This window comes from Gorilla gorilla, chromosome 19 (genome assembly GCF_029281585.2).
Source record: "Gorilla gorilla gorilla isolate KB3781 chromosome 19, NHGRI_mGorGor1-v2.1_pri, whole genome shotgun sequence".
Classification (NCBI taxonomy): domain Eukaryota; kingdom Metazoa; phylum Chordata; class Mammalia; order Primates; family Hominidae; genus Gorilla; species Gorilla gorilla.
In genome coordinates this window covers 15268211-15329205 of record NC_073243.2, presented here as the reverse complement: position 1 = coordinate 15329205, position 60995 = coordinate 15268211, and the positions used below count along the sequence as shown (strand labels likewise).

At 42.4% G+C, this 60995-nt stretch overlaps 2 protein-coding genes and 2 pseudogenes across 3 annotated transcripts; 3 read left to right on the top strand and 1 right to left on the bottom strand.

The window, feature by feature from the left end:
- The first annotated feature begins 1527 nt into the window (after window positions 1–1527).
- On the top strand, window positions 1528–10046 carry LOC129527979 (putative uncharacterized protein FLJ46235). Of its 2 annotated transcripts, none has more exons than XM_063700490.1 (4): window positions 1528–2191; window positions 6345–6535; window positions 8595–8652; window positions 8746–10046. In XM_063700490.1, exon 4 carries the CDS (start codon window positions 8822–8824, stop codon window positions 9443–9445), a length of 624 nt encoding a protein of 207 aa, XP_063556560.1. In that variant the 5' UTR covers window positions 1528–2191; window positions 6345–6535; window positions 8595–8652; window positions 8746–8821; the 3' UTR covers window positions 9446–10046. The 2 variants fall into 2 exon arrangements, with proteins under 2 accessions (XP_063556560.1, XP_063556561.1); XM_063700491.1 differs by having other exon boundaries at window positions 6345–6539.
- A 1008-nt stretch (window positions 10047–11054) lies between these two features.
- On the top strand, window positions 11055–12564 carry LOC129527980 (putative uncharacterized protein FLJ44672; annotated as a pseudogene).
- A 1840-nt stretch (window positions 12565–14404) lies between these two features.
- Window positions 14405–16316, bottom strand: LOC129527978 (protein capicua homolog; annotated as a pseudogene).
- Window positions 16317–20854: 4538 nt separating this feature from the next.
- LOC129524036 (solute carrier family 35 member F5-like) lies at window positions 20855–41477 on the top strand. Its single transcript, XM_063700899.1, has 9 exons — window positions 20855–20909; window positions 21260–21347; window positions 24280–24344; window positions 26423–26527; window positions 30419–30578; window positions 32768–32858; window positions 36649–36803; window positions 37980–38077; window positions 40635–41477. The coding sequence occupies exons 1-8, from the start codon at window positions 20855–20857 to the stop codon at window positions 38053–38055; spliced, it is 795 nt and encodes a 264-aa protein (XP_063556969.1). The 3' UTR covers window positions 38056–38077; window positions 40635–41477.
- Window positions 41478–60995: the final 19518 nt, after the last annotated feature.

Here is a 60995-nt window from a genome sequence, read left to right as displayed (position 1 = left end):
GGAGGAGGAGGAGGATCGCTTGAGCCTGGAAAGTGGGGATTGCAGTGAGCCGAGATCACGCCACTGCACTCCAGCCTGGGCAACAGAGGGAGACCTTGTCAAAAAAAAAAAAAAGAAAAAAAGAAAAAAAAAAAGATTTGGAAGGGTAGGAGGGGAGGGTGGAAAGACGGAGGAAAAGGCAACTGAAACCTACTCCGGATATAGTCTTGTTACTCTTCACCAGGAACCCATTTGAGGTAGGCCCTCAAGTTACAGATGGGGAAACTAAGGCCCAGAGAGGTTAAAATACTTTTACAGAATCACACGGCTGGTCGATGGCAGAAGCAGGATTCAAACTGAGGCAGCCCAAGACATTTTGCACCAGGACCTGTCGACCATGCTGTTGTCCACTCATCCAACAAACAGCCGTGGAGTATTGACTAACGCCAGCCCGTCTGAGGCTCCAAGAGTCGTACATTTTGGAAGGTAATTTAAGACATGTACTACTTAGGTTTGGAGGGAAAAAAATAAACCTTCCTAACCACAGATTAGTGTATTAGGACTAGTAGCAATCCCCACACTTTATATTTTCATTCCACCTTGTTAGAAAATGTTGATCAATTGTTGAATACAGTTTATTGTACATCATTCTTTAGGTCAGAAATTTCTCGAGATAAAAGCCTTTGCTTTCTAACATCGACTAACGAAGAAAATGTATGTCATTGAATATGCAAACCTCTCAATCTCTTTCCTCTATGTCCCCCTTCAGGGTCAGGGTCAGGGTTTAGGGTCGGGGTTAGGGTCTAGGATCAGGATTACGGGTTAGGGGTTAGGGGTTAGGGTTCAGGCTTGGGTTCGTACTAGGTCCAGGTCCAGGTCCGGGTCAGCGTTTCGCATTTAGTCAGGGTTTGGTGTTCGGTTTTGGCCGGGTTAGGGTGGGTTAGGACTCGGGTCATAGTTTTGGGTTGGTGCGGTCGGCATCCGTGCTGGAATTTCCTTTCTGGCTGTCACCGTGACCGTAACCTGAATTCTGGTTCCACTGCTCTCCCCTGTCTAATTATCAGGGCTCTTTTCACCGCTGGCTCCATTCATTGCTCGCTCCTCCTGCTTATCTCTCCTGTCCAATCTGCAGAGCTCGCCACCTTCTTGTTCTGCCCTCTTTCCCCTAACATCCAATAGCAGCCTTCTCCGCAGTCCTTGCTCCTACCACTCCTGTCTCTTGCCCAATCAGCAGGCTTTACCAATGCTTACTCCGCCCACTTCTCTCTCTTGTCCAATTGGCAGGGTCTCCTCAGTGCTCGCCCCACCTACTTCATGCCCGTCCAATTGCAGGATCTCAGTGCTAGCCCCGCCCGCTTCTCGCTCCTATCCAACCAGTAGAGACTCTACCAGTGCCCACCCTGCCCACTTCTCTTTCTTATCCAATGACAGGATCTCCTAGTGCTCACTCCGCCCACTTCTCTCCCCCATCCAATCAGCGAGCTCTGCCAGTGCGTTGCGTTCCTGTCCTTGGGGGAGGGAGTCCCGGGTCTCTCGGGAAAACGGAAACGCAGGCTCAGATGCGCGGGTCCAGTTTCGAGGCAAAGCGGCCAAAGGGCTCTTCCAGCACACAGTGGTTTTGTGGAGCAAAGGCCGCGCGATTCCGCAGGCCCTGACCCTGCAGGGACTCAGGATGGCCCTGGGCGCTTTGTCCGGGTGGAGCAAGGGGTCGCGTGCGGGCGGCTGCGCAAATGGCCCCGCCGGCACCGCGTGGGCCCGGGTATGGGGGCAGCCTGGGGAGGCAGCGCCTGCGGGTGCCGCCCACGCCGAGCGCTCTCTGCCTCCCCGAGCACTCGCTGCGGACTCCAGGGCACCGTGCACCGAGTGCCATCCCTGCTGTGCGCACAGGGGCTCGGCTGGGCTCCCGCTCCCTCTCTCGGTGGAATGAGCTGTCAGAGCCGCCTCTGCGCACTCCCGTGCTCAAGGAATGGAAGCTGGGCTCCATGCCCCGGGAAAAGGGTGTTTGGCGCCACCAGCGACTGGCAAACCGGTTGCACACCTGCTCAGCTGTCAAGCTCATCTGAAGGACAAGTCCCCCGACCCCCAAACAACAAAACCTCCAGCCCGGCTGGAAGGCGGAGCTGTGGCTGCTCATTTGCAATCCGAGGTCACTGTGTGGCAGGGCCAGGAGCTGAGCTGGAGACGAGGGCGTCGGTGGCAAGAGGAGGGTTCAGTGAGTATATTTGAGAGGCGAACCAAGCACCAGGATTTGGGGTGTCTTAGATTAGTAGTAATGGATTGTTGGTTCAGACCAAAGACCTGCCAAGAAAGCAAGAATATTTGGATGGCCCCGTGGCAACAGCCTTTTGCAGCCAGCAGGGCTGCTCTTGCTTGCTGGGAAGGAGACTGGCACCCGGACGGAGTCTCACTAAGCCTCCCCTCCCATCTCATCGCTTGCAGAGGGACGTGAGGAAAAGGGGCCTCCACAATCCCCAGAGACAATCCAAGGACCGTGGGAGCCACTGGCCTTAGCCTCGGACTTTGCTGGAGCAGAGACAGTTTCAGAGCCACTGGCTGCCAGGTACTATCATCCCATGGCCATGGGTCCAGCTCGTGATCAGTTCCTCTCCCTCCTCAGATGGAGACTGGAGCGTGGAGTGGGTGTGCCGGTGCCAGGGCCCCGACACGGGGACAAGGTCAGACCCCAGGGACGGGGAAGCCACCAGCAAGGAGCCCACGTCAGGGACTGGGGTCGGGGGCTTCCTCTGACCCCACACTGCTCCTGCACCCTGACTCATCACCTGAGTTCATGTCTGTTTTGCAGAATGAGGGGACAGACTTGGAAGGAAACACATGCAGGCCTGACACCTAAAGAGAAAGCCAGCTGTCCCTGTGGTTTATTTCTAGTATTTTGTCTGATTGCTTTTCAGTGAGTCAGTGATAGCCAACGTCTTTAGTTCCTAGTACGTACCAGTGCTGTTTGAACACTCTCCCTGCGCTCTGTGCTCTTCCTATGATGAAGTGAAAACTTCATGTAAGGACAGGAAAAGTGTATCCTGGCCAGCTGTGGGGCTGGATCCACGTGGGGTCAGCCCATGGCATGTTTGGCCATCACACCATGCTCACTTCTGCTCCTTCTTTTCCTTGTACTGTTATGACATCAGCGTCTCTTCTGAGACCACCTGTGCCTGCTCATATTTAGGCCTGATACTGCCCAGGTGTGTGACCCTAGGCAGGTTCTCAAACGTCTCACCTGTAAAATGGAGATGGTACTAGGACCTTCCATGGGATGGATGCGAAGGTTAAGCGGGGGTGGTTAACCAAAGCCTAGGAGCATCAAGGAGCACCATTGAGACACAGCGAGTATTTGTGGAATATTAATTCTTAATTCTTTAATAATTCTCTAATGAATTATTTACTTAATTCCTTTAGGATCAATCATCATTTATTCAGTCAACTGTTAGGCTCTAATCATTTTAAGTTAGGTTAGAGATAGCATAGGGTTATGACTGTTAGGGTTAGGGTGGGGATTAAAATTCTATATGAGATTTGGGTTGGGAAACAGAGTCAAACCATATCATCAGTTCAATATTTTATATTAAGAGTTACAGAGATGTTGAACTCATTCCTCATGGAGGTTAAAAACTCTATATGGTGGTGAGAAGTTGTAGTTAGAAAATTTATTTATTCTATAAATTTATCTTTGTACACTAAGGACCCGTATTCATTAAACTAAAATAAAATATTCTGAGAACTGTGTGATGTGACTAAGCTATGACCGTACCAGCTCATTTAATCCTTACCAACTGATAACTATAGTGCCCACATTTTGCTCATGAGGAAACAGAATTAGAAAGATAAAATATCTTGCCTAGACTCCCAGCTAGCAAGTGACCTATGCCAGGCTTGAGTCTACCGACAGATCTGAAGTCTTGGACTTTTAATTACTATTCCTATTCAAGTCTATCATTTTGGATGTATTTTCTGGGTGACAGGGTGAGACCGTCTCAAACAAAAAAAGAAACCCAAAAAGTTTGTTTGTGAAGAAGGAGGAAAACTAGTTTTATGTGGTGTCATCAAGAAGTGAGAAAGGAAAATGTCTTGATCATAGAGCATGATCTAATACTTTAAAAGTTGCCGAGAGGTCAAATAATGAAGGCAGATGGGACCTTTTGAGCTTACTGGTGACCTTCATATGAGCAATTTCACTGTTGGAGATGAAGCCATGTTGGTGTTCAGTTATTCAACATTATTCAACATCCCTTCATGCTAAAAACTCTCCATAAACTAGGTATTGATGGAACGTATCTCAAAATAATAAGAACTATTTATGACAAATCCACAGCCAATATCATACTGAATGGACAAAAGCTGGAAGCATTCCCTTTGAAAACTGGCACAAGACGAGGATGCCTTCTCTCACCACTCCTGTTTAACATAGTACTGGAAGTTCTGGCAAGGGCAATCAGAGAAAGAAATAAAGCATATTCAAATAGGAAGAGAGGAAGTCAAATTATCTCTGTTTGCAGATGACATGATTTTATATTTAGAAAACCCCATTGTCTCAGCCCAAAAACTCCTTAAGCTGATAAGCATTTTCAGCAAAGTCTCAGGATACAAAATCGATGTGCAAAAATCACAAGCATTCATATACAGCAACAATAGACAGAGAGCCAAGTCATGAGTAACTCCCATTCACAATTGCTACAAAGAAAATGAAGTACCTAGGAATACAACTTACAAGGGATGTGAAGGACCTCTTCAAGGAGAACTACAAACCACTGCTCAAGGAAATAAGAGAGGACACAAAACAATGGAAAACCATTTCATACTCATGGATAGGAAGAATCAATATAGTGAAAATGGCTATACTGCCCAAACTAATTTATAGATTAAATGCTATTCACATCAAACTTCCAGTGACTGTCTTCAAAGAATTAGAAAAAACTACTTTAAATTTCATATAGAACCAAAAAAAGAGCCTGTATAGCCAAGACTACCCTAGGCCAAAAGAACAAAGCTGGAGGCATCACGCTACCTGACTTCAGACTATACTACAAGGCTACAGTAACCAAAACAGCATGGTACTGGTACCAAAACAGAAATATAGAACAATGGAACAGAACAGAGTCCTCAGGAATAACACCACACATCTACAACCATCTGATCTTTGACAAACCTGACAAAAACAAGCAATGGGGAAAGGATTCCCTATTTAATAAATGGTGCTGGGAAAACTGGCTATCCATATGCAGAAAACAGAAACTAGACCTCTTTCTCACATCTTATGCAAAAATTATGTCAAGATGGGTTAAAGACTTAAATGTAAAACCCAAAACCATAAAAACCCTAGAAGAAAACCAAGGCAATAGGGTTAGGGTTAGGGTCAGGGTCAGGGTTAGGGTCAGGGTCAGGGTTAGGGTTAGGTTAGGGTGAGGGTGAGGGTTAGGGTCAGGGTCAGGGTTAGGTTAGGGTGAGGGTTAGGGTCAGGGTCAGGGTCAGGTTACGGTGAGGGTCAGGGTCAGGGTTAGGGTCAGGGTGAGGGTCAGGGTGAGGGTCAGGGTGAGGGTCTGGGTAAGGGTCAGGGTAGGGTCAGGGTTCAGGTTCGGGTTCGGGTTCGGGTTAGGGGTTAGGGTTCGGGTGAGGGTTAGGGTGAGGGTTAGGGTGAGGGTGAGGGTTCGGGTCCGGGTCAGGGTCAGGGTAGGGTCGGGGTTCGGGTTCGGGTTAGGGGTTAGGGTTAGGGTTAGGGTTAGGGTAGGGTTAGGGTTAGGGTTAGGGTAGCGTTAGGGTTAGGGTAGGGTTAGGGTTAGGGTAGGGTTAGGGTCAGGGGTAGGGGTAGGATCAGGGTTAGGGGTAGGGTCAGGGTCAGGGTCAGGGTCAGGGTTAGGGGTTAGGGGTTAGGGTTAGGTTTAGCGTTGGGTCAGGATTAGGGTTAGGGTTAGGGTCAGTTAGGTTTAGGGTTTGGGTTAGGGGTTAGGGTTAGGTGTTGGGGTTAGGGGTTAGGGGTTAGGGGTTTGGGTTAGGCGTTAGGGGTTAGGGTTAGGGGTTAGGGTTAGGGGTTAGGGGTTAGGGATTAGGGGTTAGGGTTAGGGGTTAGGGTTAGGGTTTAGGGTTAGGGTTAGTGTTAGGGATTAGAGTTAGGGTTACGGGTTAGGGGTACTGTTCGGGTTCAGTTTGGGGTTGGGGTTTGGGGTTAGATTTAGGGTTAGAGTTTGGGGTTTAGGTTAGGGGTTCGGGGTTAGGGTAGGGTTGAGGAGTTAGGGGTTAGGGTTGGGGTTATGGTTGGGGTTAGGGTTAGTGTAGGGTTAGGGTTAGGATTAAGGGGTTAGGGTTAGGGTTAGATTACAATTTCTAACCTGTTTTGTTTTGTTTTTTTTCTGAGACAGGGTCTCCCTCTGTTGTCCAAGGCTGGAGTGTAGTAGTGCTATCGCAGCTGACTGCAGCCTCAACCTTCCAGGCTGAAGCGATCCTCCCACCTCAACCTCCCACGTGGCTGAGACTACAGGTGCTTGCCACTATGCCCAACTAATATTTGGAATTTTCATATACATGGATTCCAGAGGGGTGACAGCGAAACGTGAGTAGGCATGGATTTTGGTATATGCAGAGATGGGGGGCTGGAACTAATTCTGTATACTGAGGGATGACGACTGTATATGCTTTTACAATTACGCTGTAGGATACATACTGTTGCATAGCCTTGAAAATAATAATTTTTAATTGAGTGGAATAATAATAATATTGATAAAAGTAGCAGCTGGCCAGGTGTGGTGGCTCACACTGGTAATCGCAACACTTTGGGAGGCTGAGGCAGGAGGATGGCTTGAGGCCAAGAGTTTGCGATAGGCCTTGGAAACAAAGGGGGAGTCACCATCCCTACAGAAAAACACATGAATTAGCCTAGTGTGGTGGCATGTTCCTTAGTCCCAGCTACTTGGGAGGCTGAGGTGGGAGGATCACTTGAGCCCAGGGAGGCTGAGACTGCAGTGAGTCATGATCAGGCCTCTGCACTCCAGCCTGGGTGACAGAGTGAGACCCTGTCTCAAAACAACAAAAAGTAGCAGCTAACATCAACTGACCTTTTACCAGGTGCCTATTGATACCATAGTTTAATTTCTTATAACTTTTTCTTATTTCACTTACCAACTCTGTCTTCAGTTACTCCCAGATTTTTACTGTGTGTGTACAGATGACCTTTTGTTTAGATTGAATTGTCTCCCCAGAAATAAGATTACTGTGAGTCATGGTGAATGGACATTCTCATTACCCTTGATGTAAATTGACAGGGTTTTGGGTGCCTCCCAGCTATAATCTTAGCACTTTGGGAGGCTAAGAGAGGAGGATTGCTTGAGGCCAAGAGTTGGAGGAGGCAGTATGGCAGTATGGTGAGACCCTGTCTCCATTATTTTAAAAAATTGACAGGCTTTACCCAGGAAAGCTTATACACAATTTAAACACCCCTCATAGTATAAGAAAGTGCCCATTTCACTGCACCTTTGCCAGCACAGGGTATTATAATTTAGTAAGTCATTTTTTGTTTGATTATTTTAAATAGACAAAAGACCTCATGTTACTTTACTTGTCACATTTCAACATCTTTCCTCAGCTTATTGGCTCTATTTCTTTTCTGTCTGTAAACGGTTGTTGCTGTTTTGGTCTTTGAGACAGGGTCTTGCTCTGTCACCAGGCTGGACTGTAGTGGCATAATCATGCCTCACTGCAGCCTTGACCTCCCAGGCTCAAACTTCAGCATTCCGAGTAGCTGGGACTACAAGTGTGCACCACCAGCCCCAGCTAACTTTTTTCTTTTTCTGGATAGAGACAGGGTCTCACTGTGTTGTCCAGACCGGTCTCTAGCTCCTGGCCTTAAGCAATCCTCCTGCATTAGCTTCTCAAATTGCTGGAATTTCAGGCATGAGCCACCATGCCTGGCCTGGGCTTGTCCTGTATTCTCTAGAGTTCTCTTTACTTTGTGCTAGCCAATCTCTCATTATGCTGTTCACCTGTTATAATGAATAATTCTCTGTATTAAATTTTACCACTTTAAACTTTTGAGTGGTTTATGCTTCCTGATTGGACTCTGACTAATATGTTAGGAAGGGTCCCAGGAGGTAAACCCACACAGATGGGATTTGGGCATAGGTTTGGTTTCCCAGGGGGCAGTGCTGAGCTCTTTGCCAGTGGGAAATGGGATGCTGGTGATTTCCAGTAGGTGACCTCACAGTGACTCAAGCTACCACTTACTGTTGATTGTGACGAAATGCCAGCTGAGGCACATGCCTTGGGAGCTAAGTGGTTGCTGCCCTTGACCACTGTGAAGACTGGTGTGGGAAGGGTCGCTTTGGATGCACTTGAGCAGGGGTCCCCAACGCCTGAGCCATGGAGCCGCAAGGAGCCACACAGCAGGAGGTGAGTGGTGTCGAGTGAGGGAGTGAGGGAAGCTTCGTCTGTATTTACAGCCACTCCCCTTTGCTCACATTCCCGCCTGAGCTCCACCTTCTCAGATGAGCAGCAGCATTAGATTCTCATAGGAGAACGCACCCTGTTGTGAACCGTGCATGTGAGGGATCTGGGTTGCGCTGTCCTTATGAGAATCTAATACCTATTGATCTGTCACTTTCTCCCATCACGCTCAGGTGGGACCATCCAGTTGCAGGAAAACAAGCTTAACACGCCCACTGATTCTACATTATGGTGAGTTCTATAATTATTTTATCATATATTACAGTGTAATAATGGAAATAAAGTGCCTAATAAATGCAAATGTGCTTACATCTTTTGGTCCAGCTCCCACCTCCCGGCAGCCTCTCCAGGCCCAGAACTTTCTCCAGTCAGCCTCTACAGACCAAGCTCATGACTCACAATGGCCTATTTAGGCCCATACCCTACATTACGGCAGTCTCCGCAGATGAGGCTACTGCCTCACAACAGCCTCCACAGGCACAGCTCCATCGTTGCAATAGCCTCTTTAGACCCAGCTCCTGCCTCCCAGCCTTCTCTCCAGGCCCTGAACTTTCTCAAGTCGACCTCACCAGGCCCAGCTCATGCTTCTTTGCAGCCTCTCCAGGCCCAGCTCCTGCATCTTGGTGGCCTCTCCAGGCCCAGCCTCTGCCTCCCGTCGGCCTCTACAGTCCCAACATCTGCCTCACAGCAGATTCTTCACGCCCAGCATCTGCCTCACTGTGGACCCCCCAAGCCAAGCTCCCAACCTTTCAGCAGCTTCTACACACCCAGCTCCTGCCACCCAGTGGCCTCTTTAGGCCAAGCTCATGCTTCACAAGGGGCTTTCCAGGCCCAACTTTTGTCTCATGGCAACCTTCCCTGGCCAGATTCCTGCCTGTCTCCCAGCAGCCTAGACAGGCCCAGGTCTTGCCTCACACTGGCCTCTCTACATCCAGCTTATGCCTCACGGTGGCCTCTCCAGGCCCAACTCCTGTCCCAGGATGTCATCTCCGGGCCCAAAACTTACTCAAGTCAGACTCTCTAGTCCCAACTGCTGCCTCCTGGTGGCCTATGAAGGCCCAAAATCTCCTCAAGTTGACCTCTCCAGGCCTAGCTCCTGCCTCCTGTTAGCGTCTACAGGCTCAACCTCTGCCTCATGGGGGCTTCTCCAGGTCCACGTCTTCCTCTTGGCTGGGTCTACAGGCACAACTGCTGCCTCACAACAGCCTTTTTTGGCCCAGTTCCTGTCCAGCTCATGGCGGCCAATGTAGGCCCAAAACTTCCTCAAGTCAAACTCTCCAGGCCCACCTTCTGCTTCCCGGTGGCATGAACAGGCCCAGCTTTGACTTGAGAACAGCCTCTGCAGGCCCTGCTCTTGCCTCCCAGGGGCTTTTTCCAGGCCCAGCTCTTGCCTCATGGCAGCTGCCCCAGGCCAAATTTCTGCCTGCCTGCCAGCAGCCTCAACAGGCACAGCTCCTCCCTCACAGTGGCCCATTTAGGCCCAACTCATGACTGTCGGGCCATTTCCAGGCCTAGTGCCTGCCTCGTGGCTGACTCTTGAAGCCCAAATCTTCCTCAAATCAGCCTTTTGCCCAACTTCTGTCTACTGTCGGACTCTACAGGCCAGCCTCTGCCTCACTGTGGAGCCTCCAGACCCAGATGGTGTCTCACTGTGGCATCCTCAGGCGAAGCTCCTGCCTTTTGGCAGCCTCTCCAGGCCCAGTTCCTCCTGCCTCCCAGTGGCCTCTTTCGGCCCAGCCCAGCTCATGCCTCCCGGCGGCCTTCCCAAGCCCCGCTTTTGACTTTCGGTGGCCTCTGCAGGCCTCGACAAGGCCCAGCCTCCTGCCTCCTGAAGGCCTGCACAGGCCCAGCCTCTGCCTCACAGCGGACTCTCCACGCCCAGCTAGCTGTCGCCTCACTGCGGCCTCCCGAGTCCAAAGCTCCTGCCTCTCGGCCGCTTCGGCAGGCCCAGCTCCTGCCTGCCAGTGGCCTCTTCAGGCCCATGGGGCTCATTCCTCACAACGGTCTTTCCAGGCCCAGTTTTTCCCTTCCGGCGGCCTCTCCGGACCCAGAACCTCCTCAAGTCAGCGTCTCCAGACCCACTTGCACCCTCCGGGCGTCCTCTCCGGGCCCAGCTCTTCTTCCTGGTTGCATCTCCAGGCCTGACTCCTGCCTCTCAACAACCTCTTTGGACTCAGTGCCTACCCATCTCCTGGCGGCCTTGGTCGGCCCACAGTTTCCTCAAGCCAAGCTCCCCAGGCCCAGGTCAGGCCTCACGGTGGCCTCTCCAGGATGAGCTCCTGTCCTCCCATGGCATCTCCAGGCCCCAAATGGTCTCCGGTCGGTGGGCTCCTCCACGCCAGGCTTGGGCCTCCCGGCGACCGCTGCAGGCCCAAGTTGTCCTGAAGTCGGCCTCTCCCAGCCCTGCCTCCCAGGAAGTAAGCAAGCTCTTTTGGCTCAACTCCTGCCCAGCTCCCAACCGCCTTTGTAGGCCCCGAACGTTCTCCAGCCAAGCTCTGAGGGCCCACTTCCTGCCTCCTGGTGGCCTGTACAGGCCCAGCAATGGTTGGAGAACAGCCTCTGCAGGCCCCGCCCTTGCCTCCCAGGGGCCTCTCCAGGCCCAGCTCTTGCCGCCACGGTGGCCTCCTGGGGCCAAGTCCCTGCCTGCCTCCCAGCAGCCCGCGTGCGGCCCAGCTCCTCCCTCACGGTGGCCTGTTGATGCCCAACTCATGCCTCTGGCACCCTGCCCAGAGGCGTGAGCCCCTGCCTCACACTGGCTCCTCCCACGCTGAGAGAGATCAGCGTGAGCCCCTTGCCTCACACCGGCCCCTCCCACACTGACAGAGGTCAGCGTGAGCCCCTGCCTCAACAGACCACCGTGAGGGAGTAGCAGGGTCGCACGCGGGCTGCTGGGAGGTAGGCAGGGACTTGGGCCCGGGAGGTCACGGTGGGGCGAGAGCTGGGCCTGGTGACTCCCCTGGGAGGCAACAGCGGGGTCTGCAGACGCCCTTCTCCAGCCGGAGCTGGGACTGTTCAGTCACTGGGAGAAGGGATGTGGGTCTGAAGAGCTTGGTTGCAGAAACTTCGGGGTCTACAAATGCAGGCGGGAGCTGAGCCAAAAGAGCTTGTTTGCTGGGAGGCGGGAGATGCAGCCAGGAGGAACAGCTGGGCCATGCGGGAGGCGGAGGCCAGGCCTCCTCAAGTTGGCCTCTCAGACTCACTTGCAGCCTCCCGGCGTCCTCTCCGGGCCCAGCTCTCCCTCCCGGCTGCATCTCCGGGCCGGACTCTGGGCCGACTCCAGGTCCCAACAACGTCTTTGGACTCAGCTCCTGCCCAGCTCCCAGCGGCCCTGGTAGGCCCACAACTTCCCTAAGCCAAGCTCCCCAGGCCCAGCTCAGGCTTCATGGTGGCCTCTCCAGGTTCAGCTCCTGCCCTCCGATGGCATCTGCAGGCCCCAAACGGCCTCCGGTTGGTGGGCTCCTCTAGGCCCAGCTTGGGCCTCCCGGCGGCCTCTGCAGGCCCAAGTCGTCCTCAAGTCGGCCTGGAAGTGGGCCTGGAAGAGCAGCAAGTCGGCCTCCCCGGGCCCAGCTCCTCCTGCCTCCCAGTGGCCTCTTTCGGCCCAGCCCAGCTCATGGCTCTCGGCGGCCTTCCCAGGCCCCGCTTTTGACTTTTGGCAGCCTCTTCAGGCGCAGAACTTGATCTCCAGTCGGCCTTTGCAGGCCCAGCCTCCCGCCTCTCGAAGGCCTGCACGGGCCCGGCCTCGGCCTCGGCCTCACAGCAGACTCTCCACGCCCAGCTAGCTCTGGCCTCACTGCGGCCTCCCCAGTCCAAAGCTCCTGCCTTTCGGCCACTTCGGCAGGTCCAGCTCCCGCCTGCCAGTGGCCTCTTTAGGCCCAGCTCATTCCTCACAACGGCCTTCCCAGGCCCTGTTTTTCCCTTCCGGCAGCCTCTTGGCCTCTAATTTGTTTATCTTTTGTGTATAAATCCCAAAATATTGAATTTTGGAATATTTCCACCATTATATATTTTGGTAGGTAATTTATTTGGAGTGAGTTTCTGCACCATGCCTGAATTTTTTATTTTATTTTCCTTATTATTTGGTGTTAAACAGGTTTAATGACGGTCATGGCAACTTTTTGGCACAATGAAAAATATCGCCCATGATCAACGTGTTCTGTTCTGGGGAAGGGGGCAAAGGCAGGGTGAATCACTTTCTTAAAAAGTATAGCTCAAGTTGGGAGTGCAGAGGGAATGGGGAGAAAACCCTCCCACTGCCTGTGTCGAAGTGCAGGAGCCCCCACCCCCATACTCACCTGAGTCCAGCCCCTCTGGGGAAAGAAGGGGTGCATGAACTCCCCCTAGTCCACAGGCGCCTCCCTGTGGCCCAAGGCCCTCTTCACACTCCATCTTGTAGCCCCAGCAGGAGCTATTTTCCGAAAAGTGAAAAGCTCTGAAGGTCCCACAATTCATGGTATGTACAGGGGCTCGGAGGAGGGAAACTGCCCAGCTTTCCCCCGGCACAGCTGCAGGGGTAGGGGGTATAGATAAGAGGAGCAGGCCTTGGCCAGGCGTGGTGGCTCACGCCTGTAATCCCAGCACTTTGGGAGGGGGAAGCAGGCAGATCACGATGTCAGGAGATCGAAATCAGCCTGGCCAAGATGATGAAGCCCCGTCTGTACTAAAAATACAAAAATTAGCCGGACGTGGTAGCGTGCACCTGTAATCCTAGCTACCCGGAAGGCTGAGGCAGGAGAATGGCGTGAACCTGGCGGGAAGAGGTTGCAGTGAGCCAAGATCGCACCACTGCACTCCAGCCTGGGTGACAGAGCAAGACTCGGTCTCAAAAAAAAAAAAAAAAAAAAAGAGGCAGGCCTTACTCTGTCCCAAACTGAAAGGATTAAATGGCTTTACCTGGGAGAAGATAACCATCCTGCCCTCCATTGCTACCCCCACATACTTTCCATGTTCTCAGGGGGTACTGTGAGTCCTGGGATCTTTGGGGTTGCCCACCTGCCTGTGGTAGTTAAGGAGACCCCCAGGTGTTGAGGCAGGGCTGGGGTGTCCCCTTCCAACCAGGCTGTCAAGGCCCCAACTCTGGGGCAGAGGCAGTGGCAGGGCAGCCAGGGTTGCGCCAGAGCCTGAGCAGGTTGAGGTGGGGTCAGGCAGGGCTGGGAGTCAGGGCAGGGGCAGCAGCAGTGGACCCGCTATGCACACATCATCTTCTCCAAGGTTTGTGTGCAGAACATCCTGCCTATGCTGCCCCAGCAGCTTCAGTTGGCACCTGCCCCAGTCCAGCCTCTGGGAACCATGCAGCAGCTCCCAGCGGCCCTGCACCCACCACCAGCATCCGTTTCACCTGCAGTTGAAGATCCGTGAGGTGCCCAGAAGATCATGCAATCATCAGTCCCACGGAGCAGCCCGCGAGGCTGAGGCTCCTCCCACTGGACCGCCCTCCAACTGGCACCACTGCTGCCCCTGCCCCTACTCTCAGCCTCACGTGACTCTCGGGCAGAGGCAGTGGTGGGGCAGCCAGGGCAGCATCAAGAGTCTGAGCCAGGTGAGGTGGGATCAGGACCCCCACAGGGCTGGGAGTCAGGGCAGGGGCAGAACAAACCTTGGAGGGGAAGATGTGTGCATAGTGGGCCTGGAGGGCGGCTGTGGCCTAGTGGACAGGAAGAAGCAGTGGGCCTGGAAGAGCTGCATGATCAGGGCCGGCACTGGTCCAGGGCACGTGCAGTGAAGAGGACAGTGCCTTCTCGGTCTCCGGTTCCCTGAGCCTGTCCTCGGCTTCTCCACCTGTACAGGCAAAGGGGAAGCTGTCCCCATCACACATGGCACACTTGGGGGTGTCGGGCTTTGGACTGCAGCTGGAGCATCTTCTCATCTTGCATTTGGGCGTGGTGGGGTCCTCCAGTGTGGGATCCATGTCCGTGGGGTTCCCTCTGCCCCGACCCCGAAAGCCCAGTCAGTTTCTCTTCAGGCTCTGCCCCCCGGGTGGCTCAGCTCAGCTCCTGCCTAGGAAAGCCTTAGTGTTGGGAGGGACCCTGATGACTGAGGAGCCTGGTAGCTCCAGGTCGCCCACACTTTCAGGTCTCTTGCACCAGAAGGTGGCAGGATCCATTGGGAGGAAACAGGTCACCTTGGAAGGCATCCCTGGGCCCCCATCCCCAGGGGTAGGGGCCGTAGGGGGCCCGCTCTGCTGCCTTGACCAGACTCCTGGGCTTTGAAGGCTTCTGGGCCCAGTAAGAAGGAGGTGGGTGCCAAGGTTGAGGAGAAAGCATCCGAGTATGTGTAGGAGGAGGACAGGGTGGGACCATAGTCTTTGCCAAAAGCTGCAGGTGGATCGGGGGACCCTGGGGGTTCAGGATCCAGCAAGGGGCGGCAGGAGTAAAGGAGGAAGGAATGACAGGTGCAAATACCTTCCCACCAAAGCCCTTGTTGCCCTCTGGCTCCTCCCCAGAGTTGTCCCCACTCTCAGTCGGTCACCCACTCCTTGAACTTGAGATCAGTGTCAGTGGTGCTAAAGCCATCATCAGCAATGACATCATCACCCCTTCCTCCTCATGGATGACCGTGTGCTCCTCGTCACTCACTATGTCCTCACTGGCCATGTGCTGGGAATGAGCAGCTCAGGTGGGCAGCAGCAGGGCTGCCCACTGGTCACCTCCCTCACCAGGGGCTGCAAAGTGGCCTGGAGCTCCATACTGAGTAGAAGGCTTTGGGCCAGAGTGTGATGCAGTGCCAGACACCACCTGTGTCAGTTCCCGTAGTGCCTGACGGTCTATTTCCCTGCCGTCCAGGCTGTGTACCCCACTGTGGGAGAAGGCTTGGGCCAGGCTGAGCCAGGTTCCCTGACTGTGTGCAGCCGTTCTGCCCCACAGAAGCTGCTTCTTGGTATCCAAGCTCTGGAGTGTTTGGGCTGCAACTGACAGGAGTTCAGAGGACACCCCAGGGGCAGTGACAGTGCCCGTCTCTGATATGCTCCGCTCCCATGAGCCCTTGTTACACTCCTGCTAGCCTCTGGCTTGTGGGCTTGGCCTCTGAGCTGGACTTCTTTCGGTCCTTGTTGCAAGTGGGCCACCTTCACCTGGAAGGCCAGGTCCTATTTCTGCATCTCATTGGGCCCCAGGGTGTACCACCGCTCACTCAGCATCTGGCTGACGGTCTGGTTATCCTGGTTGGGGTGACCCTGGTGCGCCCCGCCAGGACCTGGTGCCGGTTGCTGAATATCATGACCGCCACTCATGGGCCACCGGATGTGGTCCTTGTCCCATTTGTTGGGGCTGCGTCCATCCTTCTCAGAAGATGAGTCCTGTTCCTTGCGCAGGGCACTGAGGGACTGGGCCTGACATCATCTGAGTGGTAGAGGCAACTGGGTGTCAGGAGACATGATGGAGAGGAAAGCATCATCATGGCCATTCTCTGTCTCACTGTTCAGCAGGGACTCCCCTGAGGGGCCCAGGGCTCCTCCTCCATGGTGGGAGGTGAGCTTTTACCAGGTTCCACCACCCCCAAAGTGTGTGGGGTTGTGGGCCCTGGGCTTTCAGGGCAGGTGGCTCCAGGGGGCCGCCCAGGGTCAACACTCCCTGTCCCACCTGGTGGACGCTCGTGAGCAACAGCTGCCAACTTGGCAGGTTGTTTTCTCTGGTTGGAGGCCACTGAGTGACTGGCAGGTTGCTGGGCCTCGTGTGGCTGCAGGGAGGGGTGAGGAAGGGGATGGAGTACCAGGGGAACACGGCCGCAGAGTGACCTTCCACATTCCTCCACACGAACATGCTGATGCCACGGGAGGCCTCACTGAACGCAGGCCTGGGGGCCGAGTACTTGGTCCGGGCAGGCGGTTCCTGGCAGGGGCTCACACCTCCTCGCCCCCTCCTCAGCCAAGGTGGCTTGGGCCCAGAGAAGGGGAGGTTGGAGAGGAGCAGAAGGCCAGGCCTCAAGTTTTGTTTTTTTTGTTTTGTTCTGTTTTTTGTTTTTGAAATGTAGTTTGACTCTTGTCACCCAGGCTGGAGTGCAGTGGCACGATCTCAGTGGCCTTCATACCTGGCTAATTTTTTGTATTTTTACTGGAGGTGGGGTTTTGCCATGTTGGCAAGGCTGGTCTTGACCTCCCGACCTCAGGTGATCCACCCACCTCAGCCTCCCAAAATGGGATTACAGGCATGAGCCACCGCTCCCAACTTCATTCATTTTTACTTGAAAAACTCCATTAAGCATTTTTTTAAGGTCGACCTAGTGGTCCTGAATGCCCTCAGCTTTGTTTGTCGAGGAAACACGTTATTTCTTTTTTCTTTCTGAAGGACAGCTTTGTCAGACATAGTATTAGTTGCTGGCAGTTTTTTTCTTTCAGCACTTTGAATGTATTATTCGATTCTGTCCTGACCTGCAAAGTTTCTTTAACTTTTGACTATTTGATTATATTGTGACTTGGTGAGTATCTATTTGGTTTGAACCTCTTTAGGAATCTTTAAGCTTCATGGATTTAGATGTGTAAATCTTTCCCATGATTTAGGCAGTTTTCAGCCATTCTTTAAATAAGCTTTCTTCTCCTTTCTCTACTTTCCTTCTCAAACTCCCATAACCTGACAATGGTTTGCCTAATGGTGTCTTGTTGGCTTTCTTTTCTCTGTCTCTTTTTTTTCTTTTTTTTTTTTTTGAGACAGAGTCATGCTCTGTCACCCAGGCTGGAGTGTAATGTGTGGTCTCGGCTCACATTGCACTCCAACCTCCGCCTCCTGGGTTCAAGTGATTCTCCTGCCTCAGCCTCCCAAGTAGCTGGGACTACAGGTGTGTGCCACCACACCTGGCTAATTTTTGTATTTTTAGTAGAGATGGGGCTTTGTCATGTTGGACAGGCTGGTCTTGAACTCCTGACCTCTTAATCTGCCTGCCTCAGCCTCCCAAAGTGTTGGGATTACAGGCTTGAGCCACCACACCCAGCCTTCTTTTCTCTTTTTTATTCTTTTTTTCTTTGTCCTCTGACTGGATAATTTCAGAAGATCTATATTCAAGTTTACAGATTCTCTCTCCTGTTGAAGTTTACTATTGTGTTATATCACCCAGTCTGGTCTTGAACTCCTGGGCTCAAGAGATCCTCCCACCTTGGCCTCCCAAAGTGCTGAGTTTACAAGCATGAGCCACTGCATCCAGTCAGTCCCAGCACTTTGGGAAGCTGAGGTGGGAGGATCACTTGAGCTTAGGAGTTTGAGACCAGCCTGGGCAATGTACTGAGAACTTGTCTCTATATTTAAAAAAAAAAAAAGTCTTTGGGAGGCCAAAGCGGGAGGATCACCTGAGGTCAGGAGTTCGAGACCAGCCTGGCCAACATGGCAAAACCCCATCTCTACTAAAAATACAAAAATTAGCCAGGTGTGGTGGCACACGCCTGTAGTGGTGGTGCATGCCTGTAGTCCCAGCTACTCAAGAGGCTGAGGCAGGAGAATCACTTGAACTGGGAGATGGAGGTTGCAGTGAGCTGAGATCGCACCAGTGCACTCCAGCCTGGGCAACAGAGTGAGACTCCATCTTATAAAAGGAAAAAAGAAGAAAAGAAAAATTCCATATCTGAGTGTTTACTCCTGAGTTTTTGAGATTGTTATTAAGATCGTGCTCTACTGTGATGATTTGGGTTTGTTTGATAATCAGAAAAAAGCATATTCTTTTGGGTGTTCAGCCACACTGCTTTGGTGTCACAACTGCACATTGGTTTCACAGCTGCAGGACAAATTCGAGCATCTTAAAATGATTCAACAGGAGGAGATAAGGAAGTTCGAGGAAGAGAAAAACAACTGGAAGGAGAAATCATAGATTTTTATAAAATGAAAGCTGCCTCTGAAGCACTGCAGACTCAGCTGAGCACTGATACAAAGAAAGACAAACATCGTAAGAAGCAATAGTTTCTCTTACTATTCTGAGAGCCTTATCATTCTACATCCCATCTTCCTGTGAGATTGTCTTTGTAGCATTTAACTCTAATTGCAGTTCTCTTTTTAAAAATTGGCTTGCTTATTGTATATTTTCCCCAACTAAAGCGTGAACTCCTAGCAGGTCGTGGTGGCTCATGCCTGTAATCTCAGCACTGTGGGAGGCTGAGGTGGGTCGACTACCTGAGGTCAGGAGTTCGAGACCTATCTAGATAGGCATGTGAAATTATCTAGGAAATCAAAGGATTGCAGATGGAATCAGAACCACGTTGCCACAGTTTCATTCTGGCTTCAGCCTTGAGTACAGTATGGACTGAATGGAGACTACTAGGCTCTCAGCCATCTGCTGCGTTCTGGTAGTGCTCTACAATCATGTGTCTCTACTACTTCTTTGCAATGTAAATACTAGTGTAAAACTACTCAGCCACAAGCTCTGAGAGAGATCGAGAGATGTCCTTCTCTTAATAGAGATAAATCATTTGGTGGAATAACTCTTCGAGTCAACCAGTGTAAGTAACAGAGACACCAAAAACCAGCCATTAGTTTAGTTTGCTTGACCCAGCAATCTACCTCTTAGTATATGCTTTGGTGACACTCATGTACTTATGCACCAGGTGGCAGGTGTGTACTAGAATTAAGATAGTCATAGTAGCATTGTTTCAGATAGTAAAAAAGTGTTATCCACAAAAAAATGGATGAATTATCAGTGAAAATTACTGAACTTTGGACACACACACATCCTGCCAACCTTCATCAAAAAAAGTATTATTTCTTATTCTCCATCCTAACCTAGATAAGTGGAAGAGAAGAAATAATTTTTTTAAAAAAGTCCTGATAGCTGGAAAACTTCCTTCACTGTATCCAAAGTTATGAGAACTCTTTGGGTTGTGTCTCCAAACTGAGATTCAGAAAAGCAATCACAATTAATCAATAAATTATCATTTTCATAGGACATTTCTAAATTTCCAAAGTGAATATAGCCTTTTATTTTTCAATCCAGCTAGCTAGCTAGGTCCATCCATATCCATGCACATCATCTGGTTTAATAGATTTCTCATTATGCTGTATTCATCTGTATATATTCTAATGTTGGAGAATTTTCTCAAATTTAAATATGATTTCGATAAACTTAACAGAGTGTCAGCAGTACTTAGATAAAGCAATTTTTTTTTTTTGAGAAATGGTCTCTCTGTCACCTAGGCTGAAGTGCAGTGAGGCAGTTATGCCTCACTGCAGCCTCAACCTCCCAGGCTCTAGTAATCCTCCCACCTCAGCCTCCTGAGTAGCTGGGATTACAGGTGTGCACTACCATGCCTGGCTAATTTTTGTATTTTTTTTTGTAGAAATGGGGTTTCACTGTGTTGCCCAGGCTGGTCTTTCTGGGCTCAAGCAATCCACCCACCTCAGCCTCCCAAAGTACTGGGATTACAGGCATGAGCCACTACACGCAGCCTAGATAAAGCAAATTTTTAAATTGATTTGATACTTGATTTTACTCATAAAAAAAAAACCTGAATGCTAATTGTTAACCAACTATTGTTAAATTTTAAGGGCAATTGGGTAGCATGGTCTTAGGTCTGATTATAAATGTTTGTCTTTTTTGGGAGCCTGTGATTTTTTCAATACAAAGCAGCTTTTAAAACATCTTGTGAGAACGGTATTTAGGAGGAGAACAAAAAAGGGAATTCTGAATTGTAATGACAGATGTAAACATGTCTTTCATTAGGGTTCACTTTGGTTTTCTTTTTCTTTAGTGGTTTTTGGCAAATTTGTCTTATCAAGAAGCACTTTCAGACACACAAGTTGCTATAGTTAATATTTTATCTTCAACTTCCGGTAAGAAATTTGTCTTTAAAAATCTGCATTATAAATCAGTGTATGTATTTCTGGTATATATATGTGTACATGTACAACATTTTAATCTTGTTATAGCTTCTTACATTAGTTCTAATATACATTAGTCTATTATAACTGCCTTTTAATCTGTATACAGTCAGGTGCTGCATATGATGTTTCAGTCTACAACAGACTGCATATACGATGGTGGTCCCATAAGATTATAATACTGTATTTTTACTGTACCTTTTCTATGTTTAAATATGTTTGGATACACAAATACTTACCATTGTGTTACAGTTGCCTACAGTATTCAATACAGTAGCATGCCATACAAGTTGGTAGCCTACAAGCAATAGGCTTATAGCATATAGCCTAGCTGTGTAGTAGGCTATACCATTTAGGTTTGTGTGAGTATGCTCTATGATGGTGGCACAAGGATGACATTGCCTAACGACACACATTTTCTCTGTATTTATCCCTGTTAAGCATGACTGTAGTTTCATGCCTTAGCCTGTGCTATTTATGTTCCTTCAAATACTTTACAATATTTTTTATATAACAACATATTACAGTTTTATAGGCTGGCCTTTTGTATTGTAGTTGCCTTTCCCTTCACACATCCTTTCCAGAGATCTTTTTCTAGACCCTTTGGCTAAAATGTAATTGCTTATTTCAGAACTATAATTTGCCCTATGATAGGTGTTTTATTTTTAAGATTGAATCACCTTTCAAATCTGGAAGACAAAAGTATTTTTAAAGCTATAAAAATAACTTTAGGGACACAGGCTTGATTATGATGAAGTCAGCATGTTACTCTGAATAAGATTTAAGTTTCCTATTAGTTTAAAATAAATAGGACTGTACTTGATCTGTACTGTTGAAATGAACATGGTTTAGTTTGGAGGCTATTTTATGCATGAACTTTAAACATTTCAGTCTAGTCATTACTTAACTGCAGTCATTTTCTTAGTTAAGAGTGACAAAAATAATTTGAAAGGTAGGTATATAATTTGCTTATTTAAACAATGAAGTTGGTAGTAAAAATGTTGACAGTATTTAAACTCATGTACCATTTTTAAATTCTTTTCTCCTCACAGGACTTTTTACCCTAATCCTTGCTGCAGTATTTCCAAGTAACAGTGGAGATAGATTTACCCTTTCTAAACTATTAGCTGTAATTTTAAGGTAAGCATATAGTGTGATAGCTAGTTTACTCTGCTTAAAAATACAATATTACAATTTCTGATAGTGGCACCAGGGTAGTTTGTATTGTAAGAGCAAAGAAAGATGTGGATAAAAGAAGGCTTTAAGTGGACATGATGCTACTTAGCCCTGTCACATCCTGCACTAGGTTTCTAAACCTTCCTGGGTAGGGTAACCAGAGGGAAAACCCCAAGGCTGCTTTGGTTCCCATTCATGTGTCTGCAGACTCATCAAGTATTGGACTGACGTTCACACTTAATGTGGCAGCTTAATCCTCATAATCTCCCAAGTTTCTATTTCTTTTTCTTAAGGCAATTTCCCCTCTTTGTTTTGATTTTTATTTCTCCTTTTTCTACTTCTCTTAGAAAGCTAACATTCAGTTTTCTCTAATTGTCTAAGCCTCAGGTGATGTTTCAGTTATTTTCTGTATAATTCATTTGGCAGTTTTGCACTGCTGCATAATATGAGTGTTGCTGATAACTATACTTAAATATTTTAATTTAACTTTGTGTATGTTTGTCTTGTGTTCCCTACTGGTTTGTAAACCCTTGAAGGCCATAGCCTTGTTTTATATTTGTGTCATCAAAGACCTAGCATAGGGCTTTGCCCATAGACAGTATTGAAAAAAGATGTGTTGGTTTAATAAAACTTATTTTATGAAACAAAATCAGAGAAGGTAGCAGGATGATTTGATGGAGAGTAGTGTTTCTTGGTTATCAAAGCTGAGATTGAATAAGAGCTCTGCTGTTTGCCCTGGGGCAGTTTCCTTAAACTCTGAAAGGGTTTCCTAGTTGAGAAAATGATATTATCTATTTTACCTTGCAGCCTTGTTTTAAAGTTTAGTGGTAATAGCTATGAAGTGTCTGGTATTGGGCAATCATAGAAGACTGGTAGCTCTTAATATTAAATGTTTTTCTTTTTTAGTTATAAGGGTAAATTAACCACGGTTGCTCCAATGGGCAGCTGGTTGATCCAACTAATTTATCATTTAGACTTTATGGCCACTAGGGATTTATTCTTTTACATGGTTTACTAATGTTTTAAGCCGAGCAAATTTTTGCATTAGGGAAATATGTTTGTATTGGAGAAGTAAATGAGGTTTTATTTAACTTTATTTAAAATATGTGCTAATTTATAACTTTTCTTCGTGGTATCTTAATAAAGACTTGATAAAGAAGGAAATGGATATAAAATATTGAACTTGTAAGTATTTTGACAGAGTACATTACTTCTTCTCATTAAAGTAGGTAGACGAACAGAGGTTGGCAAACTATGCTGGGTCAGCTGCTGGTTTTGTAAATCAGATTGTATTAGAACACAGCCACTCTCATCTATTTGCAAATTGTCTATGGCCATTTTAGCACTACAGAGGCAGAGCTGAATTGCAATACCATGTGGCCCAGAAGCCTAAAATATTTACTATCTGTACCTTTAAAAAAAAGTGTTACTTAGAAATTTTTTGCATAAGTATATGTTCTTAAGAATTATGTATTAAACATTGTTTAATATTTTGTTTTGAATTGGCATTTTACTAAGAGATTCAATTTCTGAGGCTATAAAAAGAATTTTACATAGCAACAATCTTGAAGGGAATCTAAGCAAAGAAATCTCATTTCATCAATTGAGAGACAAGAGTGTGGCCTCAAGCCAAACAACTTGGAATCCAATCCCATCTCCATCATTACTAGTTTTGAGATCTTGAACAAGTTCCTTACATTTCTGTGCCAATTTTCTCATCTGTATATTGGGGACAATAATAGGATTTCTCTCATAGGATTATTATGAGGATTAAATGAGTAGAAGTTCTAAAGTGCTTGGAACAATGTCTGATACACAACAGGAGGTGCTCACTATGTTTAGCCATTATCATAATCTTCATCATTTAAATGGAAACAAAATCCCTGGTTTCTAATATATTGTGGATACTCAATAAATAATAGCTGAATCTGAATATGAACAGTGATTATTACAGAAAATTGTGATGATTTAATTGAAGGGTTTGCATATTTAGTGTAAGGACTACACTTGAGTTCTGATGACATCTTTCCATAAGGGAATACATATTTTCTTTCATCTTCCTCTCCCACTGCCACACTGGTCTTTCTCATCAGGGTGAGAGAATTAGGCTAATTTTTTTTTTAATTAGCAATATCTCATCTACTTGAAAACGTGTTACAATTTATAAGATTCATAGAAATAGACAATGTAAAGAGTTCCCTGAGGACAGGAACCACATCTGTATTGTTCACTTCTGTAACCCAGTGCTTTGCCCATATTAGATGCCCAGAAAATAACAATTGAGTTTATGAATGACCTCTGATATCTCTACATCCTTAATTCAGTCTTATTTTTATCCACTAAAATCATGAGATTAGTGAAATTGTTTAAGCACGTAGGGATGGTTTTACTGTTAATTTCGATTTTACCAATAAGCAAGAGTAGTACCATTGGTGGATTTATATGGGTTTGATATATTTGTATAATCCAAAAGAAAGATTGGAAAGGGATGACAAGTTGGTTAATTCATTCTTAACTGAAAGACAGTGGATAGCATAGCACATAAAAGCACTGGACTCTGGAGTAAAACTGCCTGTATTTCAGTCTCGGCTATGTGATCTTGGTCAAGTTACCTTACCTCTTTGTGTATTAGCTTTCACATGTAAAATGGGAATGGCAGTAATAAGACTTCCTTATAAGGTATAATATTGTACATTTTGTGAGGATTAAATGAGTTAATACAAATATAACACTATATTATATTGATATTGTTAGATATTATTATTGAAATTGCTAAATTATTTGATAGTTTTACCCAAAGTTGAGATCAGTCTTGATCACTTATAAATAATTTTTATCTTTATGATTAGCCTTTTCAGAATTCTTTAGCCATCATTAATGACTGTTATTCTCATAGCATTGGAGGTGTTGTACTGGTAAACCTGTCAGGGTGTGAAAAATCTGCTGGAAGAGATACAATAGGTAAGTACTTGACACTGGATTCTCTCTGTTAGAGTAAACAAGAAAGTTACATGTGCGTGCTCATGTGCACAGATGAACGTACGAAGGGTAGGCACTAGCAGGGTGTTTTTTTTTTGAACTTTTCCTTTGGAAATAACATAAAAAAATGTGTAAATAGTTTAGTGAATTCTCATAGCCTTCACCCAGATTTTTCAAATGTTAACAACTTACATAAATATTATACAGTTATAAAAATCAGAAATTAACGTTGATTATGATACTGTTATCTATAAAGCCTTTTCAAATTTTGCCATTTTTTCCACTAATGTTCTTTTTCTTATCCAGGATCATTTATTGCATTTAATTGTCATGTTTCCTTAGTTTCCTTTAAATGCAGAAGTGTTCCTCAGTCTTCTTGTCTTTTATGACCTTGACACTTTTGTAGGGTACCACCTAGTTGGTTTGTAGAATGTTCCTCAATTTGCATTTGTCTGACATTTTCTTTGGTTAAATTGAGGTTGTGCATTTTTGGTAAGAATATAATGGAAGTGATATTGTTTCCTGATCAGTGCATTCTACCAAAAGGCACATGATATTGATTTGTCCTGTTGCTGGTAATGTTAATTTTAAGGTGGTTAAAATTAACCACCCTACTCCAGTGTAAAGTTACTAATATTTCCCACTGTAAGTAATAAGCATCTTGTGGGGGATACTTTGAGGCTATACAAATTTCCTGTTGCTGTCATATCTTCACCCACGAATATTGTCATTTACTCTTGATTCTTGATTCATAGTTACTGCTATGGTGAACACTTAGATTTTGATCCATTGCTTAGACTTAACAAAAACAAAAGTAATCAGAACCTAGCTGGGCTGAGCATGGTGACTCATGCCTGTTATCCCAGTGCTTTGGGAGGCCAAGGTGGGAGGATCGCTTGAGGCCAGGAGTTCAATACCAGCCTGGGCAGCATAGTGAGACCTCATAATAAAAAATAAACCTAGATTAATTATTTCTCTTTGAATACTTCTTTAGATTTTTGAGGTTTATTGAATAGAACAATGCTTTCTGAATTATTCCTAGCTACTACCCAGTGAGCTGTGCTTTGAACCTCCTCACCTCTTTCTCACCCAGAGCAGCTTTGTGTATATAAAACAATGTATGTATTTGGTATGTGCATGTGTATGCAAGATTTTGTTGACAGGCTTTTCCTTAGCTTTAAAAAAAGTTTGAAAATAATAAAAAAATGTAATGAAACATTCGTCTTTTGAATAATTGATTAAAGTATTGAATATGACCACTTGGCAGAACATTATTTAGCTGTTTGGAAAAGTTTAAATGTTTTTGAGAGTTAATAAAGAGAATCAGTATTTATTATTCATGTACTGTGAGATCTGTATTATGTTAGCTATTTCGGAACATTAAAAAGTATAAATTATGTGTTTGCAGTTTTCAAGGAGTTCTTGATTTGGAACAATATGAGATTTATAAAATGAAGCTACTAGGGATTAAACTAATACCATACTTGACAATAGTAAGTATTGTCTAAAACAGAAGACAGGACAGAAATACAGCCGATTAGAAAGAGGATGCTTTGTGGAAGAAATGGAACTTTAACAGAGCCTTTAAGATGGGAGTGGTAGTGCAATACATATTAAGAATGGTATATGGGGGTAAGGAAGACAATACAAGCAACAGCTTAGTGATGGAAAAAAACATTTGTTAAGTTGGAAAATGCCAGGTGTCAAGATTGTTTATGTAGGGTAAAATAAGAAACATGCATTTCTAAATTAAAAACAAAGTGTTACTTTGGAGTTGTATTATTATAATATGTATAGGTTTTGGTCGGATCATTGAGGTGAATGCTTTTGCATTTATTTGTTAACACATTAAACTCCTTCCTGTACTCCTAGAAGACTTGGATGGGGTAGGCTATACCTTTTCATTATATATCTTTATATCAATATAAAGGTGATTTATATCATTATATATCTTTTCACTTTTGTATATTCTTGCAATATTATCTGACACATTATTGGATTTTAAGCGTATATTGAATGAGCTAATGAGTGATTGCTTTAAATCACGTCCATTTTTACAGGTTCCATTTGGTCTCTTGCTGGAGCCATGCTCTATGCTGTCTATATTGTTATGATTAAGAGAAAAGTAGATAGAGAAGACAAGTTGGATATTCCAATGTTCTTTGGTAAGAATATATGTAACTTGGGAGGCTATTTACTCTAAATGATTAACACAGGGTTTTGCTTTTGTTTTTTGGAGGGAATAGGGAAGCCTTTTTTTTTCTTCCGTATGATTCTTTAAAACCATTTAAAGATTATGAAGGCCAGTCCCAATGTTTTCCTTACTTTATCCTGCATAGTTGTGCACCTATGAGGGAGTGCCCATCTCCTCAGTGTGAGACAGAAAGAAACTCCTAACACTTTTTTCAAATTGATGTCTTCAGACTGCAAGTCAGATATTTATCTCACTGATAGGACAGATTTATGCTCTTATAAGCATGTGAGAGTTTACCTGCTGTATTTTACATTTTGCCATTTTTGAATAGTTAGCAAAGGACTGGGGAGACTGCCCCCGAATTATATGTTTAATGCTGTCGCAGTCTATGTACTTATGTACATTAAAAATTGTGGGCCATTTAAATGCTTTCTATTTGCATTTTATCTTAAAGACACAGACACTTTTATAACATAGATTCATTCTCAAATTACCCAATTATAGTTTCTGGATATGGTTTATAAATTTTCCTTTGCCTGACATCAGTTCAGGAAAGAACTTGCGATATCTGTAGGACTGCAGACGAAGAACACATTGACAAGATAATCTTTCAAAAGATATCTGAATATAAATAGATAAAGAAGCTCCGTGATAAGAGTTCAAAGTGCAGCTTACAAGGAGTCAGGAGACCTGGAATCCAGCTGTTGTAACTTTATTTATCTCATAGGCATCTGAAATATGAGGAAATTGGACTAGATGAATGGCCTCTAAACTGTGATTTAGGGAATAGGTAGGCTTCTGGGATGGTTGGAAGGAAATACAGTTGCATGCAGGGGTCTAGTTCTTGGACTCCTTTGCTGCTTCACCTGTGGAACAGCTCTACTTTGTTGAGCATTTTGCATTAGAATTTAATTTATAGTAAAGATTTTTCTTATGGCTGGGCATTGTGGCTCACGCCTGTGATCCCAGCACTTTGAGAGGCTGAGGCAGGAGGACTGCTTGAAGCCAGGGATTCAAGATCAGCCTGGGCAACATAGGGAGACTGCATTTCTATTTAATTTTTTTTTAAAAAAGACTATTTTGAAACTATTTTAAAACTAAAAATAGATTAAATACTTGTACCTAAAGACTAACAAAAATAAAATGTTTGAAAAGCCATGAGGCTGAATGATTGCTTAAATTCTTTTTAAATATAGAATTCAAGAAATATAGCATAATAGCCAGGTTTGGTTACATGTGTTTGTAATCCCAGCTGCATGAGAGGCTGAGGCAGGAGAATCACTTGAGTCCAGGAGTTCGAGTCTGCAGTGAGCTATGATTGTGTCTCTGCACTCTAGCCTGGGTAACAGAGTAAGATGCTGTCTCTTAAAAAAGAAAAGATAATTTTAATGATACTTTATTTGAGAGTCATAGAAAATTTTATTTGGAATGGAATAAAATGCTAGTTTTTTTTAGTGTTATAGGTAGGTGGCTGGGTCAGTGGTACTTTTTAAAAATTTATACATTGACAACTTGCAAGAAAAATTGCTTAATTTACTCATATTAGGGAGAGTGCATATAGACATGTGGCTTGTGTTGGTCCTGTTCATATGTGATGTGATATGTAAAGCAATATTGATCTGCCCTGGGCTTTAGAATAGACAGGATTTGGAGAAGTTAGGATTGGGATGTTGGGGGCTCTTCAGGCAAGGGAGTGTGAGCAGAGGCTTAACAGGGAGCAGTGAGTAGATCTGAATGATTGTGCTGGAACTTCGCTTTGTGGAAGAAGAACAGAAAGGCATGTGGCACCAGATTCTGGGCAGTCGAGGGAATAGGTGGGGTCATTGGGACTTTTGTCTCTAGGTCAAAGGATGTTAATTTATGTGGGATTTCATAGACTCAGCACTTCAGGGACTAGAAAATAGATTTAGATCTTGGTAATGCCACATTTTGGTGTTTCATTAAAACAACTTTGTAATGTTATTTAAGCATTTTAGGTCATGTGTCCTTGCTGTATATGTGTTCTTTTGTTGTTGTTTTTTAATCAATAGATGTAAGTTGGTGTATTAGTCTGTTTTCACACTGCTATAAAGAACTACCTGAGACTGGGTAATTTATAAACAAAAGAGGTTTAATTGACTCACAGTTCTGCATGGCTGGGGAGGCCTCAGGAAACTTACAATCATGACGTAAGGTGAAGGGGAAGCAAGGCATGTTTTACACACTGGCAAGAGAGAGAGAACTTGAGAAGAGGGAACTGCCAAACACTTTAAAACCATCAAATCTTGTAAGAACTCACTATGATGGGAACAGCATGGGGGAAACCACCCCCATGATCCAGTCACTTCCCACCAGGTCCCTCCCTGACACGTGGGGATTACAAGTCAAGATGAGATTTGGGTGGGGACACAGAGCCAAACCATAATAGTTGGGCTCCCTAAAACAGGATATGAGATGGGGAATTTGTGTGGGTGATTTTTTGTGGGGAGTTCACTGAAGGAAAAACTTGCAGTGAAGGAAGCAAGATAGAGAAGGGGAAAGAACCGTGTGGCGCACAAGTATAACTGAGGTTTGGCCCAATTCATTGCAGGTACTGAGGCGGGGAGCAGAGGGAGAGCAGCTAATATGTCTAGGCCTTGAGTCGTGATGGCTGGCCTCGTAAAGCCTCCATCAGTTAGTCATGAGCTGCAGAAGATGGGGTGGAGTGGAGGGTGGGAACTTGCTGGAAAAGGCAGACTTATTTGCCCCCCTTCACAGAAGTGGGGTGGCTGTGAGTCTTTAGCATCAGACAGAGAGTGGGTGCTCCTGCCCTGTTAAGATTTAACTAGGCATCCTAATGACTGGTTTATTATTTAGGTGACATAGTAAGTATCAATTATATATCTACTGTAATTTAATTTTCTTTTAAGAAAGCTGTATAGTTACATAAATCATATAGCAAATTTGTGACATAAACTGTATAGGAAGTACAACAAAATTTATTATAGAATTGTAATCTTTTTTCTTTATATTCTTTACTTTTACATGTATATAGTCATATATAAACTTAATTTCTATAATAATATTAGCTAACTTTTATTACGTGCTTACCATGTGCCAGATACTATGCTATATTTTATGTGTTTTGTTTAATCTTCCCAGAAACCTAATTAAATATTATTAAATGTTATTTTATGCTTATAGATTGGAAAACTGAGGCTTAAAGAGGTATAAGGCTTGCACTACTATTGAGTGATATATAGAGCTGGGATTGGACCCAGGCAGTCAGACTGCCGAGCACACACTTAACCACTATGTGGGATGGCTTTCCTTAATAACTAGTCAGTGGTACTTTGCTCATACGTTGAATAGCTCTTTGTGTGTACATACTTTCTCACTAACTAGTTAGAGGTCTGGGAATGCAGCAACCAAGAGTTTTATCTCCTTTGGAACCTTCTTCCATTATTGCTCGCAAAGCACAAGTGTTTTGGACATAAATAATTGAATCAGAGAGCAAACCATCTAATTCCTCAAAATTAATTTAGGCTGAGTACACAAACACATACATACCAGTTATTTCTTTTAAGTTCTAGGGCACTATATTTTCAGTAGCTAAGGTTAACAACCCTTCTTGTTGAGTTGTCCTAAGTGGTTTATTCCATAGTAGTTGCTCCCATACAATGTGGATAGTTGAACTGAGTGATCACCAGTTGCTTCAGACAGTTTTTTTTTAATGGTGTTGAGCTATTCACAGGACTGACTTAAAAACAAACCAACAGAAGTTTTAGCTAAGGAAACCTCCCAGAGTGCTTTTGTGGAAAATCTAATTTTGATTTTAGAGTTAATAAGCTTGGAAAATAGAAATAAATCAATTTTAACTCTTGTCTCTTTTATACATGTTCAGGTTTTGTAGGTTTGTTTAATCTGCTGCTCTTATGGCCAGGTTTCTTTTTACTTCATTATACTGGATTTGAGGACTTCGAGTTTCCCAATAAAGTAGTATTAATGTGCATTATCATTAATGGCCTTATTGGAACAGTACTCTCAGAGTTCCTGTGGTTGTGGTATGTACTGTTTATTCTCCAATTATTATCAGTTGATTAATTTTTGGATATTTTAAGTGCTTATATTTGTTGTTTGCTGGTGGCCCTTCCTGTGCACCCCATTCTGCAACACACATACAACTGAATACTTTAACTCCACTAGAGCAGGGACTTTGTTTTTTAACTTCTGTGTGCCCATTCTAGAGTAGTACCTTGTCCACAGAAGGAGCTCAATAAATACTTGTTGAATGAAAGAATGAATATGAATGGTGTAAATCTGTAAAAATGTTTTAGAAAGTGGAGTATTATGCAAATGAAAGTAGTCATTATCTAATGGATATCCAAGCATATGAGGTATGTATGCCAAGTATGAGTGCATGAGTTCTAGTTGAGAATCCAGGAGATGGTGCTTATTTAAGAGGCTTTGGAATATCTGTTTGCTTGTTCATAGGTGTTTTTGTTTTATTTATTTTCAGGACCTTTCATATGGGTGAGCCAGATATGTAAACCTTAAACTGTGATTGATTTGAGATGATAACATACTTTGATATGCTGTATATCCAATATACTGATATGCGATAATAAACTTAAAATAGTTTGAAGACAGTATCATGTATGGAGTTTGAGAGACCTTTCAAATAACAGAGCTTTATACTTAGTCCTATTTTTATTTAATAGAAATTTGAAATGAATAGAATGAATAAAACATAAGTGAATAAAATGAATTTTATTACACACCCATTGAAACTGTTAACTAGTTTTCCCTTGCAAAAGACTGCAACAGAAATAGACTTTTTTGTGGAGTCTTCCTTAATGCTCTGCCTATAGTGCTGTGTCTCCCTGCCCAGTTAAGAAATACCTATTTTCTTGGTATCCCCCATATCACTCTCTTTTGTGTAATACTTAAAGATTTACTTTGTATTGTAGTAATTTATGTTCTTATCTAAACTCCTTTGCTGATCTAAAATTCTTTAAAATCATAATCCATTTGCTCATTAATTTTTTCATCTTTAGTTATGTACATTTTAGATACTCGATTTTTTTAACCTTAACTATTAACAGATGACAAAAGGCTTTAGCCTTTAGCTAAATTGGATCCACCTTAACAGCTGGATTAAGTCAAACAGGCTTTATAATTCTACCTCCCAGGTTTTTTATTATAGTACTCTGCATGATAAACATCCAAGAACATATGCTGTATTTGACCCCGAATGCTCTTTTCAAAGAGCAGCTAAGTAGTGGGAACCACAAGTACTTGTTTCCTTTACCTCATCAATAAGGACTCGTTGTTCAGCCTCTGTTCATTACTTCTAGTGACACTTTATTGAGAGATAGCCCCTTTTATTGCAGGACAGCATTATTAATTCTGACATATACTGAGCTAGATTTTACTTGCCTATAACTTCCATGGATCTGTAGTCCTAACGATATACATTATGGTTTTATCTTGGCTTATAATTCATTTTCTCCTTATATGCCCAAATTATCAGTCTTTATAAATGGCTCATCTGTCTCCATTGGGTGTAATATTTTCTTTCAATTCAACAAAATTGTATGCAGATAGATATTTCAAAATTTCATACCCACATTGATAATTCAAGGTGAAAATAAAGAGCTTACTTAGCTTTTGGTTAGGACAATTGTTAGAAAAATGGAAAACAACAAGAAAATATTTTTTAAGAATATTCAAGTCTTTCTTTTTTTATGCCAAGCCAAATCAAAAGAGTAACACATGATTTTAGTGTTCATGAAGGTGAGATATTTTTGCCTGGTGACAGAATCACATGTTGGCTTATCACTTCCTTAAAGTCTATGTGTGAAGTATTGTCCTGCAATGTTAATAATGCTGTTTTCTTTGTTATCTACAAATCATCACAAAACTGTAATAACTGTTCAACAGTTTTTTAAAAAAATTAATGAAATATAAGCTATACACCCAAAGTTGAATAATATCTGCAAACAGATCTTGAAAATAGCATAAAATATTTTGAGCTTTTTATACTTATATATTTGTATTTTTAATATTTGAAGAAAAACTTTGAGAATCATCTTAATAACTTTATTATATTTTATGTTTCAATCCATCCTAGCCTCTTATCTTTGCTCCTGATCTCACAGGCCTATATTATAGGATAGAAAGTCTTTGTTCAGTGTTTTTCTTTGGTTGTTTAATTTTTTAAATATAGAAATGTATATTATCTTTTTTTTAGGGGCTGCTTTCTTACCTCATCATTGATAGGCACACTTGCACTAAGCCTTACAATACCTCTGTCCATAATAGCTGACATGTGTATGCAAAAGGTAAGGAAACTATTTATTATTCATAGATATTTTAGGTGTGTTATTAAAACAAACCTAATGAAAGTTGAGATGTGATTAAATTATAAGGATACAAACATAAATAATACTTGATGCTTTCTCTCCCAAGGTGCTTTACTACATAGAAATATAGAAAGTACCGAAGAAATAGATAATTTCCATTTTTAGCTTTTCCATTTTTTCCCTAAATTTCTAAGTTAAGGGCATCATCTTCATATGTAGTTCTCCAGTTTTTGAGCTGATTCTGTTCCAGATGTTCTTTGGTAAGTCACATTTTATCATACAAGCATTTTAGTTTCTGCGATAAACCCTGTCACAGGCTCCTTCACACTGTGCTGAATGAGCAGCACAGGAATCATGCTATTTGCAGTAAAAGTTAGCCATCTCTCTCTGGACTCAGCAGAGTGGGTATCCCATCCCTTTTCTCTGAAGGCCTAGTATGGATGTGGGGATTCTCGTGATAAATATTGGTAATGCTAACACCACAGAAAAGAGAATCTGGGATGTTGCTGCCAGCAGCCTAGAAGGGAAGAGTTTATTCAGTGCTCCTGAGTGTAGCAGGAAGAACAGAGGTATGCTGTTGCCCAGCACTGAAAGATGGAGCATAGCCATTTATCACACAGTTCAGTATATGTAGGCATTTAACTTTTAACTGCAACTACTAAGTCACAGAAGTGTGTGTGTGTGTGTGTGTGTGTATGTGTGTTTTAGTCTAATATAATTTGAAGAGGGAAATACTTCAAGGCCCAAAGGCTTATAATGTGTACAAGCAATAATCAAAATTTTAAACCTATTTTTCTCTAGGTCTTAGCCAGGCACAGTGGCTCACGCCTGTAATCCCAGCACTTGGGAGGCCGAGGCAGGCAGATCACTTGATGTTAGGAGTTCGAGACCAGCCTGGCCAGCATGGTGAAACACCGTCTCTACTAACAATACAAAAATTAGCTGGGTGTGATGGCAGGCACCTGTAATCCCAGCTACTTGGGAGGCTGAGGCAGGAGAATCACTTGAACCCGGGAGGCGGAGGTTGCAGTGAGCCAAGATCATGCCACTGCGCTCCAGCCTGGGCAACAGAACAAGACTCCATCTCAAAAAAAAAAAAAAAAAAGATAAAAGCAAAATATGCTTAGTGCTGTATATCCTCTTTATTTATAAAATAATTCTTTACTGATATTTAACTTTGTTTTATGGTCAGTAAATTCTTATTTGTCATGGTTAAAGAACTGAGATTCTTTCCTTAATTGAGAATTAATTATCTTACATAACTTGCATTTTCAAAGAATGTGGATATTCTATATAACACTAACATTGCACATTATTACACATCATTCTTTTATAGATTTAAGTAATATCTAGGCCCTTCTTCATCTTCAGGTCATAATCCTGAATATGAACCAAACTGGTTGTGAAACTGGGAAGGTGCTACTTGTTAGAGGATTTTGGTAGACTACTGTGTAAATCATCTTTATTGTACTGATATTTTAAAAACAAAAGCTTTCGTAGATTGAAAAAAATTGCAGCTTAATGTTCAGAAATTTTTAAGAAAATAGTCACAGGGGACCTAATTGTGTTAAATGATTAGTCATTTCATAATTATCATTACAAACAATAATGGTTACAATTTGTTTAATAAAGTATTTTAGGGTAAAGACAAAACGGGGAAATGTATGCACATGCAATTAATTATAAAAACATAACCAAACTTTAACTGATTGCCCAGTTCTGGATATGAAGACAATCAAGAAAAGATTTGGTGTTCTTGATTGTCTTCATATCTAGAACTGGGCAGTCAGTTAAAGGAGCAGGCTGTGTGTTGGTGTCAGGATTGAGGTTAGGGAGATTCCATCTGGAAAAAGCAGCAGTGTGTGTCCAGAACTGTAACACAAACATGATAAGAGAAATCTACTTTTCTAGGGTTTTTAGGTTTAATTAGCTAACTGTATTTATATATAGCTTCTGAAATGTTAGCATTTATTAACATTGTGCTTGAAACAAATTGGTTATTTAAATCTATTTATAATCATTTTATATAATAGAAAGCATCCTTGATCATATTCTATTTGATATTCAGATATATTTAGGAATTAGAAAAAAAATTTTTGTTTACATAGGTAATTTTCTTTGTTGTAATAAATGGCTTCATTTCTTTTGTCTTAGCTTGTTGGAAATCAAATTAGAAGTTTTTTATTATGAGACAACATATAAACAGCTACATTGTGGAAAGTGAACTTGCCTTCTAAAGTCTTCTAGGGCTTTATCTATCTTTATTAAGTTTGCTTTGATTCAGTTATGAAATAAGGTTTTTAGTTGAATATTCATGAAATAATTCTATCAACTATATCTACATTTTTAATCGCATTATTTATAACTTCTTAATACCTTTTCTGATCTTGGATAATTTAAATGCAGCATGGTTTTTCCTGATTATTAGTCATTCTGGCAAATATTCCAGGAATATGTTAAAATATATTGGTAATTTCATAACTAAATGAAGGCTTTTCAGTTTAATGACTATTCTTTCCGGGGTGTTCTTAGGCTGACTCAGTCATTGTATATGAATACCATAGAAATAGGGCATGCATGTTAAAAATTGTCAGTTATTATTCTTGTGTTATGCATTGTGAGTTCCCTCATAAAAGACATTATGCTCGCAAAACTCGTTTACTCTGACTAATGGTGCTATGAAATGGAATAGTATATGTTTTCCACCAGAGGGAGTCTTACCTATGAGTCCATGCCCTTTTTTTTTTTTTTTCTAATTCTCAAAGAGGGCAAACACAGTTTTCCTTCCCTATTTTATAGATAGAAGTTACTATTTTCATCATTATTTTTAAAGCAAACCTCCTGTGTGTTACACTTAAGTCTCAGTGGTTGATCAGTGTAGGCTTCTTTGACAATCGTTTCTGATCTTTAGCTGAGTCTAGATGGTAAAAGTGAACCAGTGAAAGGGAAGAATGAGTTTTGTTTTGGATGGCATCTCATTATTTTTATTTTCTTTTTATTTATATATTTGTTTTTCTTATTTTTTTCTTTTTGATTTTAATACCTCCACCCTACTTACAGATATTTTTTATTTTCTTGACAAGCCTGATAAATGATGGATTGGAGGATCAGACTTGTTGACATCACTGATGAGGCTTGTCTTGTTGCTTGTCTTCTCTGGCTAACATTCCTTAGTAAAAATATTTCTATTTTTTTTTCTTTATTTTATTTGGTCATTATTTCATTTTGAGCTTTTTTCATTTATTACTAGATAAGCGAGTTTTGAGTGTCAAATTTGCACTTAATTTGTTTTTGGTACTGTCGTAAGGACTGTAGCATACACAGCATACTACAACTGTAACTTCTTACGAAAATATACATTTTTTGAAGATGACTTCAGAAACTGAGGGAGAGAGACCCACTTGAGACTAGGCAGCAAACAGTGAAGAAGAAATGAGCAACATGGTGTGCAGGAGCAAAGTTTCATACTGTATATCTCTACTCTAAGTGTACAATGCCTATAAATGGAAAGTATGCTTTCTTGGCTCTCCTTTAGCCTATTTTCCAAGCAAGAACTATTGTTGTTGGTAATTTAGGTACATGGAATAGTAAGTTGAAGTCTTGAATTCTTATTTAATAATAATACACTTAATACATTGTCAGTGTTTAATTTTGTCTTCCCATTGTTCTTATTCCTGCTAGTTTTCACAAATAGAAAACTTACACTGAAGGGGAAAATTGCCTTAATGATAATTGTGGGTGTGTTTTTTCCTCTATCTTTTATTTTTAGGTGCAGTTTTCTTGGTTATTTTTTGCAGGAGCTATCCCTGTATTTTTTTCATTTTTTATTGTAACTCTCCTATGCCATTATAATAATTGGGATCCTGTGATGTTGGGAATCAGAAGAATATTTGCTTTTATATGCAGAAAACATCGAATTCAGAGGTACATTTAGTCCCAATACACATTTTTAAAAATAGTGTTTGCTAGATAACTGAGAATTGCATCATGCTGGCCTAGCTTTTAGAGATTTTGTGAGGAATTATTGAAAGATGATAACTTATATGTTACGGCAGATGAAAATAATTTGTTTAGATCTTTTGGGTAATAAGATTATTTCTCTTTCTTTCTTTCTTTCTTCTTTCTTTCTTTCTTTCTTTTTCTTTCTCTCTCTTTTTCTTTCCTTTTCTTTCCCTCTTTCTTTCTTCTCTTTCTTCTCTTTCTTCTTTTTTTCTCTTTCTTGACAGAGTCTTGCTCTGTAGCCCAGCCTGGAGTGCAATGGCATGATCTCAGCTCACTGCAACCTCTGCCTCCTGGGTTCAAGTGATTCTCCTGCCTCAGCCTCCTGAGTAGCTGGGATTACAGGCGTGCACCACCATGCCCAGCTAATTTTTGTATTTTTAATAGAGGCAGGTTTCACCGTGTTGGCCAGGCTGGCCTTGAATTCCCGACCACAAGTGATTTGCCTGCCTAGTATCTACATTTTTTTTTAAAAAAATATGATTCACAGGTAATACCAAAAGGTTTACTGTTTTGCCGTAGCAAACTTAAATATAGAAAACTTTTATTGGTTTGAACATAATTCATGATAGAATAGTATTTCCTCAGTTTTTCTTTCCAATTTCTTTCTTTTTAAGAATGAAAGCTTTTTACATTTCGCTATAAAAAGAACTTGGTTCCAGTGACTCTGGAGCTCAAGACGAGCCTGGGCAACATATCAAGACCCTGTCTCTAAGAAAATTTAAAAAAAAATTACCCAGACACGATGGCATATACCTGTAGTCCCAAGCTACTTGGGAGGCTGAGGTAGGAGGATCACTTGAGCCCAGGAATTCAAAGCTGCAGTGAACTATAATAGCACCACTACACTTTAGCCTGGGTGACAAAGTGATACCCTGTCTCTTATTTAAAAAACAAAAAGTGAGACCCTATCTCTTATTTAAAAAACAAAAACAAAAAACGCTAACTTCGGACAAGTTCTTGGGAAATTTTATCCTAGTGTTGGTTCTGCCACTGACTTGCATCCTGTCCACATAGCTTCAGCCAATGGAATAAATAAGGTTTGAGGTTCCTTTTCAGCTCTAAAGCTTTCCTTAATTATTGCTTTTTTTTTTTCTTAAGAGTTCCAGAAGACAGCGAACAGTGTGAGAGTCTCATCTCTATGCACAGTGTTTCTCAGGAGGATGGAGCTAGTTAGCTGTTTGTTGTCTGTAGCCCAGGTTTGTATGTGAGCTGGGTTTAGTATTGAATAAGGTTCTTATCTGTGTCATATTCAAAGGGTTGATTTTCTATAATTAGTTGTTTGAGAGGCAATACAGCCTTAGAGGCTAAAGGGGCTAAAGCCTGGACTCCAGTTCCGTCTTCTCCACATACTAGCTGTGTGGCCCTATGCAAGGTTCTTAATCTCTTGATGCTCCGGCTCTCTTATTTGTGAAATGGGATTACAGTAGAACCTCCCTTATGAGGGTGTTAAAATAGTAAATACTTGGTAAATATAAAGTATGTATAATAGTGCCTGACTCAAATGATCAGAAAGTTTTAACTCATTTTTATTCATGCTAAGGGTCATTTTATTTAATAATATGCTTTAGAAAAATATTTTTTCTCTGATGATAAAAGAAAAATGTAATATCCTGGGGTACAATATACTGGTTGGAAAATACTAGTCTTTATGTGTGTGTTTTACATAACTGGCACAGTGTTTATCCTCATTCTCTGACATTGCTTTGTCATTTAACAATGCTTCTGGAATATTTTTCCATTTTTTACATTTTAAGAAATAGTGTCTTTTATATGTCTTCGATGATAGAGTACATGACATTTAATATTTTGCTGAATGAAAGCTTGAATTAAATGTAACATACAGATTTTGCAGGTACAAAAGTGATTATTTAGAATGAAAGATCACAATAAACTACTAGAATTTTTCTAGTTTTTCTAAGACATCTTTAGGCAATTTATATTGAAATGTTTCTTGATTGCTACTGAGTTTTCCCTCCCTATCTAGAACATTGTACAACTCCTGTCAGTTGTTAACACTTATATTAGGCTTGAAGATTAAGTTTCGTTATCCTCATGGTAAACTTGCTTCTAACCTACAGCTAATGGTCCTGGTTTTCTGTTTTTCTTTAGTGTGCTGTTTTTAAATATAGTTTATACCTGCATAAGGTTTGAGCTCTAGTTCTCCAAGACTTTTTGTACAAGGCAGTTACCCCTGCCCTTCCCTGCCCTGCTCATCCTGCTTTCATTTTCTTCCCACTCTGAGGAAATTAAACTCTTAGCTGATTCTTTTGGTATTTTCCTTCTTGTCTCCCTAAGTATCACGCTTATGACTTGTGTTTCATGAGTTCTCGGTTTTAGGCATCTTCAGCTGACTTTCCCACTAAGATCAATGAGGACAGATTATTTTCAAATTTACTCCTCCTCTGCTCCCACCTCATATGCCTCCTGTCTCCATATCAGTTCGGCCTCCTCATCATCCCTGTATAGTTATTGCATAATTTTGGATAGATCTGTAGTCAGTGTTTATATTGTTGTCACTAAAAAATTGTTACTTATAACTGAGCTATGTAGGATTTGTCCTGGTATTTCCCTTATCCAGAGATTCTCTGTTACTACCCTTTTTGGAGAGTAAACCTTAAAGTCTTCTCCTGGGATAGAGAAAAGGCACTTGGCCAACTGTGAAAAGTAAGAGAGGGCATCTGAGTGTCTGTCTGCTTTTTCTATAGACATTATACCAGTCTTCTTGTTTTTAGTTGTTTCTTCACCCCTCCTTACAGAGATATCTGGTCCTGTTTTTCCATTGCTAACCAAGAGTTGGCTGTTATTTTCTCATCTCTCTACTTTTCTTTTTGTCCATGTGGTTTATTCCTTTTAAGAAAAAAATTCCAGGCTGGGCATAGTAACTCATGCCTGTAATCCTAGCATTTTGGGAGGCCAAGGAGGGAGGATCACTTGAGCTCAGGAGTTTGAGACTAGCCTGGGCAACATAGTGAGACCTTATTTCTGTTAAAAAATATATTTTTTTAACGCTTTGTTTCCTTTTTAGTGAGGTTTTGGAGAACAAGTGGAACTAAATATATGTTTATGTGTGCCATCTTTAAATTTAAAAAAACGTAAACACAATTACAGTAAGTCCTCACTTAACATCATCAGTAGGTTCTTATAAACTGTGACTTTACACAAAATTACAGCAACCTTTTTTTTTTTGCATCAACATTATAACATAACAACACTGAACGAAAAAATGTTATTCGGGGACCTAAATCAGTTTCCTAGAACCTATGACATTAAGTGAGGACTTTGTATTCTTGAAAGCTTTTTAATGCTGTAATTTATGCATTATTTTTCTTGGGTATGCTGTGCATTGTTCTCATACTCACACTTAAACCTACCCATATCCAGCAAGGTTTCAGTATTTTTAGAAGTGAGAGCTGTGTAAAGAAGAGAGTGAAGACTAGAGAGGATGGATTGCAATAGAGTAGAATAGACTGGGCAGGTGTCTTTGTCTTTGCAGGAGTAATGGTGGAATATACCAGGAGTACAACTAACTGCTAATACACAGTCTTTAGTGTTGATGTCAGCTTTTGACATTGCTATAGAAGTCACATTCATAAGTTCTTAGTACTCCAAATTTGAGTATCCAGTTATTAAGTATGTATACAGTGAAAATAGGTATTTCAATCTTAAGATAATTTGCTTTTTAAAATGTAAACTATAGAAAACTAAAACTGTGAAATTATAATCTAATCACATTTCTGTGGTTTCTGTTTTTAGCTTGATAATGGAACTATACAGCGAAGAGACAATCTCTGGCAAGTTTTTGTAGAAAAAATGTTTCAGTGCCTAGTCTGAAAAATAACAGTTTCAGTTCTTTGAAACTCTAAAATATATTTTTCTCATACCTGTTTTCTTCATTTTCATAATGAAGCACTTTGCTATGTAGCTGTGTACATATCACTACAGTTATAGGAAGTTTCAGTCTACAGTCCATCCAAAGGACCAACCTGCCTTACACATCTCAAGGAATTCAGCTGTTGAAATCATTTGAACTAATCAAGGAATAAATCCTAATGTTCTGGGACTTTATTTTCACATGTTAAATGCTGGAATATATTATGAAAATGTTTTCAAGAAATCACTTAAGTGTTCATAGACCAGTATTTCGGACAGGTAAAATGCTAAAATAAGCTACCTGTAATGAGTGTGGATTATATTTTTGGGTTTTGTAGAATATTGCAAATTAACTACACAAAAAATGTTTAATTTATGCAACAAGCATGTTTGTGTAAATTTCATGGGACTTTAAAAAGAATAAGTATTTGAGAAAATATCTGGTTCACTTACACTACATTTACTGTATTATTCTTTTATAGCATTAGGTGCCTTGTATTTTAAATCTGTGACAAACCGTGGCAAATTTTTAAAGGGGAAGTATTATTATAAAATGAAGAAATATGTATTTCTAAAGGCTATATTGCTGTAAACTTAATTGATAAAGCTCTGTTTAATTTAGAGTTTTGAAGAAATAGTCTCCCTTCAATTAAGAAATTTTCATAATGGAATGATTTAAATTGAAGTGACAAAGAGTATTATTAAAATACAATGTTTATACGTGTATTTGTGTATTGTAGATGTATCAAGTGATTTCTAATTTTTTTCACATATGAATGTGCCAGATTACTCTAGAACTAGATGTCTCTTCTTTAAATAATTTTAGTTTTCCTGAATAAATTTGTAATGGTTAAAGTACCAAGTAAGTAAGGCGAGAAGGGATTCTGTTTTTAAAATCACATCAGAACTTTTCCTCTACTAAGATTATAAATTAAATGTAAAATACTCCTAATTGCAATTCTTAAACTTAGGCCTTACATGTACTTATTATACAACTGCTCCTGGACTCTATTCACCATAGATATCAGTAAACGTATGTCCCAGGATTCACAGGCTTTTGATTAATCAATATTCTTTTCAAGTTTTCTGTGTGAAGAGTTTAGTTCTCTTCAAAATTTCTTAACTAATCTGATTTTTAAGAATTCTCTTTGCAGTGTTTAGCTTCCTATTCACATTCTTAAAATTGCTTTGGTGTTACCATGAGTCTAAAATGAAGTTTAGCCTTCCTTTTGTTTCATTCTGAGAACTTCTATATTATATTACCTTTAAAAATTGTTTATGATATTAAATTTAAAACACAAACAGCTCTCTCTCTTTTTTTTTTTTTTAAAATCATCCAGCCCAAAGTGGCAAAAACAGCTCTTTTCTCATTTGGCACCACCAATAATGCAAGTTAAAAATAATGTTGAGTTTATTATACTTTTGACCTGTTTAGCTCAACAGGGTGAAGGCATGTAAAGAATGTGGACTTCTGAGGAATTTTCTTTTAAAAAGAACATAATGAAGTAACATTTTAATTACTCAAGGACTACTTTTGGTTGAAGTTTATAATCTAGATACCTCTACTTTTTGTTTTTGCTGTTCGACAGTTCACAAAGACCTTCAGCAATTTACAGGGTAAAATCGTTGAAGTAGTGGAGGTGAAACTGAAATTTAAAATTATTTTGTAAATACTATAGGGAAAGAGGCTGAGCTTAGAATCTTTTGGTTGTTCATGTGTTCTGTGCTCTTACCATCACACAGGTCATGTGTTGTTCCTCAGGATTCTGGAAGTACTAAGCCGTAGTTAACAGGCTGCATAGACCTTCAGCCAATCTTCTTTCATTATACTGCTGCTTTTCTGTTTCTTAAAAAACAAAAATCAATGAACAACTTCTTTAGAAGGAAGCACCACTGTTCAATTGGTTAACTGAAAGTATGAATCACTGCCGCTTTGCTTGCCCACCTGTTGGCTTTTTCTCACAGGTTTTATTTATCTGAATGATTGTTGCATTTGAATACTGTAGCCATGGTGAGTGAGCAGTTGAAGACTTCTTTTCTGCACCTTCATAGTTAAGGGTTCATCTTCTCAAGAAATAAAGTTGTGCTGGGTTGTTTCAATTCTGTAGATCACCTAGAAACTAGGTAATAAGGCCCTTGGATCACAATGAGCACATTGCAGGTCTTTGGAAATGCTGGGAAGGGGTTACATTCAAGTAACTGCTGACGTCCTTCCTCTCTGTCAGACCCATGTTGGCCTGTAATTATATTTTTCTGAATCTAAAAACAAATAGAAATTTCTGATATCTTTTCAGTCTCCTACTTTTCTTTCCATTCATCACTTAAATCTCATTATTGTATAACGTTTCAAATTATGACCTGGATTGAAGGAAGTCTGTTTTGTCAGGGACTTTGTTAGGTGAACATCAGAATCTCAACTACAACAAAGCTGAAAAATGAGGCAGCCTTAACAGTAAATGCTTTTGGGCCGGGCGCGGTGGCTCACGCCTGTAGTCCCAGCACTTTGGGAGGCCGAGGCGGGCGGATCACGAGGTCAGGAAATCGAGACCATCCTGGTTAACACAGTGAAACCCCGTCTCTACTAAAAATACAAAGAATTAGCTGGGCGATGTGGCGGGCGCCTGTAGTCCCAGCTGCTCGGGAGGCTGAGGCGAGAGAATGGCGTGAACCCAGGAGATGGAGCTGGGAGTGAGCCGAGATCAGGCCACCGCACTCCAGCCTGGGCGACAGCGAGACTCCGTCTCAAGAAAAAAAAAAGTGAATACTTTTGAAATGAGTGCTTTTTGAAGCTTAGAAGAACCATTAGGTTTATGTAATGCACCCATACTTATTCCTTTAAATAAATTTTAATTTAAAAACATTGAGATATTGGCTTCTGTCAACCTGATTTAATTAATTCTTTACATTAAGCTGATTTTCCCCCTGGCAGCTGACAAATAAGTTCATTGTTCTTGTAGAAGTGAGCTCACAAGGTTAAATGTGAATGTTCTCAAAGGTACACAGCCTTGTTTTAGAAGAATTTTAGTGCCCACTGTAAAATCAATCATGCAGAGCCAATTTGGGGTATGACTCCAAGGTATGCAAGGTATGACTCCTCTGGAAGCCAAGTTTTTTCATAGGGCACTGTGGTAATACCCATAGCACTAATCCTCAGTGTGCTGGTTGAAGAAATAAAATGTTTTTAAAGAAGGATAAGGGAGGAATTAATTAGAAAATGTTTTTTTCCACATATTAGCAAATAAATGACATGTTATTTTCATATTAAGTAATTATAGTTATGATCTTGCTTCATTTCTACCTACTCTCCTTTTGAAATATTCTTTATTACTAAATAATATTTTAGGAGGAGTTAACAGAAATAATTACCTGTAACATCTGCAGATAAACTTACATAGCTAACATTGTGTGCTGACTTTTTTAAATGGTGAAGTGGCATTAATGAGATGTTCAGTTTACAGAATTTGAAGTTTGAGTTCTATTTTAGTAGTCTGCCGTGTCCCCCAAATCCCATTTAGATAAATTCAGGTTCATTTTTCACATAGACTTGCAATTTTTAGACACCACATTTTTTTTATAGTAACAGCCTCATTTGCCTGTACAATAACTAATAATACAGTATTTCATAGGTACATTGTATGTGCACAGGAAATTTTTCTTTAAATCTTAAGAGCCTTTAATAAACGAGATATTTTAATATTTTAATGTTACTACATTTAAAAAATAGTGTTTTCCTACAAAATTTTCTGTATTCAGTATACGTTAACTATGAAAATGTCAAACAATGAAATCATTGAAATATATTTAAGGAAAAATTACCAACCAAAAGTAATGAGTACCCTCTATATGCATATTTGCTGGAATGTTCATGTGAAATGGTAACATTTCCAATAACAGCATTTTGAATCTGGGGTGACACAAACATGATTTTTATTTTTGAGCTAGGGATTTTGATGGAGAAGCACCTAGATGAAGACACCATTTCATTCATGGTATTTTAAAATTAGAAAAGTAAAGCTTCTAAATTGAAACTCTTAACAGATCACTTCATGAAATTTTTAGTTTTAAATTTAATTTTACATGAGATGTCTTTCTGAAGAGCCACTTTTATTAACTTTCACTTAGATCGTTGTATGCTAGGCATTCAGTATTTCTCTACTTGATTTTCCTATGCCTAGTTGTGATTACAGCAAGTATTTAATAATAAAGTCAGTCATGTGAGAGTATCCATTAATTTCAGTGGGTCCTTGGAAGGCAGGCAGAAGATTTCTGTCCAAGAGTCTTATTTTTGACATGAGATGAAATTCTTTTTTTTTTTGAGGTGGGGTCTCACTGTGTCACCCAGGCTGGAGTGCAGTGGCAGGATCTTGGCTCACTGCAACCTCCCAAGCTCAAGCCATCCTCCCACCTCAGTCTCCTGAGTAGCTGGGACTACTGGCATGTGCCCCCATTCATGATTAGTTTTTTTGTATTTTTGGTAGAGATGGGGTCTTGCTATATTGCCTAATTTTTGTGTTTTTAGTAGAGATGGGGTTACACCATGTTGGCCAGGCTGCTCTTGAACTCCTGAGCTCAAGTAATCTGCCCGCCCTGGCCTCCCAAAGTGCTGGGATTACAGGCATGAGCCACCATGCCTGGCTAAAACCAATTCTTTAGATTGTTTTTGCCACCATTTGCTTACTTGGAATAGCTTTCACATTTATTTTTCTTATGAAGAAATCCAGTGTCAGTCAGACCATGTAACATGAAAGCAAAATTTCATTGAAGCCTATCCTTGTCTTAATTATTCTAAAATAAAGTACAATAAAGTGAATTATTTTGCCCTTTGTAGTAGCATAGTGTTAAGTTATATATATATTTTAATATGCATACTCCTAAGTAAAGTTTCAGAGACCACATGCTGGAGAGCAGTGGCTTTCAGACAGCACCAGCATCACCTGAAGGCCTTGTTGAATACACATTATTGGAAGAGAGGGGAGAACACAGGCTCATGCCTGTAATTCCAGTGCTTTGGGAGACTGAGGCAGGAGGATCACGTGAGCCCAGGAGTTCAAGATCAGGCTGGGCAATACAGCAAGACCCCTGTCTCTACAAAAACAAAAACAAAAAACAAACAGGCATGGTAGTGCATACCTGTAGTCTGAGCTGCTTGGGAGTCTGAGGCAGGAGGATCACTTCAACCCAGGAGTTCGAGGCTGCAGTGAGTTATTATTGGGCCACTGCAGTCCAGCCTGGGCAGCAAAGTGAGACTCTGTCTATTAAAAAAACAAAACCAAAAACTTGATTGCTGGGTGCCACCCTAGAGTTTCTGATTCAGTAGGTCTGGCGGTGGGGATGGTGGGCCTGGTAATTTGCCTTTCTAACAAGCATCCAGGTAATGCCCCAGCTGCTGGTCCCAGGACCACACTTTGCAGATTATTACTCTGAGAAGAGCACTAACTCTGACGTTGGATTCCTTCTGTTCCTCATTAGTGAATTTATTTGGGGGAGATTATTCAATCTGGTAGATCCGCATTTACTTAGCTGTGAAGTGGAGGTTAATGCAACCTGCCTGAGACTGTGAGAATGAGAAACTCTAATTGAAATACCAGGCCCAGCGTGCCTGGATGCTTGAAAAATGCTGACTCCCATGGTCAGTCCTTCCCTCACTCTTCTCAGCTATAAAGTGAGGAGCGAAATTCAGTATCTTTTAAGATTCCTCTCAGGTGTAAAATGCTGTGATTCTAAAAGTTTAATTTTGTAGTTCCAGAGACAATGTCAAACACCTGTGTGTACTTAGTGCTTTGTAAAGAGTGGTGATAACAGTGACGCCACATAGGCCGTAGTTTTGTAGTTCCAGAGACAATGCCAAACACCTGTATGTACTTAGTGCTTTGTAAAGAGTGGTGATAACAGTGACGCCACATAGGCCGTAATTTTGTTTTTGCTTTTGTTAGGGTGTTCAGCATCTTGACTCCTTAAAAGTTTTCAGTCAGATTTATAAAGCAGCATTGAAGAAGTTGTATTATGTTTGAGTACAGTTGGAATCCATGGCAGTTTTATGGAGGCCGAATATGTCAGATGAATAGGCTAATTTTCCTGAGTTGCTGGCCTTATTAGTCCCTACTATGTTGCCCCCTGGTTACCTAATGCATGTTCAAAAGGTATAGTTTTCATCACCTGCTTGATCTTGATTTTCAGACAGCATCAAATCAGTTGCAAAACAAATCCAAGCTAAAATTGTGAGCGTATGATTAATTTACTATAGCATGTAATTATGCAGTATTTTATTTTTTATTTTTTATTTTTTTTGAGACAGAGTCTCGCTCCATTGCCCAGGCTGAAGTGCAGTGGCATGATCTCGGCTCACTCTAACCTCTGCCTCCTGTGTTCAAGTGATTCTTCTGCCTCAGCCTCCCGAATAGCTGGGATTACAGACATGCACCACCACGCCCAGCTAATTTTTTGTATTTATAGTAGAGGCGAGGTTTTACCGTGTTGGCCAGGTTGGTCTTGAACTCTTGACCTCAAGTGATCTACACGCCTCGGCCTCCCAAAGTGCTGGGATTACGGGTGTGAGCCACTGCGCCCAGCTATCCAGTATTTTATTTAAAAGTTGTCACTAGGGTGTTCACTATTGTGAATTTATAATCTTAAAAGTTGGGGATGCTAAAAGTACCAGACTAAAATACTACGAGGTTTTCTCATCTTTTAATTCCATTTTGTTAGAAAAAAATAATCACAACCAGGGTTCTTTTACCTTTCCCCAGCCATCTAGACTGCTTTACTGCAATGTTGGGAAGATTGCATACAATAAAAACTGTAGCTAGTTGATTGGGATTTGGGAAAATTGAATCAAGCATTTGCATTCATCCAGAATGGTCTTAAACTGCTGACTGTGGGGTGCCCACAGGATGAGCACTGGTGGCATGGGTGGGAGGAATTTCCTTGGATACTGCAATTGCATTTGAAAGATCTATTTTCCAAAACCCGAGCAGAGAGAGGCTAGGAGGAATGCAGACAGGACATTGAAAATGCGAATTCCCTTTACTAGTAGAACATGAAATATCTGATAATGGTTTAAAAAAAATAAGTGTCAGGATACATTGTAGTATAAAGGTTCAACTAGTATAATTTAAAATGAGTCTTTATATTCAGGCCAGGTGCGGTGGCTCACACCTGTAATCCCAGCACTTTGGGAGTCCGAGGCGGGTGGATCACCTGAGATTAGGAGTTCAAAACCAGTGTGACCAACATGGAGAAACCCCTTCTCTACTAAAAATACAAAAAATTAGCCAGGCATGGTGGTGCACGCCTGTAGTCCCAGCTACTTGTGAGGCTGAGGTAGGAGAATCGCTTGAACCCAAGAGGCAGAGGTTGCAGTGAGCTGAGATCACACCACTGCACTCCAGCCTGGGTGACAGAGCGAGACCCTGTTTCAAAAAAATAAGAAATAAAAAGTGAGTCTTCATATTCAAATTAGTATATGAGGTTAGGCAACAATTCTTGTATGGGACCAGGTATATTTAATTTGCCTTTCTTTGCAGTCATCCTAGTAAATCCTTGTAAAGGGTTATTTTATATACAATTTTGTAGTATATTCTAAATCCCCTTTGGCAAATAAAGCTGAAGTTATCTAGTGTCAGCATACTGTGATTTGTATATTTATATAAGACAAGATTGCATCATTCTGATTAAGTTGCAGCATTTTAGTTTTATCTGATAGGCCTGTATTGAGTAATCAGTAGCTATGTGCAAATATTGTCAACTTAATTACCAGACCTAGAAGTCCAGAGGTAATCAAAGAGTACTTTCGGAAGATGAAATATTTATAATGAGTTATGGAAACAATGTTTTAGAAATGTTTTTCTTGGTGTAATTTAATGCAGATTTTTACCTCAATTTTGTTAAAAAATTTGATAATTTGATCCGTCCATCTATTTAATATTTAATATTTTCAGATTCTAGAGTATTTAAAATTTAAACACAATTATAAAATTAATTATAATTCCTACTTATGTTAGCTATGATTTAGGGCCAAAACTACCCTGGTTTTGTCTGCAACTTGAAACATTGTGTATTTTAAAGTATATAATTTGGGAACATTATTTTATAGACTGTGGATAACCAAATATAAGATTTGTGATTTTTAATGCTTCATTTGTGTAAAATCATTTGTATATTCTATTTATAGTATGCATTTTCTAGCTCATTAAAAGTACAGAAAAACCTCAAATCTGTCCTTATACAAATATTTGATTTCTAGTTTCCTTTTATTAAAACATTTTCACTCATTCATTCTTTCACACCTTAGTCTCTAAGATGTGTCTCGGGTATTTGATAAAGTAGGTCTTCTTGTGGAGCACATCACTCAGCTTTGGAGACCAAACATTAAACACACTGAGTTGCATCTTATGCATGTTAAGGTCTAAAGCCAAAAGGTGAAATTTTTGAATAATCAAATTGCCCTTGGGAGGGTCCTGAATAAGAGATCTACATTCCATCTCATGATAAGTCCCTTCCATTGAACTTTTCCTCCAAAATTGGAATAGAAATTAGCAACAGCAGAAAACCAATGCTATCCCTAGGATGGTGGGGTGGAGGGAGGAAGCCGTCATAAAGCTCAAGGCCAGGGTCACCCAGAGGAAGCACAACCCCCGCAGCAGAGCACAGGGGCCTTCAGGGTGCTGCAGCTGGAGGCAAAGAAGGAGGGAAAGAAATACTCTCGCTTTGCTTTGCTTTTTGCCATTGACTCCCAGTGGCAGGAGCTGACTGGAAGCCAGCTGGCACAGGAGCTTGGAGCTTGGTGGTATCCCTCTGGTGTCGACTCCCCTGACTTAGAGCAGAGCCGCAGACCTCAGGTCAAGCAGGCTCAGAATTGGCACATTTGCACTGGGGACCATATTGTATGGACAACACTTACTTTCAACAGTAGAATCACAGCCTGCGAAGATGTCACGGTACAAGAAATATTCTGGAACCAAGATCACCTTTATCCATGTCAAGTCCACTCAGAAAGTGGAATTAGGGGAAAGTACCTGCCCTGGACTAGTATTTCGAATCCCTTCCCTCCTCTACTTACTCCCCTTTCCCTTTTTCTTCTCCCAAGCTGAGCTAAAGGGAAATGTGAAGAACATTATTGCCTCTTTAAAACCAAACATATATAAAACATGAAAAATATTTTTCAGTGACAAAAGATAAGAATGAAAGCATTCAGGATAGTGTATTCATAGAAGCTTTGGGAAAGAGTAAAAATAATTTCTTAAATTTTTTTCTTGAAAGACTGAAAATAGAATCTTAAGGAGATAGTGTTCTTAAAGCCTTGATCTGACTACTTGGCTACTTATAACTTCTTTCTTCATCTACTAATTATTTTGAAAAGTCACTTAGTCATTTGTCAATCCTAACCTTTAGAGATAAACATTTAAAATCAGTTCACTAATCACAGCATTTTTTTTTTTAGATGGAGTCTTGCTCTGTCGCCCAAGCTGGAGTGCAGTGGCGAGATCTCGGCTCACTGCAACCTCTACCTCCTGGGCTCAAGTGATTCTCCTGCCTCAGCCTCCCGAGTAGCTGGGACTAGAGGCACACGCCACCACACCCAGCTAAATTTTGTATTTTTAGTAGAGATGGGGTTTCACCATGTTGGTCAGGATGGTCTCGATCTCTTGAACTCGTGATCCGCCCTCCTTGGCTTCCCAAAGTGCTGGGATTATAGGCGTGAGCCACCGCGCCCGGCCCACAGCATCATTTTTCAAGGGTCTCTAGGGTGACGAGGTGTGCGGGTTTGCCAAGGACAGTCCTAGTTTCTACCTGCTGTCCTAGGACAATCATGAATAGTGCCCCTTTCAGTTTCAAAAGTGTCATAGTTTAGACATTAAATTACCTGACCACCCTTATATGCCCCATGTTTCTTAACATCTAGGCTGCTGACAAAATTCACATTTTCTGACTGTCAGTCTAGTGTTCTCTATACTAGACTGATATGGATCCACAAAGGAAGCAATATTGACCAACAATTAATCTTCAGTCTTTGGATTAGTGAGAGGTGACAACGTGCTGGCAGCCGTCACAGCCCTCGCTCACTCTCCCCGCCTCCTCTGCCTGGGTTCCCAGTTTGACGGCACTTGAGGAGCCCTTCAGCCTGCCGCTGCACTGTGGGAGCCCCTTCCTGGGCTGGCCGAGGCCGGAGGCGGCTCCCCCAGCTTGCGGGGAGGTGTGGAGGGAGAGGCGAGGGCGGGAACAGGGGCTGCGCGCGGTGCTTGCGGGCCAGCGCGAGTTCTGGGTGGGTGTGGGCTCGGCGGGCCCTGCCGGCCCCGGGCAATGAGGGGCTTAGCACCCGGGCCAGCGGCTGCGGAGGGTGTGCTGGGTCCCCCAGCAGTGCCGGCCCACTGGCGCTGCGCTCGATTTCTCACCGGGCCTTAGCTGCCTCCCCGCTGGGCAGGGCTTGGAACCTGCAGCCCGCCATGCCTGAGCCTTCCCAGCTCCGTGGGCTCCTGTGTGGCCAGAGCACCCCCTGCTCCATGGTGCCCAGTCCCATCAACTACCCAAGGGCTGAGGAGAGCGGGCGCAGGGCGCGGGACTGGCGGGCAGCTCCACCTGTGGCCCCTGTGCGGGATCCGCTGGGTGAAGCCAGCTGGGCTCCTGACTCTGGTGGGGACTTGGAGAGCTTTTATGTCTAGCTAAAGGATTGTAAATACAGCAATCGGCACTCTGTATCTAGCTCAAGGTTCATAAACACACCAATCAGCACCCTGTGTCTAGCTCAGGGTTTGTGAATGCACCAATCCACACTCTGTATCTGGCCAATCTAGTGGGGACATGGAGAACCTTTGTGTCTAGCTCAGGGATTGTAAATGCACCAATCAGTGCCCTGTCAAAACAGACCACTGGCTCTCTGTAAAATGGACCAATCAGCAGGATGTGGGTGGGGCCAGATAAGAGAATAAAAGCAGGCTGCCGGAGCCAGCAGTGGCAACCCGCCGGGGTTCCCTTACCAAGCTGTGGAGGCTTTGTTCTTTCGCTTTTTGCAATAAATCTTGCTGCTGCTCACTCTTTGGGTCCACACTGCCTTTATGAGCTGTAACACTCACGGTGAAGGTCGGTAGCTTCACTCCTAAAGCCAGCGGGAGCACGAACCCACCAGGAGGAATGAACAACTCCAGACGCGCCGCCTTAAGAGCTGCAACACTCACCGCGAAGGTCCGCAGCTTCACTCCTGAGCCGGCGAGACCACGAACCCCACCAGAAGGAAGAAACTCCGGACATGCCGCCTTTAAGAACTGTAACACTCACCGCGAGGGGCCACGGCTTCATTCTGGAAGTCAGTGAGACCAAGAACCCACTGAGTCCGGACACATTAGGATGTTAGAGTCCTACCTTCAAAGCATTTTTCTCCTGGAGTGGACTTTGCACAAATGGTAGGCCGATTGTGGAGTCAGTGAAGAACCAGGCTAATCCAGCTTGTTTTATTGGCCCCAATTTTTCTTCTCAGGGCCGTAAACCAGTTATTACCAGGAAACAAAAGCAAAGTAAGTATTAAGTTTTGAATTGGTATTGAGGAGAAACATCTAAAATCAAATCTCGCCAATCTAATTAAATTAGATTCCCAAACCGGAAGAAGCTTTGCAATTACTGCCAAAATGTCTCAGAAGGCATTAGGTTAATTGAAGCTGGAGAGGAGTGAGAAAAGAGGCAGCTGCTAGTCACTGAGAATAAGGACTATTTGCTGTGAGGTTTGTAGGGGCAGCACTTTGCTGTTGGGGTTTGGTAAGGGGATTTGTTTTAAAATTGGAATTACATTTTGTTGGCTTTTAATCAAAAGCAGGGAAATACATTTTTCCTACGCCTAAGAATTTACATAAGCTAATTTGTTCCATAATTAGAAAAATCCTTGCTTTTAGCATATGGACTGTAACAATAGGGGTCGTAACTCATGAGTCGTGTGACACATTGTTTCCCTTTGGTGAAGTTTTACTTTAAGATCTGTTGAGTATATCCAGGGAGAGAGATGAAGGTCAAGACATGCTTATTTTTACAGAGAGAGAGAGGAAGAGATTCATTAAACTTTGAGTTATACTTTATTTATTTATTTTTTTGAGATGGGGTCTTGCTCTGTCACCCAGGCTGGAGTACAGTGGCATGATCTTGGCTCATTGCAACCTCCACTACCAGGGCTCAAGTGATTCTCCCACCTCAGCCTCTCAAGTTGCTGGGACTACAGGTGCACACCAACAAGCCTGGCTAAGTTTTTTGATTTTTAGTAGCGATGAGGTCTTGCTATTTTGCCTAGGCTGGTCTCGAACTCCTGGCCTCAAGCAATCTGCCTGCCTTGGCTTCCCAAAGTGCTAGGATTACAGACGTGAGCCACCGTGCCTGGCCCATATTTTACTCAGTAGGAATCTTTGCTATTTGCTATGATTTTTAATTCTTCTTGCATGTTAATTTTGCTTCCCCAATGAGTATGTTAAATGTTCTTTAAAATCTTCCTGTAAAAAAATCATAAACATATTAAACAGCAGTTCTCTAATTGAATGTGCTAATTTGATAAATATTTGAGTGGATACCTACTATTTGCAAAGTTTCAAGGAATACAGTGGTGAGTAAGATAGTCTTTTTTTTTTGCTCTGTCTCCCAGGCTGGAGTGCAGTGGTGTGATCTCGGCTCACTGCAACCTCCGCTTCCTGGGTTTCAAGTGATTCTCCTGCTTCAGCTTCCCAAGTAGCTTAGATTACAGAAGCACATTACCATTCTTGGCTAATTTTTGTATTTTTAGTAGACATAGTTTCACCATGTTGGCCAGGCTGGTCTCGAACTCCTGAGTTCAAGTGATCCCGCCTGTCTCGGCCTCCCAAAGTGCTGGGATTACAGGTGTGAGAGACTGCACTTGGCCAATAAGATAGTCTTTAATGTCAAGGAGTTTATGATTTTTTTCTTGGCGGAGGTGATAAGAAAATATGTCAAAACAATAAACATAGTTTACAGTAGTTGGCATCAAAGGAATGGGGAAGGGCTTTTTACCAAGCTTGTCTAGCTTGTGTACCGCAGGCTGCATGTGGGCCAACACAAATTCATAAACTCTCTTTAGACATTATGAGATTTTTTTTTTTTTTTTTTTTTTAGCTCACCAGTCATCATTAGTGTTAGTGTATCTTATGTGTGGCCCAGAAAGCCAAAAGATCAGACACCCCTGCACAGAGAAAGTAGCGCTTGAGATGAACTTGAAGGTTGAAATTAAACTTTGAGAGGTATTGTTGGCAGGCAGGAGATAGGAAGCAAATAACTGCATCGAGTTGGAGAAATTTGTTGGTCTTTGGGGAAAAGCAAGTAGTTCAGTCTGGCAGGAGTTGGAATAAGTGTTAGGGAATAATGGGAAATAGAGTTAGAAAAGCAAATTGTGAAATACTGTGTATCAGTCGGCTTAGGCAGTTAAACTGCAGTAACAAAGGACTCTCCAAATCACAGCAATACTACAAGGTTATTTCTCTCTTACATTACATTTCCCTTGTGGGTATCTGTAGCTCTGCTCCATGGCTCCTTTGCTCTGGGGTCAGGCTGCAGAAGCAGCTTCGATCTGGGTTATCATCAATTCTGGCCAAGGGAAAGAAAATATGGGAGAACTGTTCAATGGTTTTCTTAGTGTCCGCTTGACTGTGGCATATGTTACAGCTGTTCACGTTTCATTGGCCAAAGCAAGTCACTTGGCCATGCCTGCCATCCCTGGGAAAGGGGAAATATAATCCTCTTACAGGAAAGGACAAAAAATATATAAAACAATTTACCAAAAGCCTTGAAAGCCAATCTGAGTCTTTTGCATTTAAATCTTTAGATGGCTTGGAGCCATGGTAAGTTTCTGGACAAGATAATATGGCTTAGTAAAACAAACAAACAAAAACATCAGGGTGTTTGTTGTTGTTGTTGTTGTTGTTTGAGACAGAGTCTAGCTCTGTCACCCAGGCTGGAATGCAGTGGCGCGATCTCGGCTCACTTCAAGCTCCGCCTCCCGGGTTGACGCCATTCTCCTGCCTCAGCCTCCCGAGTAGCTGGGACCACAGGTGCCCGCCACCACGCCCGGCTAATTTTTTGTATTTTAGTAGAGACGGGGTTTCACCGTGTTAGCCAGGATGTTCTCGATCCCCTGACCTCATGATCCACCCGCCTCGGCCTCCCAAAGTGCTGGGATTACAGGCGTGAGCCACTGTGCCCAGCCCAGGGTGGTTTTTATGTTGTGTGTGTGTTTGTGTGTATGTGTGTGCATGTACATAAAAATTATTTAGGGTATTTATTATAAATGCGGGTTCCAGGATTCCAGAAGGTCTGATTCAGGGAGCTCAGGAATCTGCCCGGTAGCAAGCAGCCAGGTGGAGAGAATGTAGATTGTCCACAGACCTCATTTTATAAAACCCGGATCAAGGAATCAACGGAGAGTGCTCAGGCAAGTGTAGGTGAGATGGGGCAGTGAGTGAGGGAACAACAGGTAGGTCGTGAGTGCAGAGGCCCAGATGCAATGTTGGCACATGGTAAATGGCCAGTACGGAGGCAGATAGATAAGAGAGAACAGATGGAACTAGACTTACTCAAGGTGGGAGGCTATGGTGCAAACAGCCAGGAAACAGGGTAGTGGAAGGGGCAAATCTTGGGAGCTGAGATTAGGAATATCAGGGGATCTTGATCTTCCCTGAGGAGGAGGAGGCAAGCCTAGCTGATGCAAGAAAAAGCTGAGAACTTGAGGAGAGCAGAGGCAATAAACAGGAAGTCGCAGGAAACTCAGTGCCTGTAAGCAGCTATGGAAAACTTGACTAAAAGCGGCCACATAAATTTGATTTTGTATTCGGCCAGAAGAGGGCACTACAGTAGCACATATGCTGATGTCTGGGCTCGGCCGCCCAAACTGAGTCATGCCAGCTCCTGTCCAGTAGGATTATTAACCCGACCCACAGTGCAGTATTTTGGGCGATTCATTTATTACTTGTATAGCTGTGAATCTTTTTAGAAGGAACTTTAAGGTTTCTATTTATTAAGGAATCTGGGGTTATTTTGTTTTGAACTGTGAATTCCTGTAGTCAAAAAGAAATTAATTCCACGGAGTTTAAGGGAATTATTACCCATTTATTGGCATCACTTGGGGCATGGAGAGGAGATTAGGACAGAGAGGAGAAAAGACCTAGAAGACAGAAAAGTGCATTTGAGGCATGACTTCTGGGAGTGTAATTGCCGAGCCCAAAAGGTTGGAATCTTACGGGTTTTGTTTGTTTGTTTGTTTTTGAGATAGAGTCTCGCTCTGTCGCCCAGGCTGGAGTGCAGTGGCTTGATCTCGGCTCACTGCAACCTCCACCTCCCAGGTTCAAGCGATTCTTCTGCCTCAGCCTCCTGAGTAGCTGAGATTACAGGCATGCGCCACCACGCCCAGCTAATTTTTGTATTTTTAGTAGAGACGGGGTTTCCCCATTTGGCCAGGCTGGTCTTGAACTGCTGACCTCAAGTGATACACCCGCCTCAGCCTCCCAAAGTGCTGGGATTACAGGCATGAGCCACCGCGCCTGGCCTATTTTTATGACCAAATAATACTCCATTGTGTGGACAAACTACATTTTGTTGATCTATTCATTAGTTGTTGGGTGTTCGGGTTGTTTCCACCTTTTGGCTATTATGAATAGTGCTGCTGCGAATGTTCGTGTTCAAGTTTTTGTGTGGACACGTTTTTATTTCTCCTGGATATATACCTGGGAGTAGAATTGCTGGATCGAATGGTAACTCAGTATTTAATGTTTTGAGGAACTGCCCAGCTGTTCTACAGTGGCTGCACCATTTTTCCTTTCCACCAGCAATGTATGAGTGTCTCAGTTTCTCCACATCCTCAACAACATTTGTTATGCTCTGTTTTTTAGGGGCTTTCTTGTTTTCATACAGCCTTACTCGTAAGTCGAAGTGGTGTATCACTGTGATGTTTTGGTTTCGTTTTTATGGTCTATGCTTGATATAGTTACTCTTATGTGTCAACTTGACTGGGTGATGGGATACCCAGCTGGTTGTTTCTGTTGTGTTTGTGAGGGTGTTCCCAGAAAAGATTAGCATTTGAATGGTTGGACTGAGTAAAGAAGATGGTCAACATGTGTGGGCATTATCAATCTACCGAGGGCCTGAATAAAACAAGACGGCAGAGGAAGGTTGAATTAACTCTGCTTGACTACTGAGGTGGGACATTAATCTTCTCCAGCCCTCACCACTCCTGGTTCTCAGGCCTTAAGACCTGGACTAGAATCTACACTATTGATTCTCCACCTCTTGGACTTTGGGACACCACAGGCTTTCCTGGGGTTCCAGTTCACAGGTGGTTCGCAGCGGGACTTAGCCTCCAGAATGATATGATCCAATCAATATCTCTTTAATTTAATTTAATTTAATTTTACTTAAATTCTGGGATATATGCATAGAACATGCAGGTTTGCTACGTAGGTATACATGTGCCACGGTGGTTTGCTGCACCTATCAACCTGTCATCTAGGTTTTAAGCCCCACATGCATTAGGTATTTCTCCTAATGCTCTCCCTCCCCTTTCCCCCCACCCCCAATAGGCCCTGGTGTGTGATGTTCCCCTCCCTGTGTCCATGTGTTCTTATTGTTCAACTCCCACTCATGAGTGAGAAATGTGGTGTTTAGTTTTTTGTTCCTATGTTAGTTTGCTGAGAATGATGGTTTCCAGCTTTATCCATGACCCTCCAAAGACATGAACTCATTCTTTTTCATGGCTGCATAGTATTCCATGATATATATGTCTCACATTTTCTTTATCCAGTCTGTCATTGATGGGCATTTGGGTTGGTTCCGAGTCTTTACTATTGTAAATAGGGCTGCAGTAAACACACGTGTGCATGTGTCTTTATAGTAAAATGATTTATAGTATACCCAGTAATGGGATTGCTGGGTCAAATGGTATTTCTGGTTCTAGATGAGCCAATCAATAGCTTATAAACAAGCAAACAAATTCTACTGGTTCTATTTCTCTGGAGAACCCTGACTAACACAATGCTTTAATTATTTTTTTCTTACTGTGGTAAAATATGCAGCACATAAAAGTTATAATTTTAGCCTGTTGTTGTTGTTGTTGTGAGACAAAGTCTCACTCTTGCCCAGGCTGGAGTGCAGTGGTGCAGTCACAGCTCACTGCAGCCTCAACCTCCCAGGCTCAAGTGATCCTCCCACCTCAGCCTTCCGAATAGCTGGGACTACTGGCATGTACCACTACACCCAGCTAATTTTTTATTTTTTGTAGAGCTGGGTTCTCCCCATGTTGCCCAGGCTGGTCTTGAACTCCTGGGCTCAAGGAATCCTTTCACTTTGGCCTCCAAAAGAGTGGGGATTACAGGTGTGAACCACTGCACCTGGCCTATTTGAGGCATTTTTAATCGTACAGCTCAGCGGCCTTCATGACATTCATATTGTTCGCATCATGGTGGTTTTGGTTTGCATTTCCCTGATGATTAATGATGTTGGGCATCTTTTTCCTGGGCTTGCTGGCCATTTGTATATCCTCCTTGGAGAACTGTCTGTTCAAGATCTTTGCTCATGTTTGATTTGGGTTGTGTTTTTATTGTTGAGTTGTGACTATTCTTTATATATTATGGATACTTGTCTCAATTGTAACGGCAGGATTTTAGTTTATGGAGGTGACTGAATGATGATGTGGAGAGGCCAATGTTACTGAAAGAAGGGTTTTCTTACAGTTCCTGAGAGGAGGGGACATGCCACAACACGCAGGGCCACAGCAAAAGCATTAGGATGGTCAAGAGGCAAAAGATGAGTGAGAAGGCATGGGCCATAGCCCTTACTGGAGTTTCTGCAGGAAAGGCAAGGCAGGGCTGGGCCATCAGTTTAGGACTGGCTACTTTGAATAACATGGGTGAGCCTGGGCTATAGGGGGTGGTCTCTAGTTGCCTGGAACCTGGCCTTGGGATGATTTAGGATAAGGGAAGTATTGGTTTGGTGTGTGAGAGTTATATAGAAGGTAGGTGGAGGCACAGACTTGGATCAGCCTGTCTGCACACGAAAGGAGAATTCCAGGCAACTTGACGTATATTTGTACAATTGTTTGATAATGCATTTCCATGTTTTTGGAAACAGTGAATCAAACGTGGACGGGAACAAGTCTCCCTCACTTGCCTCCTGCACCCAGCCTTGCCTCAGTGTGGGAATGCCCCATCCTTGGAGGGGAATGCCCCTTCTTGAAGGAGAGAGGTAAACACTTGTCTGCTGGCCTTGCAGTTACTAGATGCCAAATAGACATAAAGAATTTAAGGCCAGGCGCAGTGGCTCACGCCTGTAATCCCAGCACTTTGGGAGGCCAAGGCGGGCAGATCACTTGAGATCAAATCACTTGAGGTCAGGAGTTTGAGACCAGCCTGATCAAAATGGTGAAACCCCATCTCTACTAAACATAGAGAAATTAGCCAGGTGTGGTGGCGTGTGCCTGTAATCCCAGCTAATTGGGGGGCTGAGGTGGGAGAATGGCTTGAACATGGGAGGCGGAGGTTTCAGTGAGCTGAGATCGTGCCACTGCACTCCCACCTGGGCAACAGAGCGAGACTCCATCTCAAAAAAAAAAAAAAATCTGGGAAATCACAGGACAATATTAGACAGACCCTGAACAGATATATACAGTTGGCAAACATATTCTCTCATTCTGTGGGTCGTCATTTCACTTTTTTGATAGAGTTCTTCAATGCACAAAAGTTTAAAATTTTGTTGAAATTCATTTCATCTATGTTTTTCTCTTGTTGCTTGAGCTTCTGACACACACTGTGAGGGAGTCAGGATTCTCAGAACAAAGAACCCGTTGCCAAATCTGAGATCATCAGGATTTATCCCTGTGTATTCTCTTACATGTAGGCTTTTGTTTCATTTTGAGTTAATTTTTTATACGGTATGAGGTAAGGATATATCTTATAAAAATTTTTATGTTATAAAGTGATAAGCCAAAGCCTACAAAGGACAGTCTGGTGATATTTATTGCAAATGTATATCTCTCCCAATTCTATTTCTAGGAATTTATTCCATAGATACAAAGCAAAAGATATATGTGTAAGGTAATTCACTGCAGCATTCTTTTTTTTTTTAATAATAGTAAAGCATTGTAAACAGTCCACGTGTCCCTCAATAGAGGCTTTGAAATAAATTGTGCAAAGATAAAATACTATAGGGCTACGAAAAATGAATTTCCGTATGTGCTGCTTTGGAAAGCTCTCCAAAAATTATTGTTCAATGAAAAGAAAAACAAGGTTTAGAACAGAATGGTTTTTTGGTGTGTGAAACATTTGGGACAATAAGGTACACATTTATTTTTGAAGTTTTTAGGTTTTTTTTTTTTTTTTTTTTGAGACAGAGCCTGCGCTCTGTCGCTCAAGCTGGAGTACAGTGGTGTGATCTCGGCTCACTGAAACCTCTGCCTCCTGAGTTCAAGTGATTCTCCTGCCTCAGCCTCCTGAGTAGCTAGGATTACAGGCACATGCCACCACACCTGGCTGATTTTTGTATTTTTAGTACAGAGGGGGTTTCCCTGTGTTGGTCAGGCTGGTTTCAAACTCCTGACCTCAAATGATCACCCCTCCTCAGCCTCCCAAAGTGCTGGGATTACAGGCATGAGCCACCAAGCCTGGCCTAAGTTTTAAAAAAAATTTAATTAAAAAATAATTGCATGTATTTATGGGATACAGTGTGATGCTTTGATACACATATACACTGGGGAATGATACAACCAGGCTAATTAGCATATCCATCACCTCCGATAGTTACCATTTCTTTGTGGTGAGAACATTGAAAGTCCTCTCCTTCAGGTCTTTTCAAATACACAATACATTAGTATTAACTATAGTCATCACGCGGTGCAGTAGAGCACCAGAACTTAATCCTTCTAACTGATGAGAACTTTGTATCCATTGACCAACCTCTCCCCTTTCCCTGCCCGCCCCTCCCTCCAGCCTCTGGTAACCATCATTCTACTCTCCACTTCTGTGAGTGTGACATTTTTAGAGTCCACACGCAAGTGAGGTCATGTAGAATTTTTGCTCTGTATATGCACATGTCTCATGTACAAGTAAAGACGCTCTGCAAATTTTAAGACACCAAGGATGGGGCATTCCCACAGCGAGGCAGGCGCTGGGTGCAGGAGGTAAGTGAGGGAGTGTTGTTCCAGTCCAGATTTGATTCACTATTTCTGAAAACATGGAAATGCATTACCAAACAATTGGACAAATATACGTTAAAATTTAAAAA

Excerpts from the sequence above, each read along its gene's own strand:
- LOC129524036 (XM_063700899.1), top strand. The coding sequence starts at position 20,855 with ATGATAGGTGTTTTATTTTTAAGATTGAATCACCTTTCAAATCTGGAA. Across the intron at positions 21,348-24,279 it reads CTATTAGCTGTAATTTTAAG|CATTGGAGGTGTTGTACTGG; the intron begins GTAAGCATATAG and ends TTATTCTCATAG. Across the intron at positions 30,579-32,767 it reads TCAGAGTTCCTGTGGTTGTG|GGGCTGCTTTCTTACCTCAT; the intron begins GTATGTACTGTT and ends TCTTTTTTTTAG.
- LOC129527979 (XM_063700490.1), top strand. The coding sequence starts at position 8,822 with ATGGCCTATTTAGGCCCATACCCTACATTACGGCAGTCTCCGCAGATG.